Below are 72,089 nucleotides of genomic sequence, written 5' to 3' on the forward strand. Positions count from 1 at the left end.
CCACCATCCTGGCAGGAGTGAGATGGTGAACATCAAGAGGCGATAGGATTGCTGTCAATAAAAAGGGCAGATGTTTGACACCCAGGTGGTCCTAGGACCCTCTTACCCAGTGTTTATAGAAAATGGATGAGTTCAGTAGCCATGGCCTGAGACAAGCATAGTGGCCAGAGGCTCAGACCCCCCAGGAATAAAAGGTTTATGTCACCTAACCAGGTAAGCCACCTCGACCAGAAGAGGTCCTAACCAAGGGTGAGGGAATGGGTAGTAGAGAAGGAGAGTATTAGTGCAGCCCAAACTTAGCTGCAGAAACAAGGGATTGGGTTCTTCTGACTACCCACCCCCTTCAAGTTTTCCCAGGAAAAAAGACCCCAGAATCATAGAGGAGCTACTTTCAGATGGAGTGACCTTCTTATACAAAACAAGTGCATGTGGGTAGCACAAGAAGTAAGCTTTAGTGGATGCTGAGGTGTGCCCCCCAAATCCTCCCTTCAGAACCAATAATCATGTTGCCAACTATCAAATGTGTTGACAGATGATGCGCATATCCTCTTCAGGAACTTCTATCAATTCAAGGTAGTGAGGGGTCCGACCCAAGGTCACATCCTCATTCTGGAGGCATTCCACATCCAAAGGCTGGTTGATATGGGGTATACATGGGTTTCCCCTTGCCTCAGTTGAAGACAACTCTGAATGCCCATTCCAATTCCAGATCTCTCTGTGGAATCAAGCCTTTATTGCAACTCCAGTGCAGCTCAACTTGTCCCTCTGTCCAATCCTGCTCTCCCCACCATCCCCAATTAATGTGCCCAGAAGCACTCACCAGTAAACTTCTTGCACAAAAATTTCACTATAGAGTCCTTTTCCTAAGGAACCCAGCATAACTCAACAAGTATATGTCAGGATTCCTCTGACACTCTGTTTTTACTTGAAATAAGGGGACAATAACAATTCGTACATCATAGCATTGTTGTAAGGAGTCAAACTAAATTAGTGAGAGAGCAGTGCAAATTGTAAGGTGAAATATTGACATTGCATTTCTGTCTCAGGCTGAATTGACCAAAGAGACATTAGTGGTCTTGCCATGCTTGTCTACAACAAAGAACTTTTTAAAATAATATTAGAGAATACACTGTGGCTTAATGTTCTAAATTTGTTTTTTAGAGCCAGACTAACCTTTATCTCTATCTTTTCGTGTACTTTATTGAACTGAAAATACTAGTGATTGTAGACTATGGCATAATGCTTTTTATCTGTTAAATATTTTGTCTTAGAATTAATAAAAACCCATTTAAATTTAATTAGTCCAAGGTATTTTTATTATAGATCACCTTTGTGTACATGTTAAAAGAAAAATATGCATGAAAATTTGGTTAAGGTATTTCTAAAACATGTTCAAATGTAGAATCTGAATTTTTAAATTACTTTTAACTCAGTATTGGATATACATGCTTTTCCACACTGTTATCCAATGTTCATTTGTCTATCAAGAGCAAGAATAGCACAGTATTTGGTAAGGAAATTCACAGAGAACTAAGCCACAGGTGCTGGCTTTACAATTCTGAGAGCCAATCTGCTTTTAATTCCAACTTTGGGAATTATGCTAAACAAGTGTGATGTACCTTCTCTTTCACCATCCCCATAACTACTGACTTGGTGGATTTAAAATTGCATTGCTGCTGCTGGAATTTTGTCCCAAATATTTGGCCCATATTCTGCAAGCTTTCATCCTGGCATTCTTGATATTCATGACCAAACAGACAATGACAGTTGTTAAGACTGCTAGCTGGCTGAAACAGTGGTAAGACTTCATAAATTTTAAGATGTGGTATAATACCTGAGACAATAAAATGTAAAAGCATAAATTTGCTTCAGAATCAATAAAATGAAGTAATCTCTCTAAAGCTCATTTCCTTTTACGATAGAATAAGTGGTTTCTGCCTCATATGGAAGTTGTAAGGGCTAAATAAAATAGCCTGGAGGGAGTGATTAGAAAGGTGCTTTTCCATCAACACCATGTATTGCTGAACTCAGGATTAGTAGCTAAAAATTGTTACTCAATTATTGATTTCATCTTTTACCAATCTGAACAGAAGCAGGCTTATGAGTTAATGAGGCATCTCTTCTTTAATTTGGTTTCCTATTTTATTCCTAGTATAAATTTCCTCTCCTACCAGGCTTGAAATTCTTACCATTGTATTTCTCTGAGGAAAACAATGAAAATAAAGGGAGTGACTCTAGAAGAAGAACAACAACACACACACACACACACACACACACACACAATGCATAGAGTATGCCCATCAGAGCTCTCTTATTAGCTAATATTAATTAATCAACAACATTTTTACTTTCATGGTTCTTAATATCCTCACTAGAGTATTAATTGGGTAAAAGTCAAAATAAGAACACGCCTTACTTTTTCTGAGATCTGAATTTAAATTTCTGTACTATTACACAAAACATTTTGTACCATAGACAGATCCTCAAGGAACATTCAAACCCTCATACTGCATGACTCAATTATTGATTTTGAAAATATGTATGAATTCCAAGGAAGAGGAGAAAAATCTCTTTGCAAGTGCTGTTTCAATTCTCTGGCTGCTTCCATGACCTCTGATATTCATAGTACCTACAGAAAACAGGAAGTGGTAGGTTTTAATCTCTTTTATCATCATATTACTCAGAAGCCTCTTTGATTCCTAGAGACTTCCTATTCTTCCTTTTAAAAATTAAAAACATTCCAGGAATCATTTTCAAATACCACAATTTTACTAAAAATTAGGGATCCATATCAGAAAATATAAACTCTGAGAAACATGCTTAAAGTGATGAAATACTCTTTTTCCCCAGATCAGAACAAAAGTATATACAAACACACATTTCACATTTCACAGACAAATAGGATTTTTCAGGTGACCATACACTACACACTGGATGAAATATCAGATTCATTTGCTATATATAGGATTGGATTTGTTGTCAATCAATTGTAGGAGGATTTATGTTATGATTATGCATATAAGCTGTGCTTACAAAATAATGAAATAGATTCCATAAAACATGCCACAAAAATAGAAGCATATATGTGCACCAGTATAAATACATATAAATTAGCTTGTATCCAAATCCCACATTTGTTTATTATAAAAAATGGCATGAGAAATGTAGTCAGTTATTTTTCTCTCCCTAATCCTGTCATCTATCATATCTAGCAGTAGAAAAAGTATCATCCAATTCCTTTGCTATCAGAGAACCATCTAATATCTTCCTATGGCCACATTATGGTGCTGTGAAACAAGCATTTATTCTATTTCTGCACACAAGTAGAAAGAAGGCAGTCATAGGTTGGAAGATGTCAGAAGTAGTTTGGTTAATACTTGAGATTTACCAAATAGATAATAATAGAGACTCAGTAGAAGCCCCAATCAATGCCTGATTAGTACTGAGAATAGTCTCATGAGTCAGTGAGCTTGACCCCACAATTTTCATTATGTGCTTGAAAAGTCACCTTGCCTGAATAAATTCTACCTGCAATATAGGCTGGTGGAGCAGGCTAGTGCTCAAAGAATCAGTTCTGCAAATAACCCACTCAAGAAATTGGCTCACCAGTGATAGAATGGCTGAAATTGATTTTGAAGGCTGGCCTTTATATATCCAGAAAGGGAAAATGAAACTTGAATTATCTGGCCAGTCTGAAAAAAAGAAAAAAGAAACTGAATTATAATATTAGTCATAAGAAAGTACATAAGCCAGGAGGATGACACAGGAGAGATTCAATTCCAAAACGTAGTTGAGAGCACAACCCTGGACTGAGAGTGAAACGGTAATTTTAAGGGTAGATGCTGCCACTGAAGCCAGATGGGGATTAGCATGCTAATGGAAAAGGGAAAAACTCAAGCAGAACTTTGTTAGAATTTGAAATTACTTCCATTAAACAGTGCCTATTTCTCTCACTGCTCCTGACTTAATACAGGTCTGAGCCATTCATTTTGACTTGGGTAGAAGAAACTTAAAATTGAGTAAGGTAAACAAGAGAGAGCTATGAGGAAAACAGACTATTGTGGTTCTCTGAAAATTAAAAAAATAAAATTGAAGAATTTAACCATTTCCTCAGAATTCCTAGGCCATGAGATTATCATGCTGCTCCCATGAAGTGTTGCTTTAAAGCCTGTTATTTATGTCATACCCAATGTAACCATGTCCCGTGTTTCTTTTTAAGACAAGTTTTACTTTTCCCCCAACAAAACTTTTAAAGAAACACTCTCATCTCCTTGTTATCCTTAAAGGAAAGCTTTATCCTCACTTTCCCATCCTTGTCTGTCTGTGTGAAGAGCTAATGGTATGGTGTTCTTTCCGTTTCCCTACGGGGCTTCATTATGCTGCTGGTGTTAGTGCAGTGGGGCATGGTCCGCAATAATTGATAGTTTCATGTCCCTGGGTAAGAGGAAGAGTCACAATTTTTAGTGACTCCATCGTTATGATGCTTCTTTCCTTTCACCTCATGTATCAGAACAATGGTTTCAAATGGATTAGAAAGAAAAGGAGCGGGAAAGCTCCACTATGGTCATTTTGGAGAGATAAAAACCCCCATACACCAAAGGTTAGGGGAAAGAGAGGCTTGAGGAGGTTACGGACCAGGTGAAGTGCTGATTGTGTGCCCATGAGTACTGTAGACACTGTGATGGACAAAAGGAGAAAGAGACCCCATCATGCCCTACACAGATTGGAAGGGTATTTGAAGTTCCTTGGGAGAAACACTTAGAGAAACAAACTAACCAAAGAGTGCCCTTCAGAAAGCATAAGTACTCTTTCTCGAGAAAAGGGCTAACAAGTCCTAAGGGCTCCAGACACTGGCAGAAAACCTAAGTGAGGGAGGTGTGCTGGCCATGATACACCTGGGAAGAGTAGAGGTGGTAGCAAATGGAGAACGTGTGCTCCACTAACAGGGGAGGGCTGAGATATGATCCACAGTGTTATGGAACATTCTGCTTTTTTCAGATACACCAGATGTATATGTATATGTATGTGATGTATATGTATATGTGTGTGTTGAAAATGAATCCCTATAATATTTAATTACTGTACAGACCAAACGAACAAAAGAGCCTATTCCTGGATCTAGCCCATCAGTTGCTACTTTGTAGCCATAAGAATTTTATTCTTTAGAATTCCTTACAAGTAAAATATATGGATACAAAAGATAGATAAAACAAGGAAAGGACAAGTACCAATAAACAATAGGTAATATAGTTCAGTATGTCACCTGCTCAAAGATTAGGGCATTTTTATTAATAAGATGTTTATTAGCTGCAATATCAGATAAGGTTTGCAATCTCAGTACCAACACAATTAAATGACATAAAATAGAAACAACACAATTATTTCTTGCTCACATGACAGGTCCACTCTGGTATTCTGTTGGGGGCAGCGGGGAGGAAAGAGGAGGCGAGGTGAGGAGGGGGTGCTTTTGGAGGGACAGAGGATTTCCAGTAGGATTCTTCCACCTGTGGGTCTGCTGTCTTCAACACATGTATTGTTCCTAGGTTGCTCTGGGGAGAGGGGTTGAGAGGTTGGTTGTTTCCATTCAACCGGCCAGAAAAGGAAGAGGGATTAATTGTGAAGGGAGGTTTCTATAGGCCGCATAAAGTAGTGGTGCACATCACTTCCATCCATATTTCATTGGTTAGAACTCAGTCCTAAATACACCTAAATACAAGGGAGAAAGGAAAATGTCCGTTGTGTCTCTAAACAAACAAATAAATAAATAAAAGAGAAGAGGAAGAAAACTGGTTTGGAAAAAATATATCTGCCACTATTAGACGTTAAAACAGATTAATGTAACAGTAGCACACTGGGTTTTCTCTCACTCTCATCCCTATTTGCTGCTGTCAGCCTTCACTCACAGTCTTATCCATTTATATCTGGGAACTTCCAAAACACATCTCACCTTTTCTTGGGGATTGTGCCCTTAGAACTACCACTTGTTTGATCCAGATTCCTCAGTGAGCTTTCAAGGCTCCCAAGATAACCTAAAACACTAAATTACAGAGCCAGGATTTAAACCTGAGTCAAAAGACTCATGCAATCAATCACATAAGAACATTGAGGTGCTGAACTAAGGCCTGTGAGATTGTATTACTTTGGAGCAGCAACAATGCTCTAGGTGATTAAAAGTACTGCACATCTTTTTTTTCTGCCTTATCTTCTATATTCCTAAATGAGTCTCAATATAGAGAGGCTTTTTTTTGTAAAGTTATTCATTTTGTTTCTGAAGTCTATAGTATTAATACTATTCCTCTCACTAACGGTTTATGGATTGTTATGTTGTGCAATTCTTGCTACTGGGACATGAGAAAATGTATCTGGGGGTATTAAGTAAAGTGTTCATTGATTATAAAAAGATACAAATGAAGAATAGTCCTCTTTTTTTTGCCTGGATTCTGTTTTGTGAAGTGGCAACTGAAATAGCAGCAGCCATCTGTGATTGTCAGGGATGACAGCTTCAGAACAAACCCAACAGGCTGAAGAGGGTAGAGAGGCAAGGAGAAAGAACTCGAGTCCCTGAGATTTTGCTTAGACTCTACCTTAACCAAGTATAGACTCACTGTGTCTATATACTTTATCTTACACAAAATAATAAAGTTGTTGTTTTAGCCACTGAGTCCAAGTTGGGGGACAGAGGGGTTACTTGAAACCAAAAGCATCTTAACTGTACAAAGCCTGTAAAGTTAGAAAAAAGTTAAGAGATTTGAATATTAATTAGCAAAATGAACAAATATTAAAAAGATACAGTAATGTATAGACAACATGGAATGAGTTGGGTATTAGAACTAATAAGAAATTAAAGATAAGAAAGTAGCATAGTTGATGAGAGAAAAAGGGCAAATACAACAGAATTAAAGTGAAATTAATTTTACAAATCTTTACTTGATACTGAAACTGGTCCATCACTAAATCAAATCGCACAGGAGTAGAAAGTGATTTATTTTCAAGATGCTTCAATCATTTGCATATTTTTAAAATGCTTTTATTGGTTTTAGAGAGAGAGGAAGGCAGAAAGAGAAACATTGATGTGAGAAAGAAACATTGATCAGTTGCCTCCTGCACACATCCAGACTGGAGATTAAGCCCATAACCTGGGTATGTGACCTGATTGGGAATTGAACTGGCAACCTTTTGGTGCACACAGGATGACACTGAACCAACTGAGCCATACCTGCCAGTATATTAGTTATTAGTCCCTCAGGAAGTATTTTGTTTAAATTTATTGAACATGTTTTGTGTACTAATAATTGGATATGTGTTGTCTCAATTGGTATTGTTTTCCCCATTATTTTAAAAGAGATAACTGTGGCTTATAGAAGCTATAGTTACGTAGTTATGACTCTTCTACTAATAACAGAAACCCAACTTTAATCAACTTAAGAGCGCAAAAAGGAATTATTTATCTCAAAGTAAGAAATTGTCAAGCAAGCAACAGAGTTATGACTACAAACTACTAGTGCCCCACAATGCAGTTATAAAATAAGGATAACTAAAGAAGACTGTAGGAAAGGAGAAAGAATGAAGAGGGAGCAATCACCCTGGATCTCGACATCCCACAGGTTAAGTAAGTTGTGGATGATCTGTATGCACCAAAGCCAAAATTCCAGTAGTGAGGAGGCCTGAACCCATAATGCTCTACATATTTATAGGGTCAGTGGTCAGGGAACATCCATGAGTCTGTGTAACAGTAGAAGATTTAGGTCACAGAAATGGCCTTGTTAGAAAAAGAGCCTTAGAGTCCAGTGGCTGGTATGGGCATGCTTGTCTGCTGTGCAAACTCAGGTTTGCTGAGCCAGCTCTCAGTTATGCTACCAAAGGGGAATGAATGCATCTCCAGATCTATCCATACTCGCGTCTTGGCAGGAATGCAGGTGGGCATGAGAATGAACTAGAAACAGGTCTCTCTGTCTGTCATCCTCTGGATCTAGTTCACAACAAATTTCTTTTCTTTTTATCTCCATCTGCACAGTGAAAAACATGGGTGCCTTCAGCTCCTGAGCTTACATGTTATGGTCCACAGAAAGACTGAACCTCAGCCAACAGCTCAGCTGACTTCTTACCGTGTTGTGAACATCAGTGTACCAGCAGTTGAGTGGTGCCAGCCTCAGCTGAGCCACCCCAGTTGACCCATGTCGGGCAAAGATGAGAGAGAAATCCCTGCAAAGCCCTGCTCAAGTTACAGAATTAAAAGAATATAAATTAAATGGTTATGTTTTAAGCCTCTAATTTTTTAAAAAATATGTTTTTGTTGACTTCAGAGAAAAAGGAAAGAGAGAGATAGAAACATCCATGATGAGAGAAAGTTATTGATCTGCTGTCTTCTGCACACCCCCTACTTGGGATTAAGCCCACAACCTGGGCATGTGCCCTGACAAGGGAATTGAACCTCAATTTCTTGTATCAAAGGTCGATGCTCAACCTCTGAGCCATGCAGGCCAGCCTTGAACCTCTAAATTTGAGAGTAGTTTGTTCTGTAGAATAACTGAAATAGAATATTCAAATATTTTTCTAATTTCTAAAAAAATTGAAAGTTTAAAAAAGCTATATACTTCATATACTTAAAATTTGCATATTATAATATTCAAATTATAAATTTACATTTTTTAAATCCAGAGACATTAAATAATGTATTTATAGTATATTTAGTCTCAGTGGGAAGGAGTTTATTAAAGAAAAATGCAAAATGTTGAGAGAGCAATAATGGTTTCTGTAAAACTTGGGAAACAAAATATGTATACTTCCAATTCTGGATGTGAGACAATATATTCAACAGTATTTCACCAATAAACACATAGATTACAGTATATTACACAATTTGCATAATTATCAAATTTTCCTATTTTCCAAATAATTAAAATGCTTATAAAATGGTAGGAATAGTATTTCTACAAACCATTTGTTGAACATTTTTAATGTGCATTGCTCGATGTTGTCCTACAAAAAAGTGTTAAGGTAGCTTTTTCAACACTTCACAACCACTGTGTATTAGTCTTTTAAAAATACTTGTAGAATATGCAAATTTAAACATGAATTCCACCTATGCTTCCTTCCCAACATCCATGAAACCACCTTTCCTTTACAAGAGAGAAGAGAATCCAGATAAGTTGGGAGCCAAGACCTCTGCAAGCTCTCTGGAGGAGAGAAGATTCCCAGCACCCTCTGCCTTCTGGCTCAGAAAGTGGCCAGCTGCAGTGAGATAGGGGCCAGACACTGAGGTTTGGGGGTTGTGGATCACATGTGGATTCTAAACTTTCTAAACTTGAGCTCAGTGACCAGATCAAACCATTTAATTGTCTCACGTGGGGTAGGAGTGAGCCTCTTTTCTGTGTGGGCTTAAAGGTGAATGGAATATAGCTGAACAAAAGGGCAGATGGTGGTAGTCAGTAACAGTCACTGAATACTTCTGTTTTTCCCCCATCTATGTACCTGTAGGGTTGCATTTTCTGTCCCCCTGGTGGTTGGGTAGGACCATATGGCTCTTTCTGACTTAAGTGGTGAGAGAAAATGCTGTGTGATATTTCTAGACTAGAGTTCTTAATAAATGATGCAAGACTCTCCAGAACTCTTTTTCCCCACATTGGCTTGGTGACCAGCAATTTCATCGACAATAGCTGAGTAACATAAGAATAGAACTCCCTGTACACATGGAACATGATCAAGAAATAAATATTTGTTTGTTTTTAGCCATTGAAGTTTGGGAGTTATTACCATGGTATCATCGAGGGTATCCTGTCTGATGTCACCTCCTTCTTATGTTAACATAAACCATAAACTCCTCCCTGGATTTTGCCATAATGGAGCTAGCAAGATTTTATGTATCTGCTTTGAATTACTGTTTACTTCCTTTGCCTGTTGCTTTTCCCATTATAATATAATTACCTCACAATGTGGTGCATGTGAAATTACAACACTTATTCATATCTTACTGCTACTCAGTTTATCATTCCCTGGATCTTGGCTCACCTTAGTCTTGTGGTGGCAAGAATGCAAATACTCAGCAATTTTCTTCTCATAATATTCTACCTGCCTATTTATCAATTCTCCTTCTATTTGATATCTCTCCTTCTATGTACCCTTATCTATCATCTATCCATTATCTATCTATATATAACCTATCATATTATCTATAAACTATCTATCTCTGTCTATCATCTATCATCTATCATTTATCTATATCTATTTATCATCTATCATCTATCTATCATCTATTTATCTATCATCATCTATCTATCTATATCTATCTATCTATCATCTATCTATCATCTATCTATCATCTATCCATCTAGTCTATCATCTATCTATCATCTACCATTTATCATCTTTTCTAGCCAGCCTGTACAGATTCTACAGGAAGACTACAGGAAGTAGATGGAAGCATCTCTCAGCAAGACATTTTTTTAAATACTTGACAGTAACTTGATTCTGGGTTTCCTACCAGGGTTGGGCAGTAAGTCATGCCCTTACTTTGGTTGGGGCTGAGTATAGCAGGTGGCACTAAAAATGATTTGAAGAGTTCCTGGAGATAGCAGGCAGCTGTGGAGGTGGGAATCAGACTGGCCCTGCAGTAGCCTGGGGACATCCAAGAAACCAAATTGGTTCCCCCATTTTCAGGAGGTCTGATGTAGGTGGAACAATAAGATCCTCTGTAAGTGGAAGCTGCCACATGAGGGATATGGGGACACCTTAGATGCCTTGTCATTTTATTAACTCTTCTCTCAAACTGGCTCCTGTTAAGTACTACACCCCTTTCAAGTCATCTTCAATGTCTATGTACATCATGTCTCTATTTAAATGGTAAAAAGGAAATCATATTTTATAGAGCAAAAAATGGAATTTCTACATTAAAAAAAGGATCATATGAAGCTAAAGAATTTCAATAAACTATATCCTTCTGTTTGAAAGAAATATATCTTCAAGAGAAGATAGATAAGACAATGTTCTTATATACATTGCCCTGAATTTTATAAATAACCAAGGATGGTGAATGTCAATTTGAATATTCTTTAGCATACTCTTTTTTGAAGCAAGAAAGGACATATGATCCAAATTTATGGTTATAATTGAAGTCAGAAAAAGATCTCATTCAACTTTCTTGTTTCACAAACAAAGAAATATTAACTTGCAATGCTACTAAAGTCTGAATCAAAAGTTCCCCTCCAAATTATTGGCTCTTTATATTCATCCAGAACAGTGATGAATATGAGAATTTTTTTCCTTATGCTGAGGGTCATTTATTTCAAATTATAGACCAGACTAAGCTATAATATTGATATCATTTCTCTGATCATCTTATTTACCTTTAAATGGTTGGTTGTTACTTTCCTTTATGCATAAAATTTCACTACTTAAAAACTCAAAGCAAAAGAATCACTAAGTGCTCAGGCCCCAATGTCTTGCTCAAAGATTACATTCTTATTTCATTTTGCAATTTATTTTTCTTTTATGAGGCAGTGTTTTCTGTATTCATAATACTGAATAAGTTTCATTTTCACAAAAATAATTACTTTGAATATATGGCATCATGAAATAGAAATTGAATGCATAAGTATGTCTACTCAGCTTCTCTCTCTTTCTAAATAATAATTTTCTGTGTACCAGTTTCTGGAATAATATGCAGAACCTAGGAGTTCACAAAAAATCAGGGAATAGCATAGTTCACTGATGCTATTAAACAATCGCTTCCCATTTTCTTCACAGGAAATAAAAGCCAAGGCCTTACAATGGTCCATAGCCATATGTCACCTAATCCTTCACTACCTCTTTACTTTATTTCCTACTATTCTTCTCCAAGTCATTTTGCTTTAGCCACAGTGACCTTTGCTGTTCCCTCTACCTGATATGTTTCACATGCTTTGCTTTTTCCCCTCTTTCAAATCTCTGTTCAAACATTATCATCTCAATAAGAATTTCCCTGACAATCTAAAATTGCATCACACCCATCCCTCTCTATTTTTCTCCATAACAATTATCACTAACACAATGTGTGTTGTCTTTATTATTTGTCCCCCCTCATTAAAATATAACCATAAAACAAAATTAAATTTAGAAAATAAAAATGAAATAAAAATAATTTAAAAATATATTAAAATTAAAATTCTTTTTGTAGAAATAATTATAAATAATTATTCATTACTGATGATAGGAGGTCCATTAGCAATTATATCCTGAGGTTAAGATTTTAAAGGTTTTGATTCCAAGATGGCTGTGGAGTAGTTAGAAGCTACACTCACCTCCTCCCAGCACCAATCTTGATTTACAGCTAAATTATAGAGCAATAAACCTGAATAACCAACTGCAGGATAGCTGAACAGAAGTATTATAATCAAGGATTTACAGAAGAAGGCACATAGAGACTGGTAAGAAAGGTGGAGGCACGGAAAGGGCTGGCCCCAAACCCATGTGTGCTGGTTGAGAATCTGGAGGGACATCGCGGCAGCAAAAGTGCCCCCCTGAGGAGCATAGGATCTCAATCCCATGCCAGGATCTCAAATCCAGAGCATTAGGGCCTGGAAGAGGAGCCCAGATAACATCTGACAGTGAAAATCAGTGGGGATTCTGTCCACCTGGAAGAGGAGAGAGTCTGCTAGAAATCCAAGCGCTCTCTTAAAGGACCAACACACAGGATCTTGTTCTCAGACACTCACCCAGGGCTATACTAGAGGGAAGGCGACTCAAGACATACAGGAGTCATAAAGAGAAGATCTGGGTGGTGTGGCCCTGAGAAGAGATCTGGAGGGTCCCATACCATCCTCAGGTGCCATCTTTCCAGAGTCAAGCACTCCTATTCTTATAACATCAGCCTGGTAGTGCACTAGCCCAACCCTCCAACTAATGTCCACATTATGCCAAACTCGAGTCCTGCAGAAAGGTCTTTTAGCTCCACTCAACAGAGACCTTTGGTGTGTTCTTTTTCTGAAGAATCTCTTGGCAGATACTCAGACAGCCATTGAGCTATACAGCTTTGGAGTGGATATAGCTTCGGAATGGGGGCCATGCAGTCACTGCTCCTCACCCATCTGGTGATCCTCTTGCCTGTCCTTTTGACTCCCTGCTGAGCTCATTTCTGCAGGGTGATCAGAGTGCTGCTCAGAGATGGGATCTTCAAAGTGTATCTCCCTGGGAGGTTCATGTATGGTACTCAAACAAATGCTGGGTTGTGTGACCATGTTTGAGTCTGCCATCCTTACCCCACCTGCGAGCTCAGCCAGTGCCACTTCCTCGATGGGATACTTATTTGAGCTGTCCTTCCATCTCCCAGGGGCTCCACCCTGCTGAGCTTGCTCCTACAGAGGAACCGGCTGATGGCACCCAAACTGAACCTGCAGTGTGCTCCCCCTGAAGGAACTAGAGTTGGAGAATCTATCAGAGACTGAGTGACATGGCTCCAGAGTAGGAGCCACATTCCCACCATTGACTACCTGACTGCACTGCCCCCAAGCAGAAGACCCACTAGACCTATCCTTCCTACACCAATTGCCTGCCCTACCAAGCTCATGCTTTATGGAAGGGTCTGTGGGTTGTGGCCAGCCTGGACCCATTATACAGTCTTTCTTCAAAAGGTTCTGGAGGAAGACCAGGCAACTTCAGGGATGGGAGAGTAGTTGACAAGGGTGACCACAAGGTGCCTTGGGCCTTTTATTGATCTGCCTTAACTCAGAGCTGTTGGAAGCCATTTCTTTTTTGCAGCTTGACACTTCTCATGGACACTTAGGGCCAGTAGATGCAGCCACAAACAGTGAATAGTATGGTAGCTCCAGGCAGGTAGCCCAAGGTCAGTAACACACAGCATTTGATATTGACCTGCACTGAAACCCCACCTAAGTAGCCCCAGAACCAATACAACTACTAATGTGCTTCAGACCACAACAGAACTAGACCCAACAAGCCATACAAGCAGCACACCCAAACGAGGATTCTGTCAAGCACCAAAACTTGCTGGGAACAACTTTGCTTTGGGGAACAGTCCCTGTCCAGCGACTCATACACTGAAATTGAGGTATATCCTTATAGTCAACCAACCTGAGGGTTAACCCCAGACACAAATGGGCCAACAGCATTCAAGATTCAACTACGATAGGAGGGCACACATAAACCACAAAAGAGACATTTCTGGAGTACCTAACTTAGACGATCTGCAAAATTGTGCCACTGAGTCCCATAAGACACCTACATCATAAAGCCATCATAACAAGTTTTGGAGTCATAGCAGATTTACCTAATAAATAGAACACAACGGCAGACAAAATGAGGAGACAAAGAAACATGCCCGAAATGAAAGAACCAGAGAAATCTCCAGCAAAAGAATTGAATGAAATGGAAGGAACCAAGATACCAGATGTAGAGTTTACAACAAAGATGTTCAAAGGCATTACAGGAAGAATGGATGACCTAAGGGATAACTTAAAGAGGTAGTAAGTATTAAGTAGGACATAGAAACCATAGAAAGGAACCAGTCAGAAATGAGGATTACAATATCTGAAATGAAGCATACACTAGAAGGAATCAACAGCAGGTTAGAGGAAGCAGAAGATCAAATCAGCAATTTAGAGGACAAGGTAATAGAAAACACTCAAGAAGAGAAACAAAAAGAAACAATTTAAAATATGAGGAAAGTCTAAGGAACCTCTGAAACAACATCAAGCATAATAATATCTGCATAATAGGGTACCAGGGGAAGAAGAGAGAGAGCAAGGGATCGAGAACGTGTTTGAAGAAAAAATGGCTGAGAACTTCTTAACCTGAGGTGTTGGGAGCCAGTGACGTTTCTGGACATGGTTCACATAGCCTGAGGGCCTGGAGTCAAGTACTCAACCCTCCCCACAAGTTCCCATGAGGAGCTGACATAAAGAACTTACCAAGGTCTGGGCTCATGCAGGAGGCAGGATGTTTACTCTGAAAGAGTGTTTATGCAGCTTTGAAGGAACTAGTTAGTATCACCCTCACCACATTATCACTTGTTTGTTTCTTACTATATAATAAAGGCATTGAAGCCATTTGGTGCTGTTCCTCATTAGAGGGCAGTCCTCCTGATCCCACAACTTTGTTTGTCTGTTTCATTCCCACCACTCAAACTCAGGTTTGTTCGTCTTTCAGGCTGGTTCCTGACACTTAGGAAGGAAAAAGACATACAAGTCCAGGAAGCACAGAGTCCCAAATAAGATAAACTCAAAGAGGCACACACCTGGACACATCGTAATTAAAATGAAACAGTTTAAAGTTAAAGACAGAATCTTAAGAGCAGCAAGAAAAAAAGTTATCTATAAGGGAGCTTCCAAAAGGCTGTCAGCTGATTTCTCAACAGAAACACTTCAGGTCAAAAGGGATTGGCATGAAATATTCAAAGTGATGAAATGCAAGGACCTACAGTCACCAAACCAGTATTGTAAGAAATGTTAAAGGGCCTTCTTTAAGAAGAAAGAAAAAAATATAGAGAGGAAAACATAAGTATAAAAAATAAAATGGCAATAAATAAGTACATACGAACACTGGCTGCTTTGGCTCAGTGGTTAGAGTGTCTGCCCACAGACCAGAGTCACAGGTTTGATCCCCAGTCAAGGTCACATGTCTCAGTTGCAGGCTCAATCCCCAGCTCTGGTCAGGAAGTGTGCTTGAGGCAACCATTCAATGTGTTTCTCTCACATCGATGTTTCTCTCTCTCTCTCTCTCTCTCCCCCTACTCCTTCTCTTCCATTCTCCCTAATAATCAATAGAAAAATATCCTCAGGTGAAGATTTAAAAATAATAATAATAATAAGTACTTATCAATAATCACTATAAGCAAATTAAATGCTCCAATCAAAATAGATAGGGTACATGACCCTATTAGAAAGACCGACCTCAGGAGAAAAGATACACACAGACTGTAAGTGAAGGAATGGAAAAAATATATTCCATGCAAATGGAAACAAACAAACAAAAAGCTAGGGTAGCAATACTTATATCAGACAAAAAATAGACTTTATTTTTTAAAATTTATCTTTATTGTTGAAAGTATTTCAGATACCCCCTTAACCCCATTGAAACCTTCACCCAGCACCCTACCCTAGGCCTACCACCCTACTGTCTGTGTCTATGGATTATGCATATATGCATATAAGTTCTTTGGTTAATCTCTCCCCAATGCCCAGTGTCCCTCTGAGAATTACCAGTCTGTTGCATGCTTCCATGTCTCTGGGTCTATTTACTTTGTCAGTTTATTTTGTTCATTAGAATCTACATATAAATGAGATAATGCAATATTTGACTTTCTCTGACTGACTTATTTTGATTAGCATAATACTCTCCAAGCCCTTTCATGCTGTCTCACAGGGTAAGAGATCTTTTTCACAGCTGCAAAGTATAGCATTGTGTAAATGTACCATATCTTTTTTTCCACTCATTTACTGTTGGACACTTGAGCTGTTTACAAATGTTAGATATTTTAAGTAGTACTGCAATGAACATAGGGGTACATTATATTCTCTCTGATTGGTGTTCCCTGATTCTTAAGATATATTCATAGATGTGGGATCATTGGATCAAATGTGAGTTCCATTTTTAATATTTTGAGGAAACTCCATATTGTTTTCCACAGTGGCTGCACCAGTCTGCATTACCACCAGCAGTGTACCAAGGTTCCCTTTTCTCTACATCCTTGCCAGCACTTGTCATTTGTTGATTTGTTGATGGTAGCCATTCTGGCAAGTGTGAGGTGATACCTCACTGTTGTTTTAATTTGCATCTCTCTGATGATTAGTGACTTTGAGCATTTTTTCATGTGTTTCTTGGTCATCTATATTCCCTCTTTGGAGAAGTGTCTATTCATGCCTTTTGCCTATTTTTTAATTTAATTGTTTGTTTTCCTTTTGCTAAGTTGTATGAGTTCTTTGTATATTTTGGAAATTAACCCCTTATAAGATCTATCATTGGCAAAAATATTCTCCCATACAGTGGGATCTATTTTCATTTTGCTGATGGTTTCTTTTGCTGTGCAGTCTTTTTATTTTGATGCAGTCCCATTTGTTTATTTTTTCCTTTGTTTCCCTTGCTCTAGGAGATGTATGAGCAAATATATGGCTATGAGAGATGTCTGAGATTTTGCTGCCTGTTTTCTTCCAGGATTTTTGTGGTTTCATGGCTTACATTTAAATCTTTTATCCATTTTGAGTTTATTCTTGTGTATGGTGTAAGTTGGTGGTAGGAGGGATCACAATACCAGATATCAAAGTATACTACAAAGCCATTGTAATCAAAACTGGCTGGTGGTGGCACAAAAACAGGCATATAGGTCAATGGAACAGAACAGAGAATCCAAAAATCTACTCAAGCCATTACACTCAATTAACATTTGTCAAAGGAGGTAAAAGGATAAAATGGAGTAAAGATAGACTCTTCAATAAGTGATTTTGGGAAAACTGGACACGTACATGCAAAAAAATGAAACCAGACAAAATAGACTTGAAAACAAAGTCCATAACAAACCACAAAGAAGGACATTATATAATACAAAAGGCATCCACCCAACAAGAGGATGTAACCCTTGTAAACATACATGCACCCAACATAGGAGCATCTAAATATATAAAAAATATATTGGTGTACATAAAATGAGAGATCAACAGCAATACAGCCATAGTAGGGGATTTTAATACCCCATTTACATCAGTGGATTGATCTTTCAGACAAAAAATCAGCAAGGCAACAACAGCCTTAAATGACACACAACACCAGATGAATTTAATTTATATTTACAGAGCATTTCACCCCAAAGCAGTAGGATATACATTCTTTTCAACTGCACATAGAACATTTGGATATACCACATGTTAAAACACAAAAAAAGTCTTAATTTAAGATAAAATCATATCAAGCTTCATCTCTGACCATAAAGGTATGACATTAGAAATCAATTACAACAAAAGAAATTAACACATAAACACATGGAGGCTAAATAACATGCTACTAAACACTGAATGGGTCCACAAAGAGATAAAAAAAATCAAAAGCCTGCTTAGACAAATGAAAATGAACACACAACAACCCCAAATCTATGGGACACAACAAAAGAAGTTCTAAGAGGAAAATTCAAAGCATTATAGCCTATCTCAAGAAGCAATTTCAAATAAACAATGAAACCTTAAACCTAAAAGAATGAGAAAAAGAAAAGCAAACAAAACCCAAAGTACAAGAAAAAAAATTAAAAAGGTTAGAGTGGATATATGACATATAGACTAAAAAACAATACAAAGAATCAAAGAAAGCAAGAGTTGTTTGACTGACAAACTTTAATCAGATTCATAAAGAAAAAAAGACAGGACCCAAATAAATAAAATTAGAAATGAAAGAGGAAAAGTAACAACTGACACCCAGAGATACAAAGGATTGTAAAAAATATTTTGAACAACTATATGCCAACAAATTAGACAACCTGGTGAAAATAAATTCCTAGAAACATACAATCTTCAAAAAGTGAATAAGGAAGAATCAGAAAATCTGAATAGACCAATTACAACTAATGAAATCAAAGCATCAATAAAATAAAAAAACTTTCAACAAACAAAAGTCTTAACACTGGATGGTTTCACAGGTGAATCTTACCAAATATTCAAAGAATTAACACCTAACTTCTAAACATATTTCTAAAAATGCAAGTGGAGGGAAGACTCCTAAGCTTATTTTACAAGTCCAGCATTATCCTAATTCCAAAACCAGATAAAGACACTAAAAAGAAAGAAAATTATGGGCCAATATCCCTGATGAACATAGATGCTAAAATCCTCAATGAAATATTAGCAAACTGGATCCAGTAATAAAGGTGATATACAATGATCAAGTGGCATTTATTCCAGGGATGCAACATTGGTACAGTATTCACAAATCAATAAACATGATTCACAACAAAACAAAATGAAGGAAAAAAATATCACATGATCATATTATTAGATGCAGAAAAGCATTTGATAAAACAGCACCTATTTATGATAAATCTTTTTGCAAAGTGGGAATAAAGATATACCTCAACATTATAAAGGTTATATATAAAAAACCCACAGCCAACATCCATACTAAAGGGGCAAGAAATAAAACATTTACCCTAAAACAGGGAACAAGACAGGAATGTCTGGTTTCATCATTCTTATTCAAAATAGTACTGAAAATTTTAGCCACAGCAGACAAGAAGAAAAAATAAATGTCATACAAATTAGAAAGTAATAAAACTGTCATTATTTGCAGATGACATGATACTGTACTAAAACTGATAGATGAATTCAGTAAAGTAGCACAATACAAAATGAAATTTTAGAAGTCAGTGGCAATTTTTTAAACTGAAAATGGACTATCAGAAAGAGGAACTTAAAAAATTATCATTTACAATTGCAACAAAAAAAAATAAGGTACCAAAGAATAAATTTAACCAAAGAGGTAAAGACCTTTACATGGAAAATTATAAGATACTGACAAAACAAACTGAGAAAGATACAGATAAGTGGAAGCATACATTTTATTGATGGGGAAAGTTAACATTAAAATATCCATACTACTGAAATCAATCTATAGATTCAATGTAATTCCTATGAAAATACCAGTGACATATTTTACAGAACTCAAGCAAATATTCCAAAAATTTATATGGAACCACAAAAGACCACAAATAGCCTTAGCAATATTGAGATAGAAGAACAAAGTGGGATGTGTCACCCTACCTGATATCAAACTCTACTACAAGCCCATTGTAATCAAAACTACATGGTACTGGCATAAAAACAGGCATATAAATTAATGTAACAGAATAAAAAACCCAGAAATAAACCCACACCTTTGTGGTCAATTAATATTTGACAAAAGAGGTAAAAACATGGGATAAATACAGTGTATTCAATAAATGGTACTAAAAAATGGACAGAAAAATTCAAATAAATGAAACTAGACCCCCTCCTTACATTACACACAAGAATAAACTCAAAATGGATTAAATACTTAAAAATGTAAGATGTGAAAACATTAAAATCCTAGAAGAAGACATTGGCAGTAAAATCTCATAGCAATATTTTTTCTGATACATCTCCTTGGGCAAGGGAAACAAAAGTAAAAGTAAACAAATGGAACTACATCAAACTAAAAAGCTATTGCACGGCAAAAGAAACCACCAACAAAATGAAAAGACAACTCACTGAATGGGAGAACATATTTACCAATGACACAACTGATAAGGGGTTAATATCCAAAATTTATAAAAAACTACAACACAACACCAAAAAAACAAACAATCCAATTAAAAAATGTTGAAAGACTTGATAGAGACTTCTCCAAAGAGGACAAAAAATGGCTAATAGACATATAAAAAAATGCTCAATATCACTAATCATCAGAGAGAGGCAAATTAAAACTATAATGAGGTATCACTTCACACCTGCCAGATTGACTATCACAGTAAATCAACAAACAACAAGTGTTCACGAGGATGTGGAGAAAAAGGAACACTAGCAAACTGCTGGTGGGAATGCAGACTGATGCAGCCACTACAGGAAACAATATGGAGTTTCCTCAAAAAATTAAAAATGAGACTGCCATTTGACCCAGTGACCCCCCCTTCTAGAAATATATCTTAAGAAACCCAAAACACTAATCAAAAAGAATCTATGCATCTTGATGTTCATAGCAGCACAATTTACAATATCTAACATTTGGAAACAGCCCAACTATCCATCAGTAGATGAGTGGATAAAAATGCTGTGGTATATTTACACCATGAAATACTATGCAGCAGTAAAACAGAGGTATCTCTTACACTTTGAGACAGCATGAATGGATCTGGAGAGTATTATGCTAAGTGAAGTAAGCCAGTTAGAGAAAGACAATATCACATGATCTCTCTCATATGGGGAGTCTAATGAACAAAATAAACTGATGAACAAAATAGATACAGAGATATAGAAGCATGGAGCAGTTGGACGAATTTCAGAGGGAAGGTTGAGGTGGGGGGTGGGGTTGGGGAAAGGCTAATCAAAGAACTTAGATGCATATATGCATGACCTATGCACACAGACAATAGTGTGGAGAAGGCCTAGGGAGCGGGGGTGGATGCTGGGTGGAAGGGGGCAAGAGGGGGGGAGGAAAGGGACATCTGTAATACTTTAAACAGTGAAGATAAATTAATATATATATATATCTGGTACATTTACACAATGGAATACTACTTGGCCCTAAAAAAGAAAGAAATCTTACTTTTTGTGACAACATGAATCGACCTGGAGAGTATTATGCTAAGTGAAATAAAACAGTCAGAGAAAGACAAATATCATATGGTTTCACTTATTTATGTAATCTAATGAACAAAATAGAAACAGACTCAGATACAGAGAACAGATTGACAGATGTCAGAGGGGAGGGCAGTTATTGGGCTTGGTGAAAATAATGAAGGGATTAAGCAAAACCAAAACCACAGAAAAAAAGGAAAACAGAGCAAAGCAATAGACACAGACAACACTATAGTGATTGCCAGAAGAAGGGGAGTTGGGAGAGGCAGAGGACAAAGGGGGGAGAAATGATGACAAGAAGACTTTACTTTGGGTGGCGAACTTGTGATACAATATACAGATGATGTGTTATAGAATTGTACACCTGAAACCTGTATAATTTTATTAACCAATGTCATCCCAATAAATTCAATGAAAAAGTTTTTAAAGACTTTCATTTTTTTCTTAATTTTTATGTATCATTTGAATTTATGTATAGTTAGCTACAATTATTATATCTTGTTTTAATAATAATAAGTAAACTACCTTCAAAAATTTTGAAAACAATGACAAAGAATTTGAGAGGGAGGGAAGATGGCAGCACTGTGAGAAGCAGTAGAGCACCCCTGCTCCCAGCCACAAACCTGATTTACTCCTAAAATACTACGTAGCCAGCTTGGAAAAAACAGAGAAACATACCTGAGTGGACATAGTGCAAGTAGGGAGCACTGAAGAAACATCATCTAGCCTGGTAAGAGAGGGGGTCATAGAAGGGGGAGTCCCTCCTGAAGCCTGTGCTGGGCCCCAAGCTCTAAGGCTTGGAGGCTGCAAAGCTCCCTCCCCTCAGGAGTGTGGACCGGCCTCCAAAAGTGGGGATCTCACACCCAGAGCACAGAAGAAGGGAAGGAGTGCCCCATGGAGAGGGCAAAGGGACCCAGGGGAGCAGTGAGTCCATGAGGAGGGGACAGCACCTTCCTAGGAAAATAAAACTTCTAGTGGCAGACATGTCCCCATCTAATGCTCAGAGTGCTGACCATTGGAAAACTGTTCCAAAGTGTTTAGCACCTGAATAGTAAAGGACCAAAGGTCAGAACTGAGTAGCCACACACAGGGACCCTCTGCCTTCCTGTAAGGCATTGGGTTGAGCCCCAGAAAGTATTGGCTAGGGGAAGGGGAGGAGAGCCCTCCAAACCTGAGCTCCAGTGCAGAGTCTGGGATTTACAACAATCCCTGAGGGGTGCAGTGGTGGCACATGGAGCCACCCCAGCTTTACTGAGATCAGCAGTGCGGGGACATGTGTGGAGCTGACTTTGTGTCCCCTCTTGCTGGGCACCTTGGTATGCCAGCAGTGGTGGGACCTTGCAGGTCAGACTCTCTGCCTGTGTGTTGCTTTGTGCATTTTTGAGTTCTTATCACAGAATTGGCTCCCACCTTCCCAGCATGAAATGGGCAGACAGACCAGCAGAGGCTGAGATTGGGGTCTTCAGAGTACACTCTTTGAGGGGCGGGCCTGGTGCGGCCAGCCAACCAGAGCATGGAAGGGAGGGGCAGAGCCCGCCTGCCTCTCTTATAGCCTGGGAGCACCAACCCCAACAGGAAAGGGGCTGGTGCAGCTCACTGAGGCCCCAGATACCCCTGTAGGGCACAGTCCTGAGGGGCAAGGGAGAGCAGCTCCCAGGAGGACATTACAAGAATAAGACTCTCAGGGACTGTTGTTTGGGAACTGGAAGAAAAGCTGAAAACCCCTGCTGGGGACTGGGCAGGCAAAGGGCTCACTGGAATGTTCTTTAATAGAACCCACTGAGCCCAGGCTGCTGAAACAGCCCATACAGAAAAGGCAACAGACTGAAATAAATCTGAAGCTGCAGCAGACCAGTGCCTGGGGAACTAGAATAGGAGGACAGGTTAGGGACTAAGTAGCTGGCTGTGGAGCAGAAATTAACTCCCTCACAGGAAATGCCTGACAGCAAAATTTCTAAGTAAGGAAGTAAGGGGAGTGATACCCTGAGCTACACTAGCCATCCTGCACCCTAAAGACTCTACAAAAAGACTCTGGGGTAAGACTAGGCAACTTCAAGGTTGCAAAATAGCTGACAAGAGGAGGTGGTCCATGGGAGCCTCAGATCAACCATCTACCTAAGGACATCAGAGCAAAACCTAGAAAACTCCTCACATTGGCTGATACGCAAGTACCTCCCAGGAGAACAGAAATGAGCATACAAAACAGTGAGCCTCAGACAACATAAGCTGCCTAGATGAAACTCACATGATTGATTGTCTTTTTTTTTTTTGGTCTTTTTTTTCTTCTCTTTTTTTTTTTGGTTTGTTTGTTTTTTCTTTTTTTCCCTTAGGAAGAAGAGAAAGAGAAAAAAAATGGTTTTTCTTCTTTTTAAGTTTTATAATAATTACATTTTTAAAAATTTTTTTAATTAATTTATTTTATTGTTTTAAAAATTTTTGTTTTGCTTAGCTTGTTTTTTGTTTTGTTTCCCTGTTTGTTTGTTTTTTCTTTGTTTTGTTTTGTTTTATCCTTGCTTCTAATACCAAGGCTTTCTTGATATTCCTGCTTAATGGCTGGGACTCTATCATTATAACCAACAAGTTTACTGCTTTCTCTATAGTTTCCCCCAAATCTCTTATTGGACTCCTTCTCTGCCCAGGCTTTATCTCTCTCTCTCCTCTCGATCCATTACAACATTTTTTAAATTTCTTTTTTGTTTTCAATTTTTTCTTCTTCTTCCTTTCCTTCTTTGTTTTGTTTTCTTCCCTTCTGTCTTCCTGTCTCTTTGTTAGATTGTTAGTTTCTCTTTATCCTCTTTAATGTATTTTTAGTTTTTAATTTTCAACTAGTATCCTATTCTCTCCCTTAATTGTTTGGTGGCCTTTCTTTTAGAATCTTTTCTCTGCTTCTATTATCCCCCAGTGGCTTCTCTATTCTTTACATTTTAGTTTATTATTATTATTATTTTCTAAATTTTTGTCACTATTAACAACAATATACTTTTCTCTCTCTTAGCTTTACTTTTCTTGCTCTTTCTTTTTTTAAGCTATTTTATTTCTCTAGAACTTGATTTCTCCCTTCACTCTCCCAGGTCTATTTTCACTTGGGTTATTTTCATTGTGACTTTCAAGGTATTTTGTAAGAAACCCCTTGTTTCTTGGAAGTTTAGTTGGGTATTGTCCTGCCTTGCCAGCACCTGTACAACAGCGTACACAACGAGGTTGGGACTGAGACACACAGTTAGCCAACCTAAGAGAAAATTCTTCCCAAGGACTGGTCAACAATACTCTAGACCCAACCACAACAGAAATTCAAAGACCCATAAAAGGGACAAGCCTAGAGCAAAGAGCTCAGAAGTATAAGAAAAACAAAACCTCTGGGCTCTACTGCTCTCACAATACAAAAATCCCTCCCCACAAGACTGGGAGATAGCAAACATACCTAATATATAGATACAAACACAAAGACCTACCAAAATGGGGAGATAAAGAAACGACCCCCAAATTAAAGAAAAGGAAAAATCACCAGAAAAAGACTTTGATGAGATGGAGTTTAGCAAGTCATCAGAAACAGAGTTCAGAGTATTGATTATGAAGATGTTCAAGGAATTTAAGAAGAAACTAGAAGATAAGATTGAGGACCTTAGTGAAAACATGAAAAAAAAGATACATAACATCAACAAAAACCAGACAGAGATAAAGAATGCTGTATCTGATATCAAGAATACAATGGAAGGAATTAAAAGCAGGCTTAATGAAGCAGAGGATGAATAAGTGACTTAGAAGATAAGGTAGAAAAAAATCACTCAATCAGAGCAGCAAAAAGAAAAAACACTTAAATAGCATGAGGACAGTGTAAGGGAGCTTTGGAACAACATGAAGTGAAAAACATTCGCATTATAGGAGTGTCAGAGGGGGAGGAAAGAGAGCAAGGAATAGAGAACTTGGTGGAGGAAATAATGATAGAAAACTTCCCTAGGCTGGCAAAGGAGAAAGGCACACAATTTTAGGAAGCACAGAGGATTCAAAACAAGAGGTACCCAAAAAGACCCACTAAAAGACACATCATAACTAAAATGGCAAATGGCAAGGACAAGGGGAAAATATTAAGGGCTGCAAGAGAGAGACAAGCAGTGACCTACAAGGAAACCCCCATAAGGCTGACAGCTGATTTCTCAACAGAAACCCTCAGGCCAGAAGGGAGTGGCATGAAGTTCTCCAGGTAATGAAAAACAAGAACACGCAACCAAGATTGTTTTATCCAACAAGACTATCATTTAAAATTTAAGGTGAAATAAAGAGCTTCCCGGACAGAAAGAGGATAAAGGAGTTTAGTACCATAAAACCAGCATTGCAAGAAATTCTAAAAAGACTGATCTAAAAGAAAGAAAGAATGGTGAGAAAAAGGTACATCAGCATAAAGGGGGAAAATGTCATTAAGCATTTTTATGTCAATAGTAACCTTAAATGTAAATGGAATAAATGGTCCAATCAAGAGACATAGAGTAGCTGAATGGATAAGAACACAGGGCCCAAATATATGCTGTCTACAAGAGACCCACCTGAGAGCAAAAGACTCACACAGGCTAAAAGTGAAGGAATAAAATATCCCATGCAAATGGAAAGAAAAAGAAAGCTGGAGTAGCAAATCTTATTTCTAACAAAATAGACTTCAAAATAAAGACCATAACAGGAGACAAAGATGGTCACAACATAATATAAAAGGATTAAACCAACAGGAGGAAATAACCCTTATAAACATTTATGCACCCAATATAGGAGCACCTAAATATATAAAAAATTTCTAGGTTGACTTTAAGGGGGAGATTGACAACAGCACAATCATAGTGGGGGACTTTAACATCTCACTGTCAGCATTGGACAGATCATCAAGACAAAAAATCAACAGGTAAACACAGACCTTAAATGACACACTAGACCTAATGGACTTAATTGACATTTACAGAACATTTCATCCCAAAGCAGCAGAATGCACATTCTTCTCAAGTGCACATGGAACATTATCAAAAATAAACCACATGTTAGGACACAAGGCAAATATCTACAAATACAAGAATACTGAAATCATATCAAGCATCTTCTTGGATCACAATGCCATGAAACTAGAAATCAACCAGTATAAAAAATAACTCAAAAATATTCAAATACATGGAGGCTAAATAGCATGCTATTAAATAATTAATGGGTTACCAATGAGATCAAGGAATATATCAAACACTTCATGGAAAAAAAAAATGAAAATGACCAGACAACAACCCAAAATCCTATGGGACACAGCAAAAGCAGTCCTGAGACGAAAATTCATAGCATTGCAGGCCTATCTCAAAAAATAAGAAAAAAAGTCTAACAAACCATTGAACACAACTAAAAGAACTAGAATGAGAACAGCAAGAAAAACCCCAAGGAAGTAGAAGGAAGGAAATAATAAAAATCAGAGCAGAAATTAATGACATAGAAACTAAAAAAAAATACAAAAAATCAATGAAACCAAGAGCTGGTTCTTTGAAAAGATAAATAAGATTAATGCACCTTAATCCAGACTCATCAAGAAACAAAAGGAGAGGACCCAAATAAATAAAATCAGAAATGAAAGAGGCAATATAACAACCGACCCATCAGAAATACAAAAGATTGTGAGAAAATACTGTGAGCAAGTATATTCAAACAAATTGAACATCATGGGTGAAATGGACAAATTCCTAGAAGCATACAGTCTTCCAAAGCTGAATCAAGAAGAGGCAGAAAACCTGAATAGGCTGGTAACAACTAATGAAATTGAAGCAGTAATCAAAAAACTCCCACCACACAAAAGCCCCGGACCAGGTGGACTTACAGTTGAGTTTCACCAGACATTAAAAAAAGAATTAACTTCTATTCTATTGGAACTATTCCAGAAAATTTAAGAGGAGGGAAAACTCCCAAACTCTTTTTATGAAGCCAGTGTCATCCTAAACCTTAAACCAGAGAAAGACACTACAAAGAAAAAAATTACAGGCCAATAACCATGATGAACATAGATGCTAAAATTTTCACTAAAGTACTAGCAAACCAGATCCAGCAATACATTTAAAAGATCATACATCACAACCATCCGCAAATCAATAAATATAATACATCACATAAACAAAATGAAGGACAAAAATCATATGATCATATCAATAGACGCAGAAAAAGCATTCGACAAAATCCAGCACTCATTTCTGATAAAAACTCTCAGCAAAGTGGGAATAGAGGGATCATACCTCAACATAATAAAGGCCATATATGACAAACCTACAGCCAACATCATACTCAGTGGTCAAAAACTAAAACTATTTCCATTAAAAACAGGAACAAGACCAGGATGTCCACTTTCACCACTCTTATTCAACATACTACTGGAAGCCCTTGCCACAGCCATCAGACAGGAAGAAAACATAAAAGGTATCCAAATTGTAAAAGAGGAAGTAAAACTGTCATTATATGCAGCTGACATGATATTGTACATAGAAAACCCTAAAGACTCCATCAAAGTACTACTAGATTTGATAAACAAATTTGGCAAGGTAGCTGGATATAAAATCAACATCCTGAAATCAATGGCATTCTTATACACCAAAAATGAACTTTCAGAGAGAGAAACTAAAAAAAACAGTACCATTTACCAAACTTAACCAAGGATGTAAAAGACCTGTACTCCAAAAACTACAGGACACTGAAAAAAGAAATAGAGGAAGATATAAACAAGATATCATGCTCATGGATTGGAAGACTTAATATCATTAAAATGTCCATACTACCCAAAGCAATTTATAAATCCAATGCAATCCTTATTAAAATACCAACAGCATATTTCACAGATCTAGAACAAACAATTTGAAAATTTATATGGAACCAAAAATGACCCCGAATAGCTGCAGCCTTCTTGAGATAAATGAACAGAGTGGGAGGGTTCACTTTGCTGGACATCAAACTGTACTACAAAGCCACTGTAACCAAAACGGCCTGGTATTGATACAACAACAGGTATATAGATCAATGAAACAGAACAGAGTCCCAGAAATAGATCCAGGCCATTATGGTCAGTTAATATTTGACAAAGGAGGCAAGAGCATACAATGGAGTAAAGACAGTCTCTTCAATAAGTGATGCTGGGAAAATTGCACAGCCACATGCAAAGAAACGAAACTAGACCACCAACTTTCACCATACACAAGGATAAACTCAAAATGGATAAAAGCCTTGAAAGTAAGTCACGAAACCATAAAAATCCTAGACGAAAACATTGGCAGTAAAGTCACAGACATCCTAAGTAGTGGAATTTTCACTGACAAATCTCCTAGGGCAAGAGAAACAAAAGAAAAAATAAACATATGGGACTACATCAAACTAAAAAGCTTCTGCACAGCAAAAGAAAACAGCCTCAAAATACAAAGGAGCCCCACAGTCTGAGAAAACATATTTGCCAAGGATGTATCTGATAAAGGGCTAATTTCCAAAGTGTACAAACAACTCATACTACTCAGGAAGAGGAAGACAAGCAACCCAATTAAGAAATGGGCAAAGGACCTGAATAGACACTTCTCCAAAGAGGACATACAGATGGCCAAGAGACACATGAGAAAATGCTCAACGTTGATCATCACGAGAGAGATGCAAATTTAAACCATAATGAAGTATCACTTCACACGTGTAAGAATAGCTACCATCAACAAATCAACAAACAACTTGTGCTGGAGAGGATGTGGAGAAAGGGGACCTTAGTACACTGCTGGTGGGAATGCAGACTGGAGCAACCACTGTGGAAAACAGTATGGAGGTTCCTCAAAAAATTGCAAATGGAACTGCCTTTTGAGCCAGTGATCTCACTTCTAGGAATATATCCTAAGAATCCTGAAACACTAATCAGAAAGAATATATGCACCCCTATGTTCATAGCAGTGCAATATACAACAGCCAAGATCTGGATACAGCCCAAGTGCTCATCAGTAGATGAGTGGATAAAAAAGCTGTGGGACATATACACCATGGAATACTACGCAGCTATAAAGAAGAAGGATCTTGTGCCATTTGGGATAATATGGATGGACCTGGAGAAAATTATGCAAAGGGAAATAATCCAGGCAGGGAAAGACAAACATCACTTATACGTGGAATCTAAAGAACTTAACAAACTGATGAACAGAATAGATTCAATGACATGGAAGCATAGATCAGACTTATGAATGTCAAAGTAGGGAGGAGGGTGGATGAGTGAAGGGAGAGAGAGTAACCAAAGAATTTATATGCATATATGCACAACCCAAGGACAGGGACAATGGTGGGGAGAGGATCTGGGGAGGGGGATGGGTCGGGGTGGATTGGGTCATTGGGGAGAAGGACATTTGTAATATTTTAAACAAAAAGAAAAAAATAAAAATAATAATTTGAATGTGTGCATCTCTGATTACTACTGAAGTTTGCTCTCGTCAAAATGTGCTATGTAGGCTTAAATCAAGAGAGATTATTTTCTTGTTCATGCTAGATCCTTATCATGGGTTGGCTGAAGGCTGTCATTCTCACTTGGAAGCCAGGCTCAAAGAACAACCACTGTCTCTGGAGTATTTCCAGTAGCAATGGCAGAAAAAAATACAGAGTTGAGGAAATTGGCACTTGCTATTACGCCTTCATACTGCAAGTGATGTACATGTTTCATGGCCCAAAGCAAATCCCATGCCCATCCCAAAATGCAACTCTACCTTATACTTAGAAGCAGAAATAAAACCTTTAATGTAAGGGGTTAATGGCTACTACAAAGTTAAACATTTTTTTATATGTTGTCCATTATTTGTATTTCCTCTTAAATGAAGTCTATTTAGTTTCTTTGTCTGCTAGGATCTTTAGAGTTTTAGTAACAGTTTATTCTTAACATAATCAAAACCATAGTGAAGCATACTTCTAACCACAGTCCCCAGTCAGTTTGAAACAGCTCTCTCTCATCTTTAAGTGGGGGTTTCTTTTCCTATCTTAGCTGTTCTCTTCCTTTTTTAATATCTCAATGCAAATATCCAACATAGGCTTCTTTTTGTTCTCCTGCTTCTGTGTAAATCATTAATATACAGCTCTTCTTCATAATTTCTGCACCTAACTTTTCTAAAAGCTCCACGTATCTTCATCAATTTAATCATTCCTCATCTACCACATTCACCTCTATTCCCAGAACTGCAGCTCACCTTGCTTACTATTTTGGTTTCCCTTTGCAGATTTCACTATCAATCTACATACTTTGGAAGGAGAACTCTTGACAAACATCTGTGAGATTTTCAGTATAGTAAAGACAAAGATGAGAAGGAGGATGCCTAATGTCCACTCACTCACTGGTCCTTAAGTATTTTCCAGATAACCTAAAAGTGCTAGCCCTGTGTTGGCACATAGTAAATATTCAATAATTTGAATTTAAATTAAATGAGGAGTGGAAGAACATATACAGAATTAACAGCATGTATGAGATTAAAAAAAACCCTGATTATACCCAACAAAAGCCCAATACTTTTGAATATTCAAAACAATCACTAAGAAAAAAACTGAAAATTTCAATACTTTAAGCATATATTTGTAAATACTCTACAATTTGTCTATCTTAACTTTTGGCTAATACACACTATTTTGATTAACATTAACATTGTAATACAGCCTAGCAGGAGTGGCTCAGTTGGTTGAGCATGATCCTGTGCACTGAAAGTTGTTGGTTCCATTCTCTGTCACGGCACATACCTGGTCTGTTGATTCAGTCTCAGGTTGGGGCATGTAAGGAAGGCAACCAATCGATGTTCCTCTCTCACATCAATGTTTCTCTCTCTCTGTCTCCTTTCCTCTCTTTAAGCATGTCCTCAGGTAAGGATTAAAAATATATATATATAATACAGTTTATTTAATTAAAGTAAAATCTATCACCTGCCTAAAAGTAGTTGAAGGTGGGAGAAATCAATCTGCTAAGCAAACTGCTTGCTTGGTTGCAGAGTAGAAACTTTTCATTACAGTTTGCTGTGATTTCTGTGATTTATAGACTTGGTTATTTTGTGAGGAAATTTTAAAGGAGTATAAAACATTCTGACCATGATTTATTTTCATTCTTATGGCCCAATATAGGATAGAAGCATATATTATCCAGGTATTAACTATTAAAACAAAAAGAAGGTTGCATACACTCAAAATTATCCTTTGAACATTTGTTGGCTCCCTAGTGAAGACGTTGGAAGACACCTGGTATTAGGGAAAGAAGTTAAAAAAGAACTTCAACAACGTTTTACACAACCTAGGGAGCACATATTGCAGATGCAACATTTTTTTATACTAAAATTTTTTTAATGTTGACATTATTGCACCTTCCTTCCACCACCCTTTGCCCACTTCCACCTTTCCCAGCCTTCCCCTTCCTTGGCCTTTACCAAATTATTGTCCGTGTCCATGGTGTGTGTGTGTGTGTGTGTGTGTGTGTGTGTGTGTGTGTGTATATATATATATATATATATATACACCCCATTATATATATGGGGGGATCTGGGGGGTGACTAGATAAAGAAAGTGAAGGAAATAGTTAAAGAATGTGTGTATGTATATATATACTATTTCCTTCACTTTCTTTATCTAGTCACCCCCCCAGACCCCCCCCCTTTTGGGTAGTGGCCAGTCTGTTCCATATATTCACCTCATACCTGCTAGAATGGCTACTATCAATAAATCAACAAACAACAAGTGCTGGTAAGGATGTGGAGAAAAGGGAACCCTTGTGCACTGCTGGTGGAAATGCAGACTGGTACAGAAGCAACGTTTTAAAGTCATTGTCACTTTAAAGAACTTAATGCAACCAAGGGAACACCATTTTTTTGCCTCCTAAATTATAATTTATTTCTGCTCTGGAAACTTTTATCCCCTTGCCTGAGCATGCATTTGTTGACTTCACATAACTTTAAGGTAAATATCATGCAGCTCTACTATAGATGCTTTAAAAGATTTATTAGTGTAATTATATGCAATACTAATAACTTCATTACTTATTTAATCTTCTGTAAGATTGTGTTATAAAAAACAGAAAAGTCTACAAACTATGAATGAAATGCAAGTCTAAGATCTGTGTATAGAATCATGATACTGTATTTTATTTCACACTTGGTTGATTGATTAAAAGTCCCACTTTCATAAAGAATATAGATCCTTGCTTTCAGAAGTAATTCAGTGGGAACATTAACAGGAGCACATGAGGCACTTAAATAAATATTAGTCAATGGTCAACTGTGATTTTCACAAACTGAGTATTTAAAAGCATCAAGAGTCATACTTTAGCCAAAATGCTGTTCAGTATTTCTGTATTTTTAAGGCCTGGCACTATCAAAATTAGTGAAGCTAACAATGCTCTCAATATTTTTCTAACTTCTCTTTGCCACAAAAGGATTCTTGGCTATGTAATTCCTCTTATGAAATGGCCTGCTAAGTGTACAACTGATACCCCTACTAAAATCTGCCTCAGTTTCTGAACAAGAAAAACTTTCAAAATAACAGTTTTTCAGTCTAATAATTGTTTGATTTGTCTGAGGACATACAAATAAAAAAAACCTTGAATAGTATATTTTCAATGTTACATTATTATATTTTCTGGTTAAATGAGAGTTCTTTAAATTTGATTTACCAAGATTAACAATGTTAACACCAAAGTGGGGAAAATCATAAGTGGGACGTTGCTTTCCAGTCAGTCACTCCTCTAGAAATAAATACCCAAATCTAAGAGGAAAACACTCATCATAAACACATTATTTTACTTTTCTGCCATAGTGAAAAATAATTGCAGTGTAGCTATGTTAAAAGCATTTATCTTCAAAGATGAAATGTGTTGTAGAAAGATGAGGTCATTCTGAAATGACTTTAAAAATCAATTCTCATTATAATGTATGTGTAGATTATTGGGCTAATGGGGTACTGACCCCAAGACAAACCCTGAAATGTATTTTTAAAAAACAATTAGATACTAGATAACTTCTTGTGTTCTTAGAGTTTGACTCATTCCTCTAGAAGAAAGTATTTTTAAAATCTGAGAAATCAGGTTTTGGTTAAATGTGACCTGGTATTAGACAAAAAATAAAAATAAAAAAATCTATAATTTTTCTTAAAACAAAACATAGCCAAAGGGCATTAATTAATATCATTCCATTATTTAAGAATTTCCCATGACAGGATCAGCCTAATTATAAAGACCTGTGTTCCAATCCTGACTCTGCCACTACAAGCTTTGTCTCCTAGCACACTTACTCAACCTCCCTGATCCTCCATTTCCACATTTGTAAAATAAGGAAGAAGGATTCAATTTTCTATAAATTTCCCTCTCTCTAAATAGTGATTCTCCAGAAATACTGTGATTGTCACATGGGGCAGGTTAATTGATGTACAGTATTTCAAAAGAGTATTTTGGCTCCTCTGCTTTTGACAGATTTACCCTTTTTACTGAAACAAGTGAAAAAATGAATGAATCACATGATACAGTAGTTTTCAAGACACTGGATATTATGTGATGAACAGTGGTGATCCCTGACAAATAGAAACAATTGAGGTGAGCCCTTATTTTTGACATAGTCTACTATCGAGAGACTGCAGGCCACAGTGCAGGAAGGAAAAATCCAGGTGGAGTCTGGTGAATTCCTAAAGAAGAAAAGGTGAGATGAGAGTACAAAGGAAGCAAAGCACCTAGAGTTCACAGGACACAATACCAGAGAGAAGAGAGCTACCTGGAGAGAGAACACCAAATATCTGCAGAGAGTCCCCCTTGAGTATTCAGCTGAGAGCTGATCAGTATTAGATATAGAGTGAAAGGAAATTACCCAGGGCTTGGAAAAGAAGCACCTCAAATTATTATATATATAACAATATCCAGTGCTCACAGAGGGCTGAGAAAAGTACCTGTCCCAATAGCCAGACTGGAAAACTCTTAATTCACTTAGGAATTAAATCAAGGAGAAAGCAGGGTTTCTCTTCAGTACTAAGGAATAAGTGCTAGAGTTAAGACAGCTCCCATCCTGCTTAGCAAATCTTAAAAACAAGGCCTAAAAGAGTCTACAGTTTTGGGATAATTGAACGGTATCCATTAACAAAACTCAAGAATGCTTATATGAATACAAACACATCCTTCAATCAACAATGTAAAATTCACATCTGACATCCAGTTAAGGATTATCAAGTTTGCAAACAAGCAAAAAATACAATCCATAATGAGGAGAAAAATTAGTCAACCAAAAATGATCCAGAACTAATACAGGTGTTATAAATAGCAGTCAAATGATTAAAATAATTATAACTATTCTTCATATCGCCAAAATGTTAAAAAATATTAAAGATATATTTTTAAAAGGAGATCCTAATCATTTTTTTAGGAATACAATGTAGAAAATGAAAAATACATAAGAAGGAAATCATAGCAAATTAAGAATTGCAGATATAGAAAAACTAGTGAACTTGAAGACTTAGCAATATAAACTATCCAAAATGATATATAGAGATAAGATAAAAATTTAAAAAAATAGAGTATTAGAGGGAAGGCAGGGGTGAGGGAGTGCATGGGGAGAGATTAATCAAAGAACTTACGTGCATGTATGCATAATCCATGGACATAGACAATAATGTGGAGAAGGCCTGGGGGTGGGCAGATGTGGGGTGGAGGGGATCAATTGGGGGAAAAGGGGGGGACATCTGTAATACTTTCAACAATAAAGATAAATTTTTTAAAAATAGAACATCAATATGCTGTGTAATTAAATCAAAGAGCCTAATATATTAGCAGTTGAAGTCTCTTGGCCGAAAAGAGACAAAAACAATATTTGAAAAATGTTTATAACTTATTAAAAACTATAAAGTCACAAATCTAAGGAGTTTAAGACCTCCAATCTTAAGAAACATTAAGAAAACTACACCATGGCGCAGCAGAATCAAATTGCTCAAAATCAGTGATTAAAAAAAAAAATTTAAAGAGCAGCCAGAGAAAAAAACACATGCTACCTACAAGAAAAAAACCAACACATAACAAGCCCAGAATATTTCTTTTTGGAAGCTTTGCAAAGCAAGAAGAAAAAAAAAGCTGTTAACCTACAATGCTGTCCTCAGTATTAATGAAATACACCATATTAATTGCACAATAAACAAAAACCATACAATTATCTCATGGGATGCAAAAAGAAAATTGGCAACATGAATTGTTTTTTTCATGTAACTCTCACCAAATTAATTATAGAAGCTTGAGAAGGAAATTTCCACAACTTGGTAAAAGGCATCTGCAAATAACCTTGAGCCAATGTCAAACTTAATAATAAAGGACTGCATGCTTTACCTCTAAGATAAGGAATAAGACAGGGCTGTTTACTGTTAATACTTCTCATATTGGAGGTTCTAGATAAGAAGTAACAGGCTTTTCAAATTTGTTCTGAAATATTTGAATATCCATGTGCAAAAAATAAATTTCAACTCACACTTTGGATCATATAAAAAAATTAATTCAAAATGGGTCATAGACTTAAATGTAAAACTGAAAACCACGAAACTTCTAAAATAAAGTGCAGTAAAAAAACCTTTGTGACCCTGAGTTAAGCAATAACTAACTAAATAAATAAATCTTAGTGATGACACCAAAAGCATAATCCATAAAAGAAGGGATTGATAAATTGAACTTCATCAAAATGCAAGACTTCTATTTGTTATAAGCCTCTGTTAAGAGAATGAAAGACAAGGTACAGGTTAGAAGAAAAAATCTGCAAAGCATATATCTTGTAAAGGATGTGTATACAGATTATATAAATAACTCTCTAAAATCAATAATAAAAGATTAAATCTAATTAAAAATGACAAAATATTTGAACAGGCACTTCACAGACACATGTGATATATATATGAAGAAAAACACATCCCTCCCTCAGCTATATCTATATATGCATCTATGTATCTATGCATCCGTAACCACATATATATCTATATACCTACACATATATGTGATATGTCCTATTGATTCTCTTTATCTGGAAAACTCTGAATATTTCATACACCAACTATATGATTCATTCCACTCAGATATTCACCCAAGAGAAAAGAAAGCATATGCTTATAACAGAGACTTAAACACAAATGTACTGCAAAGACAAACAGCTTTACTGGTAATAACCCAAAACTAGAAACAACCCAAATGCCCATCAATAGATAAATCAATGGTTTTTTTAAAGTGGTATGTCCATACAATGGAATACTAATCAGCCATAAAAAGAAATGAACTGTTGATACATGCAACAACATGAAAGAATCTCAACATAATTATGCTGAATTAAGGAAACAGGTTAAAATATTACATACTCTACCATCTTATTTATATAAAACTCAGGAAAATGCAAACTAATCTAAAGCCACAGAAAGTGTATCAGCAGTTGCCTGGAGAGAGGTGCTACGGGGTAGGGTAGAGACAGGGATTACACTGGCCTATGAGGATTACTTTGGGAGTGATAGATATGTTCATTGTTTTTATTATGATGATGGCTTCAGAGGTGTGTATATATGTCAAAACTTACCAAATTTTACATGGTGAATATATGCAATTTGTTTTAAACCAATTATACCTCAACAAAAAGATTATTTTTTATGTCACTACAGTTTGTCTTATAAATTGAAATATACCTTGAATGAGCTAAATCTGCTCTCAAATAGGCTCCTTAAATAGAAAAGTAAATGCCTTATTGTACCTTGTGTTTAGAGATAACACAAGTAGCATGTTTGAAATAAATTCTCCTTGGAAACAATGTTCAAATACATGTATGCTGGTTCTTAGAAGTTTTTGAAAGTTGAAGTAATTATTTTTGCTCCTATGGTCATACTTTGGGTACAACAAGTAAAGTCCTTAACAAGATCAGTGCTGTGACTTACTCTCAATTAGCTGAAACTGTCATTTGTGAATTAATAAAATGCCACATAATTTAATTAAATTACTGATCTCAGGAGCACATTAAAAGTGAGAATGACAGTGTGGAATTTACCAACTGCACCAATTGGCCTTCCAGGAGAAAAGTACTACGTTCATCCAGTGCAATCATCCTGGATTGTTCTGAAAGAATGTTAAGAAGACATAGATTTCATTGCCAAAATAATAATCCACTTTTATGAACAAACTTTTATAAACAAACTTGTAGAAAAGGTAACTCTTTTCATAATTTAAATAAAAGTGTGCTCCAGTGGAGTTGACAGTGCTCAGCACTCTGGTCATATATATCCAAAGGCTTCATGTAACACAATCCCAGGAGAGAAGGATGGGTTGAAAGGAGGCAGCCTGGCATAGTGGAAAAACACTGGCATTGCAGTCAGAGCATTTGTAAAAGTTATAGGAACTTGGGAAGATCACATATGCATTGAAGCCTTAGTTTTCTCATCTGTGAAATAGGAATAATGGTACCTGCTCTGCACAAAATTCGGGTAAGTTTTAAACTGCAGCAACTTAAATGGGGTGTGTAAAAGTTCTGAGAAATTTAAAACAACAAAAAAATACTTTAGGACATTTATTAATTTATTGTAATTTATTATAATTAGTTGCTAAATGGCTATCTTCCCCTAAAATCTGACTTCTTTTAGGAAAAGACTATATGTCTGATTAGTTCAGGCTGTAATACCATTTTAAAGATGAGAAAACTGAGGTCCAAAATGTTTAAAAATTGGTTAATGAATAAATATTTGAAGCATCTACTAGATGGCAAGCACAGTGCCAGACCTTAAAGATATCACATTGGCACGCTACCTAACTCTAAGAAGATTCGAATCTGGTGGTCTCCATTCCAGTAGGTTTAAAAACCAAGGGCTTTGGGAGCTTCTTCAGAGAATGGGTCATGGTTTATCTTGTCATAATTCCCAGCAGAGAAGAAATGGAATAATTGTTTTAAAAAGATTTGGGGAAGAAGAAAGACCCATATGGAAAGGAGATGTATCTAATCTGAGGGCAAGTCTGAGGAAAATATGGATAGAGAGCAGTGAAAATAGAAGTTGTGAAGGGAAAATAGTGAGGAAGTGAAAGAGGGATGAGGAGGGCATACCTGGAGAGTAGGTAGAACTCTTATCCTCCTCGGAAATGAAGTCTGCCACCCCCAAGAGCCAGTTAGCAACTAGGGCTGGGGAAAGGAGTTCCTTTGATACCCAGGAAATAAGATGAGAAAAATGACACCTTTGGGTTCTGGGAAGGTGGTCAGATTTTCTCAGTACTTTCCCCAAAGAGGTGGGGTCATTTTTAGTAACAGGGTCATTCTGCCAAACATGTACACATGCATACAAACACAGACATGCATCAGTGCTATTAGCATGATTTCAGTGACAGGAAAAGTGATGGGGGTGTTGGTGTAATGTATGTCCAACAATGTCCAACTCAGGCAGTTTCTGTGCAATCATGGGTGCCAAGTAGTTTGTGATTTCCCCTTGGCCAAAATTCACTCCAGAAGCCAATAAGATGAGGCGCTGAGGCATGGCTTGATGCAGAGGTGATAAAGACAGGAGGGTTGTCTTCTCCTGGGGCTCAGGTCCCAGATACAGCTGCTTTGGTAAATGTGGCAACTCTTAGCTTCATCTTGTAGCTGCGAGGAGTCAATGGAGGAAATAATATGATTGATTTTTTTGTTTTGTTTTGTATTTTATGAAAAACACAGTGTTGAAAACAGATTTTCATGTTTATACTGTCTTTCTGTAAAATATTTTTTGGCAACTTTCTGTTAATATTTTTTGGTAGTTATTTTAATTCTGCAGAGAATTGGTACTTAGTCCAATTTCACTCACCAGCTCAAAGTTATTCCCAAAGATGTGTAACGTTAGCTCTGATGATAATGCCCAGAGACTGTAATGCTTTCAGACATTTGAAGTTGCTGAGAGATACTTAATAGGAATATCAAGAAATAAGTAAGAAATAAACATCATCTCCCATAGCTCACAAGCAATACATCCCCATTATGAAAGAAAAAAAAAAATGACAAAACAACACTTGCATGACCAGAGGGAAAGAAGAAATCACAGACTGCATTTAGCTGGACTAAGGCATGAAGTTAGCCTGTATGTAAACCCAAGAATTCATATACACTGGAGAGGCTCATCTGAGCTTGATGATGTGATAATAAACTAAAGCTGTTTTAACTATTTTTATTTTTGTTTATTTTATTTTGTTTTTACTTTTGTTTTCCATAACTCAGTTTTCCTCCTGGCAGGAGAGGACCTGCATGATTCAACAAAAGTCACTCTTCAGAAGTTGCCAGTGTCTTTCTCACCACTGCCAATCCTCACCTTAGCTGACTTCGCTGAACACTGTTGACCATACTTCTTACAAAGTCACCCTTTCACAGGCCTCTCTTTTCTTCTTCTCTGACATTTTTGACAGTTTTTTAAATTATTATTACCTCTTACAAAGTTTTCTCTTTCCATATCGTCTCCATCATATCTTCAGCTCTCTGTATTCCTTAATCTAAACTCTTTATGACCCAAATTGCAGTGTTGGCTGTTCCCAGACACCATGAACACAAGACCCCATGCCTTTGTTTAATGCTTTCTCCTTTGTCGAAACACCCTTTCTTCACCACTCTTTTCTCTCTATAGAAACTATTTCCTCCAATGCCCAGGTCATGTATTACCCTCTTGGTGTAATGTTCTTTGATCTGCTGTCTCAGTGTTTTCGTATAAAAAACCACTCCAAAATTTAGTGGGTTAAAACAGTAATCATTTATTTAGCTAAAATTTTATGGGTTTGAATTTTAACCTGGGCTCAACTAGGTGGCTCTCTGGTCCATGTGGTCTTAGCTGAGATTCTTCATATGTCTGTGCTTAGCTGCCAGCTGGCTAGTCTAGGGAATCCTTAGCTGGGAGAGCTTGTCTCTGCTCCACATGGTTTTCTAGTGCTCCAGCAGATTATTCTGGGGTTATTCACATGGTGGCAGCAGTGTTCCAAAACAAGAATGGAAGTGCAATAACGGCTCCTGAGACCTAGGCTCAGAATCAGTACATTACCACTTCTTGCTGCATTCTGTTGACCAAAGCAAGTCACAAATCAAGGGATTGAAAAATTGACCTCCACTTCTGCATGCGATAATTACGAGGGAATAGATAAGGAGAGAGATTAAATCTATAACTATTTTTACAACATACTAAACCCACTTCTACAAAAAGAGAAGCTGTATAATTCACTGTGTTCCCACTCTGCAATACTGTTCAAACCTCATGTGTAGCTTTATCTTATTCACTTAATTATATATATTCCTTATAGTTGGAAATCCTATTTGAATGCAAGAGCAAATGTCTTATTTATCTCTGCATTACCCATATTTATTAGCATAGGTCTGATACCTGATAAGTGCTCTTCCTTTCTTCTTATTTCTTTCTTTCTTTCTCTTTCTTCTTTCTTTCTTTATCTTTCTTTCTTTCTTTCCTTTCTTCTTTCTTCTTTCTTTCTTCTTCCTTCCTTCCTTCCTTCCTTCCTTCCTTCCTTCTTTCTTTCTTTCTTTCTTTCTTTCTTTCTTTCTTTCTTTCTTTCTTTCTTTCTTTCTTTCTTTCTCTTTCTTCTTCTTTTCTTCCTTCCTTCCTTCCTTCCTTCCTTCCTTCCTTCCTTCCTTCCTTCCTTCCTTCCTTCCTTCCTTCCTTCCTTCCTTCTTCTTCTTCTTCTCTTCTTCTTCTTCTTCTTCTTCTTCTTCTTTCTTTCTCTTCTTCTCTCTTCTTTCTCTTTTCTTCTTTCTTTTCTTTCTTTCTTTTCTTCTTTCTTTCTTTCTTCTTCTTTCTTTCTTCTTTTCCTTCCTTCCTTCCTTCCTTCCTTCCTTCCTTCCTTCCTTCCTTCCTTCCTTCCTTCCTTCCTCTTTCCTTCCTTCCTTCCTTTCTTCTTCTTCTTCTTCTTCTTCTCTTTCTTTCTTTCTTTCTTCTTTCTTTCTTTCTCTCTTTCTCTCTTCTTTCTTTCTTTCTTTCTATTCTTTCTTCTTTCTTTCTTTCTTTCTTTCTTCTTCCTTCCTTCCTTCCTTCCTTCCTTCCTTCCTTCCTTCCTTCCTTCCTTCCTTCTTTCTTTCTTTCTTTCTTTCTTTTCTTTCTTTCTTTCTTTCTTTCTTTCTTTCTTTCTTCCTTCCTTCCTTCCTTCCTTCCTTCCTTCCTTCCTTCCTTCCTTCCTTCCTTCCTTCCTTCCTTCCTTCCTCTCCTCTTTCCTTCCTTCCTTTCTTCTTCTTCTTCTTCTTCTTCTTCTTCTTCTTCTTCATTCTTCTTCTTCTTCTTTCTTTCTTTCTTTCTTCTTTCTTTCTTTCTCTCTTTCTCTCTCTTCTTTCTTCTTTCTTTCTTTCTTTCTTTCTTTCTTTCTTTCTTTCTTTCTTTCTTCTTTCTTTCTTTCTTTCTTTCTTTTTAAATCTATCTTTATTGATTTTATTTATTTATTTATTTATTTTTAATATATCTTTATTGATTTCAGAGAGAGGAAAGCAGAGGGAAAGAGAGAGATAGAAACATCAATGATGAGAGAGTCATTGATCGGCTGCAGCCCGCAACCCCAAGCATGTGCCCTGACTGGAAATCGAACCCCGATCTCCTGGATCCTAGGTGGACACTCAACCGCTGAGCCATGCCCGGCTGGGCCATGCATGCTTTCTAAAGGCTAATTAAGAATGAATGGATGGCCTTCTCTATTCAAAGATAGCTTCTATAATTAACTAGAATTGTTCATAGTCAATGGTGTTTAGTCTGATGAAAGCTGGAAAAACAATGTTAAGTTATTGCTTTTCAACTTCATTGTTCTTAGGTTCCTTGAAGTTTACTGTCTTTATCTTGACAACAGTGTTTCTCAGATTTAAAAATTTCTGGATGCTTCTCAAATAAAAATATTCTAGTGGACTATGATGTTGACATGAATTAGAGATATTATGATACTCAATTTGTTAAAACATACACTTGGGTATAATTCTTATAGCTCTTAAACAACTCTAAAACCAAAGTAATTTAAATATAAAACAAAACTACAAAACCAATAAAATTCCAATTAACACTAATTTAATGAGGCATAATTTTATTTTGTTAAAAATAAATCACTGCTTACTACAAGAATAAGGAATGATCTGTTATTGTCCAAGGTTCTTTCTGTTAGTACACCTATAATTAATACTATAGAAGCATATGTCTTTGTCTTTAAACTCAAGTGTACCTAACAATTATTTTGTTCATTATTTCATTGAGTCAACTTAATTTCTTCTTTTAGCTATCATCTGCCACTGCAGTAGAAACATAATCTTACTCAATTTAGGGTTTGCCTTACTTGTCCCTATGATTGTACCTAAGTTCTGCAGTTCTTAGATGATACTAGACATATGGTGGAGGGGAAAAGGGATGTGTAGTAGGAGAATGGGTGGTGGGACAGGGAAAACAGATATCCAATCATCAAATGCTCTGTTCACCGCAATGTTTGTGGGGAAATCCACTGTCAACACATAAAAATCACTACAAAGAATGCCCTCATCTCTGTCCATCTCCGTCAGTCTTCCCGCACTCTCTTCCTCATCTATGCTTGGCTGAGGCACAGGAATCCTCATCATACTGTCAACGACCATATTCCCAGGCCTACTCAACAGGCATAAGCTACACGGTTTTGGCACCTCCATTGGATTTTAACTCTAAAAGCAAAGTTCAGATGCCTTCTGCTCTTGGGTTTCTCAAATATATGTAAAGGTTTTCCACCTCCCACATGTTCTGTCTAGGAATCAGGATGCAGGAGAAAGTCCAAGTGGGATAGGATTCCTCTAGCATCTCTGCAATAAACAGTATGGACAAAAAAATAGTTAATATTTTCAAATTATTATTGAGTCACATTGCCATGTGCTGTATAACAAGTCAATTCTTCTACCACATTTATCTACTTAAACTCTTAGCTAAGCACACCATGCCATCATTTGGCTCTCACTTGATGTGAAATTTTTATTTTATATTTAATATTTCTGTTTTTCCCTCTGATTCTTAGTAAACTCAGGCACTAAAATGAACATAAATATTTTATCATATTTTCATACATTAATGTAGCTATACAAATAATTTAGAATATCCATTTGTTGACTTGGAGGTGTGGTTAGTTCCTCATCATAATGAAAACATAGTATCAGAGAATTCTTGCAGAGAACAATCAGATGCCCAAGAATAAACAAACAAACAAAACAGAAACAAACTCATAAATACAGAGAACATTTTGATGGTTGCCAGATGAGAGGGAGTTTGGGGGCTGGATAAAAAAGTGAAGGGATTAAGCAGTACAAATTGGTAGTTACAGAATAGTCATGGAGATGTAAAGAACAGCATAGGAAATATAGGTTATAATATTGTAATAACTATGTCTGGTGTCAGATGAGTACTAGATTCATTGGGGGGATTACTTTATAAGATATAAGTGTCTAATCACTATGCTATACAACTGAAACTAATATAATATTGAATGACAACTGTAGTAGAAAAATTAAAAAACAAGCAAGCAATAAAAAAAAATTATTAGATCTCAAGGGCCTGGATACCCCAATTTAAAAATCATTGCATGCCCAGCTGGGCATAGCTCAGTGGTTGAGCATCGACCTAGGATCCAGGAGATCACGGTTAGATTCCCAGTCAGGGCACAAGCCTGGGTTGAGGGCACAATTCCCCATTCGGGGGCATTTGTGCTAAAGCTTCAGAACCTTCAAAGCCAAAGAATAGTCAAATGTGGAAATGTGAAAGTTACTGGAGGTTTTCCCAAGACTAACTTCAGCAAGACAGTAGGGTGTGGAGGCATATCACAAGAGTTTCAAACCTGCAAATATGGTGTGGGGACCCTCTCTCAGAAATCTGGCATAAATGGAAAGGGAGAAGTTGTAAAACTAATTCAGAAAAATTGACAGTGAGTGAGATAAAAGAATAACTCCAATTCATCTACAAATTCTTTTTAAAAAATATTTTTATTGAATTTATTGGGTTGACATTGGTTTATAAAATTCTCTTGTATGTTGGTTCAGTTAGTCCCTATTTTATGGCTTCTGGATCTTTGCAGATTTTTCTAACTCTCTGGAATGCTCTTTCTTTTATCCCTCCCTTGTTAACCTCTGTAAGAATCTATTTTCTCATTTGTATGTTGGGACTAATAATGCCTACCTTAAATGTTATGAAAAATAAATAAAGTTGTGAAAAGGCCTATATTACTCTCTGACACATAGAAGATTGATATATAGTAGTTGTATTTTACTGAGAGTTGTACTTAACAGAAAAGTATAATCCACACAAAACTACCGTAGGCAATGGAAAAGTATTATTAATGTTGTTAATAATGATGAGGCAAGTGTTAGGTTGTTTATATCCCTGGGGAGAAAAGAATTGCCTAAAATCAGACAGAAACAGTGAGGAAAGGACCAAAGCAAGCGGAAGCGAAAGCTCAAACGGATGCTTAGGGAGGTTAGTGGGTGGGTGCAGATGTAACTTCTCCATAACCTCCATCAGCTCTTTCAAACCTCCTTGAATAAGCCTAAATTGTGTGAAAGCAGCCTAAAAATGCATGCCTCAGTCCCCTCTCCCCAAAACTAGAATTTTAATTTGACCTTTCATTTACCAAAAAGTCTTGAGAGCAACAGCAGGGAATACACAATAGGTTGGTAAGGCTTTGGGCAGGAATCAGAGGAACTATTTCTTGTTCTTCATCCACCCAGCTGAGAGACTTTGGACCAATCATTTAACGCCTTTGGTCCTCAATTTTCTTTCTATAAATAAAAGAGGATTAGACTAGACAGTGGTTTTGCACAGGGCAGCATCATTTTTGCCATGTGTGGGAGAAGTTCTGGTTGGTGCAACGATTGGGCAGCGCCTATGACTTTAGAAAGTGCGGGCAGAGGTGCTGTATATCCTCCAATGCTTAGTACAGTCTGGGACAACCAGGAATTTTCCTCCATCTTGCATGACTTTCTAATGTCCTCTGACATTGAGTTAGGTAAAAATCCTTATTATAATTATTTAGCCTACAACATAACTGTTTTACAAATAAAAGCCAAATATTTTATGCACAGTTTTATTATGTACTCTTAGTTTCTATTTAAATAGCTACCTGTACCTCTACTCTTGCATTTTCCCTTCTGTTTATATAGAATAGCTCCTGATCTTTTTTTTTAATATATTTTTATTAATTTCAGAGAGAGAAAGGGAGAGGGAGAGAGAGATAGAAACATTAATGATGAGAGAGAGCCATTGATCGGCTGCCTCCTGCTAGAGATCAAACCCGCAACCCAAGCATGTGCCCTGACCAGGAATCGAATCTCGATCTCCTGGATCATAGGTTGACACTCAACTGCTGAGCCACACCAGCTGGGCTCTTATTTTATTTTATTTATTAATTTTTAAAAAATATATCTTTATTGTTTTCAGAGAGAGGAAAGGAGAGGGAGAGAGAGAGACAGAATCATCAATGATGAGAGTCATTGATCAAGCCCACAACCCAGGCATGTGCCCTGACCAGGAATCTAACCCCGATCGCCTGGATCCTAGGTTGACACTCAACTGCTGAGCCGTGCCCGGCCAGGTTGGGCTCTTCTTTTAAATGTAAACTTTTCCACTATAAGTTGTACATGGCTTTTAACTACTTCTATATGTCTTCTAGACTTGAGTATCATGTCTATAAATTTAAGTATAAAAATATATATCATAAATTACTTTTCATCTTATTTATCACTTGTAGTTTGAGCATTTTAGTTATGTGTGCATTTAAATTATTTATGAATTTTATTTTAGAGTTGTAAAGGCATATTATAAAATATTTGTTATAAAAGTGTTCTTTGGTCTGAAAGGTTGAAAACCATTAGAATAGATAGTCTGATGTTCCTCCCTCTTCTAAAATTTCACAATTCACCATTTGCCCACATTATCTTTCACTGAAAGCAAACTGTAGGGGGAAAATATAGTTTACTTATTGCAACACCCTACAGTGTACTTAACTATAATGTACCCTTGATTGTACTCTTGTAACACAATGTTGGTTATGTGGGTGTTGACCTCTCCTCCTACAAGTAGTCATCTAATACTTGAGCAATCTAAATAAATAATCTACAGATAATGGAAACTGAGTAGTATCACATCCATATTTTCTACCAATTTCTTGTCACTTAACAGAAAACACATACAGTGTGTCACAAGTATGCAGATTTTTAATGGTCTATAAGGATAACTCTCCTGTTAATAATTCTCCAAACCTCATGCTCAGCTTACTTTGATTCAATGAGCTTCCACATCCTATTCCTATTTAAAAAGTTTTCTTAATTTGTTTTGTCACCAAAAGAGATAAGTGGACATATTTCTCAAGAAAATTAGAAATTTTTAATAGAGTTGAAATAATATATCAAATACAGACAGCTGAAATAACTTGTGTTTGGTTATTGTCTAATTTCTCAAAAATAGCCACCTTTGGGAGTTATATATAATTCACCTCTAAAAAAACATAGTCATGATAAAAACTACAGAAGTAATATATATTTTAAAGATTGAACATTTTATTTTGCAAAATGTAAACTATTTTTTTCTAACCAGGTTAAATTTCTATTTTACCTACATCTACTTCTAACTGATGCCAAATATTTAATTGACCCAACTCCAAGTGAGGTCTTCAAAATCTAGTGGTGTCTTAATTATTTTGACTTATTTTCTTTTAGAACTGTCTCCATCCCTTACGCTGAAACGTTGGTAGGAAGGAATTGTTCACTCCTCTGTCTTGATCTGCTTCATAATGGTTTGTGCTGAAGCCATTGGAATCTCCCAATGTTGGTACCTGCTGGAAAGCCACTTCACCCATCATAATTGTACCTCCCACACTGTTATCCACAGATATAATGCCCAGCCATGACCCCCCACGGTCACTTCTGAGTCATTTTAGCTCTTAGTGTCTCATTCAAGCCACTTTTTTACCACCAATGAAAACATCTGTTTTCCACATCCCACTGGAGTAAGAGAGGATACAGATGGGGATATACTGAGACCCATCTGCCCAAGGTGCTGTGTGCAGCTGTTTTGATGGATTGTCGTGGCTCAAGGACACTTCTAAGGGAACCAGCACCTCCAAGAGCAAAAAGACCTCCAAAAGTAGCATTCATCTACTTCACTCTTGGATTTCCAAACATACTACTCAGGACTTGGCCCATAGGAATAAGAGATGAGGTACACAGCTTCCCACATCAGGGTCTAATTCTCTCTTGCTTTTATCTCTCTCTCTCTTCCCATCTCCAAACTCTAAGCTACTTATCTAATTTTTGATTGGCAAATGAGGAAAAAGAATTTCATTCATTTTCCTTTCCAGATATTTTTCTGTTTTATGGGTAGCAAAGTAAAATAGGCTCTCTCTTTTTTTTTAAAGTAACAAAACTTTATTTTTGTTAAGTGCTAATTTTCTTAGATATTTGCAATGAAAATAGCTAGCAGGTCTCAAGAGAAAGGTTCTACACGTCATAACGGGAAGAAATACATCAACACTATTTTAAAACCTTTCATAACAAATATTCAATACCTTTAATATGGAGGAAAAGATTATCAAAATAGAACATTTGCAAAAGCACAACTCTGAAAACGCCAGTTTTGTCTTTATGAAATACAACCTTCAAAAGCATTCCAATTACACAAGAAGCAGAACTAGCCCTCAAGAAAAAAGCAAAAATGCCAAAATCTTCTCTAACCACAATTACTTTTAGTCTACGAAACAAAATCTCACAGTAATGGAAGTTTAGATATTACAAACTTTTGGTGGTGGGTTTCATGCGTTCTAAACAACACATCTATTCCTGTGAATCTGACTCAAGAAAATATTCATCAAAATATTTTATACAAAAATGCTAAGCACTATGCCATTTATTATAATAGCTCAAAATGAAAGCCTCCCACATCTAAAAATACAGAAGTAGTAAATTACGGTACTTTTCTGTGGTAAAATAACATGCAACCATTAGAAATTGTGTTGAATAAGGGGATTAGCAATACAGAGAAATAATTGTGATAGAAAGGTAAATAAAAAGTAAGTGTAAAATGCATACCAGATTTCAAAGACTTGGTGTAAAAAAAAGAAAAATATCTCATTGATAATTTTTTACACTGATTAGGTGTTAAAATGATAATACCCTGGATACCTTGGGTTAAATAAAAATATTTTAAAATTAATTTCATTTGTTTTTAAAATTTTTTTAATGTGGTTACTAGAATATTTTAAATTGCCTATGCAGCTCTAACTATATTTCTATAGGACAGTGCTGCTTTAGAGACTCACACAAGCAGGAAAATCAGTGAAGGCTATTGTATTCAATTACACAGGCAAGCACTAAAGTGAATCACCCCCAACACAAAGATACTTGTATCTCTCAAAGGTGCTCACTTGTCTAATATTTTTTTCTGTTCTTCTGAGCACACAAAATGAGAACTTCTGATAGATGTGGACCTCTCTTGATTTCTTTACTCAAGAATTTGATGACAACCTATGTCTTTTCCCTAAGGAGGAAACCTGGGTCCTGCTTCTAAAAGCTGGGTAGCAGACATCACAGGGTGAGCAGCACCAGAAGGCCAGCAGGCACTGGAATCCATGGTGAGCAGGCAAAGCAATAGGAAATATTATTAAATGCTAATATTAAATATGGGTGGTCTCTGAAAAACCAATACATAATTATAATGTGTATTTACCTGACTCATTGTGTATTAGTCCCCTATGGCATTTTGTTCAGAGGATCCTCAAGGAAAATGCCACAAATCCTAAAAATCTCTGTAGAAGACAATCTTGTCCCTCTACCTGAAGTGAGGTCATAGACAGGAGATAGCCTGTAACTTCTAAAGGCTCCTGCTGGGATAGAAGGGCTTTAGAGAACAAAGCTGAGGGGAGGCACAACTGACCCAGGGACCTAGGTGCTGCCAAGTCATGGGGACTTGGCCCAGGCTCAGGCCATTTAGACACACAAGTGGCAAGAATAGTGAATTACTCAACCAATGCAGTGGGCCAGGGCTTTCAGTAACAAATTTGTTGCTGTTAGTTTTCTTAAGAAAAAATGTGCAAGTCAGCAAAACAGAAGATAAACCTTTCTCTCTGAACCTGACACACCAAACATATGATTAAGAGCACATCAATCCTATAGGCTGCCATCTACTAACCAGCCTGCAGTTTCACTGTGTTCTTTATTAGGGAGTGTATGTTTCATTTCATCTGTTCTAAGGATTGCTATTATTCATCAAAAGACAGTATACAAATCATTTTTAGTTTACTTTTGGAAACCATGAGCTCATTTAATTTACAATGAAGAAATTTATAACTGTGTGACAGAAACAACATTAAATTTCTCAAATTCTACCTTTGCTTAATCACAGCCTCTCCATGTGCACTTGCCCTCCTGGTTTCTCTAGAGCTGTGTCTCTAACTAATACTAGCAAAGCGTCTCCTACTCTCCAAACTGCCTGCCAATAGAAAGACCTCAACTTTTCAGGAGCTCTCAGAATTTGACTAACACTGCAACTAACATGGTTAAACCAAATGCTATTTATTGCATCCTCCTCTCATCTGACCAGCATTGTAGTTTTGTCCTGATCGCAGTAATAAAGATGCTTTGAAGCAGGTCCACCAGTTCCCAGACCTAAGGCACTTTCCTTCTTTCACACGGTTCCTGGCAGCACTTGCATCTTCTTTTAAATTAATTTTTTTTATCACAGTTGGCATTCAATATTATATTAGTTTGCAAGTGTACGGCATAGTAGTTAGACATTTAGATAATTTACAAAGCAATCCTCTGATAAGTCTAGTACCCACTTGGCACCATATACAGGTATTAAATATTATTGACTATATCTCCTATGCTGTTCGTTACATCCTCATGACTATTTTGTAACTACCAATTTGTACTTTTTAATTCCTTCAGCTTTTCCACCCAGCTCCCCAATTTCCCTCTTATCAGTCAACTCTCAATTTGTTATTTGTATCTCTGAGTATGTTTCTGGGTTTTTTTGTTGCTTATTTTGTTCTTTAGATTTCACATATAAGTGAAATCAAATGATATTTGCCTCTCTCCATCTGATTTATTTCACTTAGCATAATACCCTCCAGGACCATCCATGTTGTCACAGATTGTAAGATTTCATTCTTTATTATGGCCAAGTAATATTGCATTGTGTATATATACCATATCTTCTTTATTTGCTATTGATGGACACTTCAGTTGTTTCCATATCTTGCCTATTGTAAATAATGCTACGCTGAACATAAGGATGCATATATCTTTTGGAATTAGTGTTTTGGATTTCTTCAGATAAATACACAGAAGTGCAATTGCTTGGTCATAAGAAGCTCTATTTTTAATTTTTTAAGGAACCTCCGTACTGTTTTTTAATGTGGTTGCACCAATTTGCAATCCTACCAACAGTGCATGAGGGTTTCCTTTTCTTTACCTCCTCACCAACACTTGTTTGCTGAGTTTCAGATGACAGCCATTCTGACAGGTGTAAGGTGATATCTCATTATGGTTTTCATTTGCATTTCTCTGATAATTAGTAAAATTGAGCATCTTTTCATGTATCTATTGGCCATCTCTATGTTCTCTTTGGAGAAATGTCTATTTAGGTACTCTGACCATTTTTAATTGGATTCTACTTTTTTTTTGTGTTAAGTTTTATGAGTTTTTTATAAATTTTAGATATTAACTCCCTACCAGATGTACATTGGCAAATATCTTCTCCCAATCAGTAGGATGTCTTTTGGTTTTGTTGACAGTTTCCTTGATTGTGCAAAAACTTTTTAGTTTGATGTAGTCCCACTAGTTATTTTTTTCTTTATTGCCCTTGCCCAAAGAAATATATCCCCCAAAAATATTACTAAGAGAAATGTCAAAGAGTTTGCTGACTATCTTTTCTTCTAGGAGTTTTATGGTTTCAGGTCTTACATTTAAGTATTTAATCCATTTTGACTTTATCCTTATATATGGTGTAAGAAAGTGGTCTAGTTCCATTTTTTGCATGTGTCTGTCCAGTTTTTCCTACATTACTTTTTTAATAGACTGACTTTACTTCATCATATATTCTTGCCTCCTCTCTCATAGATTAACTGACCATATAGGTGTGGGTTTATTTCTGGGCTCTCTGTTCTGTTCCATTAATCTACATGTCTGTTTTTATGCCAGTACCATGCTATTTTGATTACTATAGGCTTGTTTGATATCAGATACTGTGATACCCCTAACTTTGTTCTTTCTCATGATTGCTTTGGCTATTCAGGGTGTTTTATGATCCCACATAAATTTTTGGATTATCTTTTTCAGTTCTGTAAAAAAATATTATTGGTATTTTGATAAGATTGCATTGAATTTATAGATTGCTTTGGGTAGTATGCACATTTTAACACTATTAATTCTTTCCATCAGTGAGCATGGTATATGCTTTCATTTATTTGTATTTTCTTCATTTTCTTCAATGTCTTATTATTTTCCAAGCACAAGTCTCTTACTTCCTTGGGTTAAATTTATTTCTAGGTATTTTAGTTTTTTTAATTCAATTGTAAATTGGATTGTTTTCTTCATTTCTTTTTCTGATAGTATGTTATTGGTATATAAAAATGCAACCAAATTCTGAATATTAATTTTACATCCTGCTACTTTACTGAATTCATTTATTATTTCTAATATTTTTTGGTAGAATATTTAACGTTCTCTCTCTTGTATCATGTCACCTGGAAATAATGACAGTTTTAGTTCTTTCTTTGCAATTAGGATGCTTTTTATTTCTTTTCCTTGTCTGATTGCTGTGTCTAGGACTGTTAATACTATGTCGAATAAAAGTGGTGAAGGTGGACATCCTTGTCTTTTTCCTGATCTTAAGAAAAATGCTTTTAGTATTTTACTGTTGAGTATGATGTTGATCGTGAGTTTGTAATATATGACCTTTATTATGTTTAGGTATATTATCTCTATTCCTATTGTGCTGAGATTTTAAACATAAATGAGTGCTGAATTTTGTCAAATGTTTTTTCTCTATTTATTGATATGCTCATATGGTTTTTATCCTCCATTTGTTTATTTGGTGTAGCCTGCTAATTGATTTGCTGATATTGCAGCAACTTTACATCTCAGAGGTAAATCCCACTCAATCATGGTGTATACACTTTTTAATATATTGCTGAATTTGTTTTGCTAATGTTTTGTTGAGGATTTTTGCATCTATACTCATCAGTAATATTAAACTATAATTTTCTTTGTTTGTAATGTCTTTGGTTTTATAATTAGAATAACACTAGCCTTGGAAAATGAATTTGGGAAACATTTATTCCTCTTGAACTTTTTTAGAATAGTTTGAGAAGTTAAGTCTTTTTTGAATGTTCAGTGAAATTCGCCAGTGAAGCCATCCAGTCCAGGACTGTTGTTTGTTGGGAGTTGTTTATGTTTTTTTTTTTTTTTTATTACTAATTTGATTTCATTAGTACTTATTGGTTTGTTCAGATTTTCTGTTTATTCTTGATTCAGTCTTGGGAGATTATATGTTCTTAGACATTTATCCATTTCTTCCAGATTGTCCAATTTGTTGGCATATTATTGTTTGGAGTATTTTCTTATAATCCTTTGTATTTCTGTAGTGTCCCTTGTCACTTCTATTTTATTTCTGATTTATTTATTTAGATCCTCTCTCTTTTTTAATTAATGAGTTTGGTTAAAGTTTTATATGTTTTGTTTATCTTTTTTTTTTTTAAATATATCTTTATTGATTTTAGAGGGAGAGACAGAGATAGAAACATCAATGATGAGAGAGTCATTGATTGAGCCCGCAACCCGGGCATGTGCCCTGACTGGGAATCGAATCCCGATTGCCTGGGTCCTAGGTCGATGCTCAACCACTAAGCGATGCCCGACCGGGTTGTTTTGTTTATCTTTAAAAAAAAAAGGTATTGTTTTCATTGGTCATTTGAATTTTTTTTTAGACTCTTGTTTTGTTTATTTACACTTTGATCATTATTATTTCTTTCCTTCTACTCATTTGGGACTTTGTTTGCTGTTCTTTTTCTAGTTCCTTTAGATGTAAGATTAGATTGTTTATTTGATTTTTGTTGTTGTTGTTTCTTGAGGTATTGCTATGAATATTCATTTTGGAAATACTTGACTTTGTCCATAGATTACTAGTTGTTGTGTTTTCATTTTCATTTGTCTCTAGGTATCTTTTGATTTCTTCCTTGATCTCATTTTTAACCCATTCATTTTTAAATAGCATGTTATTTAGCCTGAATGTTTTTGTGTATTTTTGTTTTCTTCTTGTAATTGATTTCTAGTTTCATACCAGAAAAGAATTGCCATGATATTCAAAGCGATGAAAAACAAGGATCAGAGAACATGCTTGATATGATTTCAATCATTTTAAATTTGTTGAGAGTTGTTTTGTAGCCTATCATGTAATATATCTTAGAAAATATTTTTGGGCTCTTGAAAAGAATATATATTCTGCTTCTTTAGGATGAAATGCTCAAAATATCAAATACATGTGTTATTTGAGGCCACTGTTTCTTTGTTGATTTTGTCTGGATAATCTAACCATTGATGTCAATGGGGTATTAAAGTTCCCTATGATTACTGTATAACTGTCAATATCTTCTTTTCTGTCCATCAATATTTACTTTATATATTTAGGTGCCCCCATGCTGAGTGTGTAAACATTTACAAGGGTTATATCTTCTTGTTTGATTGATCCCTTTATCATAATGAAATGCCCTTCTTTCTCTGTTGTTACAGCCTTTGTTTTAATGTTTATTTTGTGTGATATAAGTATTGGTACAGCAGACTGTCTGTTTCCATTTGCATAAAATATCTTTTTCCATCAATTTACTTTCAGCCTGTGTGTGTTTGATCTGAAGCGGGTCTATTGTAAACACCATATATATGGGTCTTGCTTCCTTACCCATTCAGCCATCTTATGTCTTTTGATTGGAGCATTTAATCCATTTACATTTAAAGTGATTATTGATAGATTTATAGTTATTGACATTCTGTCATTCATATTAATGTTTAATTTGTTCTTCTCCTTCTTAAAGAAGTCCCTTCAACATTTCTTGTAATATGGGTTTGTTGGTGATGAACTCCACCTCTTTCTTGCCTGAGGAGTTCTTTATCTGACCTTCAATTTTAAATGATAGCCTTGCTGGGTAGAGTAATCTTGCTTGTAGATCCTTGTTTTTCATCATTTTGAATATCATGCCAGTTCTTTCTACCTGCAAAGTTTATGTTTGAAAATTAGCTGACAGTCTTATGATAGCCCCTATTAGGTCAGTAACTGCTTTTCTCTTGTTGCTTTTAAGATGCTCTCTTTGCCTTTAAACTTTGGCATTTTAATTATAATGTGTTTTGGTATGGGTTTCTTTGGGTTCATCTTGTTTAAGATTCTCTGTGATTCCTGGGCTTGCATGTTTGTTTCTTTCTCCAGGTTAGGGAAATTCAGTCATTATTGCTTTAAAAATGTTCTCAATATCTTGCTCTCTCTCTCTCTTCTCCTTTGAGTATTCCTGTGATATGAATATTGTTATGCTTGATGCTATCCCACAGGTCCCTTTAATTATCTTTAGTTTTTAAATTATTTTTCTTTTTGCTATTCTGATTGTTTTCTGCTGCCTTGTTTTACAAATTGCTGAATTGATTCTGTTTCATCTAATTAGCTATTGATTTCTTCTAGCATATTTTTATTTTAGTATTGTATTCTTCTCTGGCTGGTTCTTTTTCATTGTTTCTACTTCCTTTTTATGTTTTCTATCTCTGTTGAAGTTCTCACAGAGTTCATCTAGTCTTCCCCTAACTTCCCTGAGCATCCTTATAACCACTGTTTTGAACTCTGCATCTGGTAGATTGCTTGCTTTTATTTCTTTCAGTTGTTTTCCTAGAGTTTTGATCTGTTCTTTCATTTTGGGCAGGTTTATTTTTTCTCATTTTGCTTGCCTCCCTATGTTTGTTTCTAGTATTAGGCAGATATGCTATATCTCCCAGTCTTGGTGGGGTGACCTTATGTAGTAGGTATCCTGTGGGGCCCAGTGGCTCAATCTCCCTGATCACCTGAGCCAAGTATTTTAGGAGTGTCCTTCATGTTGGTTGTGTGGGCCCTCCTGTTGTAGTTGGGCCTTGATTGCTGTTGGCATGTCAATGGTTGAGACTGACCCTCAGGCTGACTGGTTGTTAAGATTGGCCATGACTACAGCATACAAGCTGCTTGCTTTGTGGGGACTGACTGCATAGAGGAGTATTCACCTCAGGGAAGCTCTGGTGCCTGCCAAGACCCCCATCTGCTGTGCTGTTTGTGGAGTTAACCAAGTGGTACTCTGTTTCAGTCTGAAGCTATCCATTAGGTTTATTGTTTTGGTGCCCTTTGGGAGGGGCTGGCTTTGAATCAGGCCAAGTTCAGCCATTGCTTGTAAACAACTCAGGGCCACCTGGTCGGAGCTACAAAGCAATCTGTGGTTGGTAGATGCATCTGCTTGCCTTGGAAGTATGTGAGCAAGGCCATGCTGTGAACTGAGTTTGGTGCCCGCCAGTACTGGGCCTGTGGTCACTCAGCAAGAGACACAGGGCAGGCTACTTGTTCAGGACCCCTCTCGCTATGGTGGGAGCTTTTGTCTCTCCTATCCTTTAATAAATCTTTGCTTCTCCTCCGCCCTCTCCCCCGCAAAAAAAAGAGAGACACAGGGCATGCTGAGACCAGCCACTGCCTGCCTGGGGCCTACAGACCTTTGAGAGTCTTAAAGAAAGTCTGTGTGGGGGCTGAGTCTGGCTGCCTGACATTGAAAAAGCTTCAGGCAGTGTGTGGGTTGGGTGGGGCAGGGTCTCAGGAATAATCAGATTGGAGTGAGTGGTGTTTACCAGATTACTGCAGATTCAGATTTGGTGCCTGCCTGTGCCAGCAGGCCATTTGAGGAAAGGGCTCAACACAGGAAAAATGGCACCTGCCTTCCAGCTGTGTTGAAGGAGTGGTCAGCGCAAGCACAAGGGCAGCTGTCCCTCCTGCCCTCTCCCTAAAGCCACACAATTCAGTTTCTTTCCATATGTCTCTGGTGCATTTTGAGCTGTTGTCCCTTTGCTGGAGCTTTGGGTGAATGTGAGAGAATAACTATGCTTGTGGGCCTAAACCTGAGCTTTTAGCAGCCCTCAGTCTTACTTAGATGGAATCACTACTTATTTTCATAGCCAGATGTTATGAGAACATCTCAAACCCGGGCCTGGGGAGCCCAGTGTAGGGCTGGGATCTCTCACTTCTCAGCAGGGGCCTCCACAGCCAAGCTACCCCTCTTGATTCTCAATTGCCACATGTGGGTGTAGGACCAGCCCATTTTATGTCTCTACCCCTCTTACCAGTTTCAACATGGCTTCTTCTTTATGTACTGAGTTATGGGAGTGCTGTTCAGCTGGTCTTCAGATAGTTCTCCAGGTTGACTGTTCTATAATTTAGTTCTAATTTTGAGGTAGTCATGGAAAGAGATGAGCATAACATTTGCCTATTCTGCCATCTTGACCAGAAGTCCACTTGCATCTTAGTCAATTGTTTTTCTGCTCTTGTCTCATATTAGCCAAAGCTGTGCAGTGAGAGCTCTGAGGGGCTTGCGGGCATTTGGATTGAAAGAAAGGTGCCATGCATGTTTATGACAGGTAAATAATTGAAAAAGAAAGATATGCAGGTGATTAAAGAATTTACTCTTCAATGCTGGTATGAATGGAACTTTCATTTCATTTTAGCAGAAGCAGCTCTGGAAATTCTACAGTAGTCAACTGAAAAGAAGCCTAAAGAAGAAACAGGATCAAATAGATCTGCATATTCTCTGGACAACAGGCAATTTTTCCAGGGTGATGTTTTGAAAATTGTGACTATGCAGACTTCAGTATAACAAAGCTTTTCTTTTCCAGTTATGAGGACTGCTCAGGCTATACACAGGCAAATCTTTAAAACAAGCCATTGCTCTTAGAGACTGCGGAGCAAGAAATACATCTTGCTTGGGGATTTTCTCCACTTGGTCACCTCAGTGCAGATCCCTGCAACTCTCTGAGAAGTTTATCCTATGCTTTTCATTTAGAGGAAATGTCTTTCAGACCCTTTGGCCAAACAAAGCAATAGGTTTCTCTGCCTTGACCATCCCCCCCCAGCCTTATATCTAGTCAGTATTCCACCCCCAGTTCTCCTTAGTCTCTACATCATGAATCTGTGATGTCTATGAGGATTTCAAGGACATCTCTGTCTGCCTTCTAATTACTCATATCAAACATTTTTTCTACTGTGGCGACTCCCATGAGGATTCACTTTCATCTCTTATTACTCATATTCTGTCTTCTCTCTGGACACTGGAATTTGTTTTACCATTTGTTTGTCTGTCTTAAGCATTTAATGCCTGCCTCACTTCTACCACCTTTGACATTCAGGTCTGTGCATCCTTCTTTCCCACACATATAAAAATCTATTCATAGAATATTTACAGAGGAAACATAGAAATGTATACATAGGAATGTTTATGCCATGAAAACTGGACTGTTTAGTTCACACTCATTTTAATATTAATTAATACGTTATAGCCAAGACTTCATTATCAATTGGTAGTCATTTTAGAGGTTTTCTTTAATAATGAACACTTAAATACTCAGACCAAAAAGCAAGATATTGAGAGAAATAATAATAGTAAATTTTGAATCCTATTGCTACTTGCCACCAAGACGATTTAATTAGAGAGGAATTGATTTCATGTACATTCTTAAAATAACCCTAGCAAGTTGTAGTTTCAGTCTAACCAAGAGCCCATAAAGCAATGCTGCTAATTAATCAACTACATAGTTGTAACTTGGAATAGTTTCCTAGATTTTTGGACAACTTTCACCCAAGGAGCCAGGTTAACTTGAAGGCCTGGAATCCACAACTGGTTAGTTTTAATCCCTAGCATAGCAACTCTCAGACTCTGACCGCCCATCACAGTTCCTGTTTGAGAATATTTCATGTAGGGAAAAAAGACTGCAATCCCAGTGGCCAACAAGATCTAGGAAGCATGGTCATAACCCCCAAATTCACCAGCATCTTCCCTCTCAGATTATATCCACATGTGATTTACAGATGTTGCCACTCATATTCCTACCCACTCCCTTCTTGGATCTAGATTAAAAGTGGACAGCTTTTTTCACTCAAAAGGATGGAAAGCCTTGGTCCAGTCACTTCACCCATATATTGAACATAAAGTAAATAAGAACATTTAAGAAGCCCAGAGTTACACACTATTCTTGTCTGTCCCTGTGTCTATACAATTAGGAATTTTTTTCAGCTGCTACACTGAAAATGTTACTCTTTCAATCAAAATGAGTTTAATTACTTTACCATAGTGTGATTTATAACACACATAAAAGAGCTGAAAGTTAATCTCAAACAGAAACATATCCCACCATTTTCTATAATTAGTAATGCAAGTAGCTAGCATTTTGCTTCGTATTGAGAAAAATATAATCTCTTAGCAATATAATTGGTAACATTTTGCTTAACTAAAATGTTGATCAAGTGCACAAGCGAAGTCTAAGGGCTTTCTGAAAAGTACCGTAGGGGCCTTGATTCAAACAAGTATTATATCAGCTTGGACATCAGTGAACCTAGAAGGTGAAAACTCTAGGGAAAAAGCAGAGTATTACCAATGTTAAGGGTTTTCTCCAGGTGTGATTATAGAGAGATATGTGGATTGATTAAGTGTCAGAGTGCTCAAAACAAGGTAAAACATCTAAACTATTTCAAAGGCAGACATTTACCTACATGCAGTGAAATCAAAAGTAGTAGAGACACAACCTTTCCTTCCAATCAACATTCAGACCTTTTCAAAGGCTTACTTATGCAACGTGTTTTCATTTATTCAAATTTTACTTCTACCTCCCTTATTCCACTGCCATCTTTTGGCAAAGTCAGGAATGATTTCCATGTCACTTAATCTGATAGACAATATTTGATCATCTTATGCATTATCCCTTTGCAACTGCTTGACCTAGCCTTCCTTCTTACAAAAGTCCCTATCTTTGGCCTGGTGATATAGTCTTGCCCTCTATCCACTTCACATCTGTCCTTTCCATTACCTACTTTTCCCCCCCTTCACTGGCCAGTAAATATTAGCATTTCTCAAGGTTCGTTTTTAAGTCTTTTTCTCTTCTCTATTGTCTTATTCGTAATTTTATCCACATGTGTGGTCTCAGTTAAAACCATCTACCAAGATAATGCAAAACTCACTAAATATTTATAACTTAAATTTCTCCACTGAGGTCTAGACTATTTCACATCTCTACCTGTATGTTGAACACACTTCACATTTAACATGTCTAAAAAGTAAATGTGTGATCTGCCTGAATCTTGGTTCTCTCATTGTTGTTCCCAACTCAGTAATGGTGTCACCATCTCCTTGCAAGTGGCTGAAATCATAAATTTGTGTTTTTTACCTGCCTTACCCTTACTCTTAGTAAATAATACATTAATTAATTTGGTCAATTTTCCTCCTACGTATCTCTGGATCTATCCTATTCTTTCTATCTACTACTAGAATATCCTTTCCCTTGCTTTCTCCTGCCCTCTTCAATTCATTCCTCTCATTATAGGTAAAGTGGCCTTTTCATAACAGAAATATGACCATATAACTCTTCTCATTGAAATATTCCAATGACTTTCTATTGCATTTACGATAAAAACCAAAATCTTTAACATTGTTTTCAGGGGTCTGCATGATCTTGCTTCTCTTAACTTTGCATAATTTTTCACCATGTTGCTCATTATTCTCTTTTTTCAGTCATAATGATTATATTTTATGTGTCATGATAAACCATACTTCCTTCTGCCACAGGGCTTTTGCACAGGCTGTTTTCTCTGCTGAAAACACTCCTCTTCTTCTTAGTATTTCACTTATTAACTTCTCTTCTTCCTACTATTCTTATCTTAATCATTTCTTTTTCAGCAAGAGTTCCTAGACATTTCATCTCTTTGTAATTTTATATATATATTTGTTTGCTTCTTTTCTATAGCCCATGCACATCAGAGGCACATAGTACATGCTCAATGCATATTCGTTCAATAACTCAATGAATAAACCTTGATATTCAACAACTTGCTTCCCTTCCCTTCTTTGAATATGTTAAGCCCTTTTTTTTAAAATCCTCACCTGAGGACATTTTCTTCATCGATTTCTGGAGAGAGGGAGAGAGAGAGAAAAACATCAATGTGAGAGACACATCAATTGGTTGCCTCCCATAGGCGCCTGACAGGGGCGGGGAACCTGCAACCCAGGTATGTGCCCTTGACCAGAATCAAACCCAGGACCCTTTGGTCCACGGGACGTTGCTCTAACCACTGAGCCAAACCTGCCAGGGCTGTTAAGTTTTTTTATGTTGTCAAATGATGGAGCAAAGAGGATGGAAGAGAGCAAGAAAGAGCTAAGCATCTGAGGGTGGGATTTAAAAACATTTTAGAGTAAAGCAGAACTAGAAGCAGACTAGAAGGGGAGCACTGAAGAGAGAACCACTTTGTCACAATTTTGACCAGTGGGTAAGATGACATTTCTGGAGGGTAATTGGGTGTCATTTTGATTGTCTGAAACTATAAAACCAAGTCCTGAAGGAGTTAAGGACCTATCATAGAGTCAGGGAATCTGATCATTAATACAATTATTTTACCAAATAATAAAGTATTAGCACAGCTACCTGGGCATCAGAACCATTTGGGAGCTTTTTAAAAAACAAATAAACAAAAAGAAACACACACAGATAATTGGGCCATGTTCACTGATATTCAGTTAGTTAAGGGTTGGTACTCTTAAGTCCAGGTCTGGGACATGGTAGGTACAAGATGATCCTGAAACATCTTTCCATATAAGAAAGTAAGGAGCACTGGCCAGGTAGCTCAGTTGGTTGGAGTGTCATCCTGATACTCCAAGGTTGTGGGTTTGATCCCTGGTCAGAGCACATACAAGAATCAACTAATGAATGCAGAAATAAGTGTAATAACAATTCAATGTTTCTCTCTTTTCCTCTTTCTCTAAAATAAGTACATAAATAAAAATTTAAAAAGAAAGTAAGGAAATTTCAAAACACACACATGTGCAAGTGCACACACACAATGATAACGTCAAAAATATATGGGAGCCAGCTTGAATGGGCTCCCACTGGTCCAAAGTTGGGACAATTTAAACAACAAAATAAATAAGAATAGTTATAGATTATAATTCATTAAATAAGAATCCATGAGTCCATGCTGATAATATAGATTCATAGATAGATACATAGAAACATACATGGATACATACATAGAAATATAGGTAGAATAGAATATTGGGTTACTTCTTACAGTAGGTGACTAACTGATAAAGGTGGAGATTGGTTTGATCCAGAAGCAACAATGGTCATTAAATCTAAGATGTAACACTTAATGAAGAGTGGATATGTGTGTGATCTTAAAGCACTTACCAGAACTTGCTTCATATTTGCAAGAGGAAAAATAGTAACTATCCAGTGGAGAAACTGGACAAAACTTTTACTGTGTTCAAAATTAACATCACCAAGGAGAGGCAGATCAGGATTGAGCACCTCTGGGTGTGATGCCTTCAGAAAGGCACATATCACTTTTACAATAGTCTGGTTAGGTTTATATGGCCTGAATTTAATTATAAGGAAACATGAAATAAATACAAAGTGAGGATCATTCTATAAAATAACTTGTATTTTTCATAAATGTTAATGCAACAAAAGACAAAGGAAGGCTGAATTATTCCAGATACAAGGATAATAATGAGACACAAAAATTAAATGCAATACATTATCCTGGACTGGGTCATATACTGGAGGGGAAAATATGCCATAAGGGACATTATTAAGACAACTGACAAAATTGGACTATAGGCTAAAATGAACTGTAGACTAAATAAAAATAGAAACTCAAAGTTAAATCTTTAGAACTTGATAATAGTATATTGGTAACTTAAAATAATATACTTGTCTCAGGAGAGAGGAAACAAATGTGGAAATGTTAAAAAATATTAAACCTTGATAAAGAAAATATAGGAGTTTTATGTATGAATCTTGCAATTTTGATGTGTATTTACAATTAGTTCAAAATAAGTTTTTCTGCTCAAATCCCAGGTAATTCTGATATAGCACATCCATGACTGGCATTTGGAGACCACTGAAGTAACAGTGTGAATGTCATCTTAACAAAACTAAGAGGATGCTTTCTTATCTTCTGTTCTGTCATTTTATAATAGCTATTGAATAAATAATCAATGTATTATCTGGAGTTATCATTTAGTAAACATCCAGGTGGGAATGATAATAGGTATTAAATTATGAGAGGAAATTGACATGCATTTATACTTAATGTTCTGCATAAACTTGTCATACAATCAATTAGTTGTCTCAACACTTTCAGACTTTTCTAAGATAACTATATGTGCATTAATGATCTGCCTGTATGCTTATTCATTATGATCATAACACTAATGATCATAAAAAGAAACCTCAAAATTCCACAGATAAAACTCGGATTCTTTTTGCTTCTTCCTTCCTATATCCTTCTCACAAATGACAAGACATTAAAAAAAAATATTTGGAGACTATGCCTAATCGAACCATAATATCCCATTTTAATAACTATATTTTTGACTATGTGCCAGAAGCTATGTCTAGTGCTTTCATGCTATATCAGGAAAGGCCAAGTTATGCTGCTACACTAACACTGGTTAAAGATCTTAGTGTCTTAGTAACAATGAAGGTTTATGACTTGCTCACATTACAGATACATTGCAAATCAGTGGTGGGATTCTGCTTGTAGTAGTTATTCAGCGAGAAAATTAACAGAGCAGCCACCATCTTGAAAATTTGATCACCACACTAGATGGAAAGGGTTCTCAAAATGACATCCATAGTTTTCATTTAGAATTCATTGGCCTGAATTAGTCATATGGCCTCACCTATCCCATAAGGAGCTAGAACATACAATGTACATGGACCTCAGAGATGGAGGATCTCCTATCCAACAATGCTAATGACTACAAAACATGCATTAAATTATTTCTCATTGCCCAATAGTTCCATGAAGTAGTGAGTTTCATTATCTTCATTTTATAGAAGAGAAAACAAGGCTTATAGAAATTAAGAAAACTGCTCAATTACACAGAAAAGGAGCCAGAATTTGTACTCACATCTGTGTGATTCCCAAGTCCGTGATCATACCCACTAACATATGCTACCTAGTTGCTCAGTCTTAGCACAGGCTTTGGTGTACAGGTATGAAAGGCTTTATGCAGAAGTATGTGGACTAATGAGGCAATATTGGGACTCCTTACTTATGAGAGAAAAGGCTCTTTAACTTCAACTGTCTGGAGTTGTCCAACATATTTCTAACCTTCCACCTTGGCAATGTTTTCCTTTAGCTTTATTTTTTTTCCAGTTCACTTCCAGTGACAGCACTTTCCCTCTACCTGCAAGGTCTATTTGCTTCAGCTGCTCTCTCAGACAAGCACATGTGAGCCCTGGTTGACAGACTACTTCTCCAAATCCTGACCACAATGATTTTCAGATGTGTGCATACAGCCAAAGTGGATAGACTTCCTTTGTACTCAAAACCTATTAATAGCTTGGAATTCTGTGATTAGGGGTTTATCATAGTGTAGATAATCTTGCCAAAGTATTCCATTGTCATGTTTTTTTATCTATCAACCCGTGAGACACTGTGAATATGGGTGGCAAAGCACAACATCAATGGGGTGGGAAATATACTTCATCCAAATATACTCGAGTTGGTTGGAGGACTGCAAAGCCACATGACAAAGAGTGTACAAGAATGTATTTCTGTAAAAGCAGGTAAGTTACAGATCAGGAAAGATAATCAAGACTGTGACACCAAAGAAACAGATAAAAAAAACTGATAGATAAATTAATTCCTTGCCCTTCCTTACACCCACCCTTCTACCCCAAGAATCATTCTCAGGCAAGGTGGTTTCCTACAGACTCTGCAGAGAAACTACACAATGTAAAGCAATCAGGTGGATTTCTTGCAGGATTGTCACCCAGCGCAGTAACACATCACATTGTATTTACTTTCGCTCCTTCCTCACCTCACTTCCTCCCTGTTGCAATCCCAGAATTGCATTCTTTAATAAAACATTAGCTTATAAGATGAATTCAGTCTCTCTTTTCCAGGGAACTGGAGTTAAGATAGTAGGATTATGAAATATACATCCCCTAAAGTGTTTTCTATAATGGTGGGCTGTAATATATATATATATATATATTCAAAGCCTTAATTGAATTCAAAGATACAAACCTTTGACTTGGAGTCACCATCATACTTTATTTTAACCTTATTCCAAACCCAGGTGAAAGTCAGTATTTTAAACTATGATCATAGTAGAAAGCTTTGCAGGTCTCCCTTGTGTCTCTGAACTTTTCATTCTCTCTGCTTTTGTTACCAGAGTGTAGATGAAAAGGGGACACATGCTAACCTGACAAGCTCAGGAAAGGCTTGTGTGGTGGCCTTGCAAACTCAAAGACCTAAAGTAACCACAAAGGATGGTCTGAAATTCAAACTTTTTAACTAAAAGCAGTTTAGGGTGGGTGATCATGTCCTAGGCCGGTATCTTCCCTGACAAAGGTCAATCTTTACCTTAGCTGAGCCTTATTGTCTTTTAGCATCTATGATAACATGATTGAAATGTCAAAGTAATTTACCTTTTTCCAGGCCCCCCAAAGCACAGGCACCGCTCTGTGGAGATGACAAATTATCATTATTATTGAGTTAATTGTTGACTGTTAACTATCCTGCACCCACCTAAGTAAAAGAAGTATCTGTCTATCATTTTACTTTTTATCCAATCCCAGTGGTTACCCCACTTTGCTTTCTCCCACCTCTCCAATCTATCATCAACGGATTTCATGTAACCCATTTATGTCTCCTCTTTTGATTGTAATGTATAAAACAAGGTGCAAAACTGCCATTCTCTGGAACATTATCTCAAATCATTGAGATTCAGCTTCCCAGCATGGTATCGACAGTTTGGCACAAATAAACTCACAAAGATTCTTCACAGGTTTTAAGGTTTCTTACGTTAACAAGAGGAAATAGGTCCTTCTGTACTGTCACGAGAAAAGAACTTCAGGGACACTCTCGAAGGAGGAGTTTAGTGATAGTGGCAAGATTTATTAGAGCAAAAATTGACAAGTGACAGTATATTCTCAGAGAGGCAGAGGGCAAGCAGGCTATAGAGTAGCGACTGCAGGGACCGAGGCAAGGAAGTTACAGAGGCAAAAGGAGAGTCCTCTGCCAGCTTGCTGCTCCTCTGGTTGCAACTCTGCTGGGGAACCTTAGAGTTTAGGAGAAAAGAAAGAAAATAGTACAAGCATGAGAGAAGGGAAGGTGGTGATCCAAGGAGGGTGCACACTGGGTTATCTTGCTTACATATATTTCCCTTGGGTTCAGGACAGAGAAGGCTTTCTTCCAAACCACCTAATCTCTTTCCTGGCTTTTCCCAGGTTTGTGCTTGTGTCCCCCCACCCCCCCAAACAAACCCTTTCCTGAATTCTCCAGTGCTTCTGCCCTTCCCCAATGAGATCTTTTCCCAGACTTTCCCCGGCTAGTGCCCTCTGCCTTTTAGGGTTGCCCTTTTGGCTCCTGCTGCTGCACCTGCCTCCTATGTCCGCCTCATAGTTCTGCTTCCTAATTTGGCTTCAGGGAAAGGAATTTCCCCCTGAGGGTTTCTCCCTCCCCTCCTTAACCCATTAATCTGGTAAATGTACCAGCTACTCCCAGAGAGAATGAAACCACTGTTTTCCCGATTTAATCAGGCTTGGTTTGCTCATCTCTTTTGTTAATAAGTAACTGCCTACTCTAACACTTTTAATTCCCTTGTCCCACTTGCAGGAACATATTTATCCTTCCAGGTTCTGATGCTCACTATCCACCTCCTTGAGAAAATTTACTTGACAGGCTCATTACCCACAGATAGATGCTTTATCTTCCTACTTGTACAGTTCAGTTTTACACAGACTTTATTAACAATGGAGGTCGTGTTGGGCTTTTTATTAACACATTCTTTTTATTATATTAAAATCAAATAACAATCTGACAATAAAAAGGCTACTTATGAAATACTATTATGTTAAATTTTACTAACAACAGAAGTTATAGTCTTACAATAAAGGTTTTCCCAAGTCAAAAATAAGTGAAACCATCGATTGCTTTCCAGAAGTGATAGTTGCGGCTTCAAAAGTGATTTTACTCAAATACTGAATTAAAACAAAACCACTAACACTTAGGACAAAAGGAATTACTTTATTTTGGTTTGTGTCCACATTTCAGCACATAGTAATTCCAAAAAGAAATTAAGGAAAGTGGGGATTTGCTCAGAAGCAAAACTAAACAATTTAGGGGATCTGCTGGGCACGTTGAGTTCTTTCTTAGTTCCTGGGGAGGGATGTAAGAGGCAGAAGAACCAAAATCAAGGCAGGCACTGAATTCAAGGTTTTAATTTTGTTCTATATTTGTCAGATTCCAAACTAGTATTCCAATGAACAGTAATAGAGTATTGAATCAGAGCTCTGCATGTTTAAAGCACATCCTTGCCATTTTCAAAAGAAAAAGTAAATACAGAAAAGAAAATTCAGTCAGAGGAAATGTATTCTTACAAGTGTCGCTATGTGTCTTTTCTCCAAATGTAACTGCCAAGGCCTTTGAGAGCTGACAGACCTGAGCAATCCTGGGTAAATTACTGCTTATTTCCCTAAATCAAAATTTGAGCTAAAAACTCTTCATTTGATGATAACTTCTGGTCCACTACTCCATCAGAACCTTTTACTCCATTTATTAAAATCTTGTTTACAAATCTTAAAACAAGAAGTGCTTTTGGCTATTATGGTCCACAATCTATTTAAGACTGTATAATTGGTTTCTTAAATTGATCTTAGAGGCCCAATTACTGTTCGTGTCCATTCTGTAGATAATATGTCTTTGTCATTTTCTAGATACCAGCTCCCATTGCTTTTTGAGTGCTTCCTTTGCTTGCTTCATCACAATTGCAGGGGACTTTTTATTCCCAAATCCATTGTGGTTGCTGTCTTGTATCACTGTTGTTGAGAAAGCTACCCTTTCTGTGTGGGGGTTGCAGGGTTGCCAGAGCCCGCGGGCAGAGTCCAACGGTCCTGAGGAAGGGGTGAGGATGAAGAAAAGACAGACACAAAAAAGATGGGATCGGGAGGGCTGCAGCTCGTGCCTGCTGCCAACTGCCAGCCCCGAGTTTATTTTCCAAGCTCTTTTTATCCCGGTGCTGTTGTTTTTGCTGAACAGCACCCTGTCCTGTTTTCCTCCCCCTTGCCTGATACAAAGTAATTCCTTTAAGGCTGTACGACTGCTCCTTCCGAGTAAACATCCTGCCTCTTGTGGGACCTTGGTAACTAACCTTGTCTTGGCTTCTAATAGGAACTTGTGGGGGGAATTAAGTCCTTGGCTTGGTATGTGGCTTGACTGTCCCTTAACCCTTCAGACCGGGGCCAGCTTCCTAATAAGCCTTTCTAGAATCTAAGGCTGCAAGCTAAATTAGTATCTCCTTGGTGCCTCAAGGTCTGGGTCAGGGAGCAGGGGAGCACATCTGCAGCTCATTCAGGCAGCTCCTCTGTGCCTGGGGCCACAGCAGCTCACCCACATCTCCCTGGGAGCAGGGGAGCACATCTGCAGCTCACCCAGGCAGCTCCTCCGTGCCTGGGGCCACAACGGCTCCCCACACAGGGTGACCTAGGTGTTTATTCAGGGGATCCCCTCCGTTTAGGGGCTAACTTTCATAATTAAACCACAAAAAGCCCCCATTTGTTTGGGTTTTTAATTTATTATTATTATTATTATTATTATTATTATTATTATTATTATTATTATTGCTCCTGACATTTCCTTTGACTCTAAATACCCACTCTCTTGGATTTAGTGAAGTCTTTCCAATCCTTCTATCATGCCTTTATTCTCAAACATATTATCCTTGGGAATCTAAATTATAAATTTTGTGAGTAATTTTTTAATTTTCAAAATAATCCAGTGTTATCAGTCTTACTATATTTAAACTTATGTGGAATCTATTTATGTTGGTAGATGTAGAGCTAATCCATTTCTTGCAGCTGATGTAAATATAGCTAATTGTTCTGTTAAAGGGATGCAACAGCTGACAGTCCACTCAGCAGACCAGGATGGCTCCTCTTTCCCCATATTCTCATCAGCACTTGGGTGTAAAGTGGTATCTCATTGTTAACTGAATTTTATTTTACTAATTGCTATTGAAAATGAACATTTGTCATATACTTCATCTTTTTTATTTCCTCTTATGAAAATTCTTATTTGATTCCTTTGTCATTTTTACTTTTGTTTTTTTCTTACTCTTTTCTTGCAGATTTACAGATATTGGTTTTATTTTTCTAACTATAAATTCTTTGTCGATTATAGATATTGCAAAAACCTCCTTACAGTTTATCATGGTATACTTTATTAGACAGAATTTATGTGTATATAGACAAACCCATCAATTTCCTCTTTACCTTATATTATTTTACAAGACTCACTACTTTGAGAGTCTTGTTCCAAAAGCTATACACCATCTTAAAGTCACAGAGATATTCTGTTGGGAGTTTTTTAATTTGACTTTGCAGTTTTATTTTTCATATTTCTGTTTACTTTGCAGTTTATCTTTATGCATGGGGTAAGATTGTGAGAAAGAGATTCGACCTTACCTTTTATTCATACAATGAGTCACTTTTAACAAAACAATTTACTAAATTATCTATCTTTCTCCATTATCTGTGATAACACTTCTATCTTATAACAAGTTCCCATTATACTTGGGTGTGCATCTATTGTATAACATTCATCTTTTTGTCTGTTCCAACACAGTACACACTGTTTTAATTAAAATAGCTTTTCTCTACTGTCTTTCTCAGAATTATCTTTATTCATGGATTTAGTCTTCATATAACTTCAAATTAAATTTGTCTACTTGCCCAAGAAATAATGAGGTCGTTTTCCATGGAATAGCATTAAATAGATAAATCAGGCGTGCAAACTTTTTCTGTAAAAGTCAAATAGCAAATATTTTGTTTTGCAGATCATACGGACTGTATTGAAAGTACTCAACTCTGCTGTTGTAGAACAAAAACAGCCTACCACATATATAAACAATGTGCCTGTTTTCCAATACAATTTTACTTACAAAATAAGGAAGTATACTGCATGTGACCTGCAGGCTGTTTTAGTTTTCTAATACCTGGCATAGATTAAATTGAGAATTAATATCCTTACAATGTTAGTTATTGTTTAATGTTTTTCAAGCTGACTATGACCTGCAATAGATTTTTACCATTTTCTCCCTAAAAGACTTTGGGATTCTATATTATTCTTTATAATTCCTAGACAATTTATAAGATATTTTGTTGTTAATGTTGTTATGATAAGTGGCATCTTATTATTTTCTTAAAAATGCACTTAATTACTGCTGGTATATGAAAATACTAGTAATATCGTATATTAATATTGTATCCTGAAACCATTTTGAAATTTCTTATTAGTTACATGGATATTTTTGTGATTCTTTGGGGGTTTTATATGTTAATAAATATATCACCTGTAACCAATAATTCTATCTACTTCTTTCTAAATCTTATGGCTTTTAAGAAAATTATTTAATTATTTGGGACTTCTAGTTCCATGCTGAACTGTAGCAGTGATAGCAGACATACTTATTTTTTACTGAACTTATACATAAAATCTAAATTTTATAAAGAATCACTATGTGTGCTTTGGGGTTTGGGTCATAGCCACTACTAAATTAAGGTAGTTTCTTTATATCCCTAGTTATCTGGGTGTTTTCATAGTAAATGTGTGTTGAACACTAGCAAGTTGTTGTTTTTTAATCAGTGATTTTATTTTTTAGCCTATTAATGTGGTAAATCATGTTGATAGATATTTCTGATATTCAACCATCCTTGCATTTTTGAAAGAATCTTGGTTATGATACATTAATTTTATGTAAAGTATATGATTTAGAAGGATACTGTTTTTATTCAGAAAAATATATATCTGTTTCTAAGTGATAGTAACCTAAATTTTTTTTTTTTAATTTATTGAACTTATTGGGGTGGCATTGGTTAATAACATTATATAGGTTTCAAGTGTACAACTCTATAATACATCATCTGTATATTGTATTGTGTGTTCACCACTTCAAGTCAAATCTCCTTCTATTACCATTTACCCCCCCCCCCTTTACCCTCTTCTACCTCCTACCTACCACCATCCCATTTCCCCTGGTAACCACTATACTGTTGACTGTGTCTATGAGATTTTTTTGAAAACTGCCTTTTAGTATGAAGTTGTACTAGTCTCATAAAATGAGATAGATCACTTCATAAGGTATATAAATGTCTAATTGCTATGTTGTATATCTGAAACTAATATAATATTGTATGTCAACTGTAATTTAAAATTAAATTATTAAAGAATAAAATGAATTAAGCATTTTTTTCTATTCTTTGGAGCAATCTACAAAAAAATAATTTTTCTTTGAAGTTTGTAGAAAGAACCAAAAAACTATTGGAGTCCAGAAATGATTGAGGAGAAATATTTGATGGAGAATAAAGGATTATCATTTAATTTCTATTATCATAATTTAGTATATAGTTTCCATTTCTTCCTCTGTCAATCTGACATGTCATGAAATTTATATATTTATTCCGTTTTTTCCAATATTATGGCACTTTTTTCAAAATATTATTTATTTATAAAATCTTCATCATAACTGTAGTTATACCCCTCTTTTCATTTAATTGTTGTTTTACCTTTTATAATTAATCTTACCAGAAATCTTGTTAGCCTTTTCAGTAAATCAGTTTTTGTATCAAATTTTTCTATTTTCGTTATTGTTTTTCTATAATTTGTTAATTTCTGACTTTATAATTTTTTTCTTTCCTTCTTATTATTTTAGATTTACACTGTCATTCATTTACTAGGTTCTTGAATGTTTTTGCAGTTTTTGTCTTGTTATCCAAGAATATAATCAAAGTTTCAAATAGTCATTACTCTGTTCCACAATTTTTAACATGTACTGCTTTGTTAACCAGCTCTAAGCATTTCATAATTTCCTCTTTCACAAGAGAATTGTTAATACTTTTCAAGATATAGAGGAATAGATTTTTTGATCCATCCTTTTATTATTGAGTATACCCCGTGATCATCGGAGAATATTAATGGTATGATGCCAATGTTTTGAATTTATTGAGATTTCTTTTGTGTCTTAGTATATATATATTTTCATATAAGATCATGTGGCTCTCAAAAGCAATGTGTATTTAGTTATAAATTTTTGGTTGGAAAATTTAAGTTATAAAACTGTATATATTTTTATGTCAAATATTTTACTTCATTTTCTTTTTGTCTTTCAATTTCTGAAACAGGTGCATTTTTATGAAAGCTCTCATTAACATTATTAATATCTCTATTTCTCTAACTACCTGTATAATTCGATGCTTCATATATTTAAAGTCTGTGTCATTAGGTGATTATATGTTCAAGTTGTTATAAATTATCTATTTTTTTATTGTTGACAATATTACACATGTCTCCCATTTTCCCCCCTTTGCCCCTCTCCACCCAGCCCCCACCCTACCCCAGGCCATCACCATACTATTGTCTGTATCTATGGACTATGCATTTGTTGTTTGGTTAATCTCTTCCCATCATCCCACTTTCCTCCCCTCTGAGATATTATTTGTTTATTGATATTATCATACCTCTTTGCCTGTCTTTGTCATTTTTACTTTCCATTATACTTTT

This window comes from Miniopterus natalensis, chromosome 2, assembly GCF_054644295.1.
Source record: "Miniopterus natalensis isolate mMinNat1 chromosome 2, mMinNat1.hap1, whole genome shotgun sequence".
NCBI lineage: Eukaryota > Metazoa > Chordata > Mammalia > Chiroptera > Miniopteridae > Miniopterus > Miniopterus natalensis.